This window comes from Benincasa hispida, chromosome 2 (genome assembly GCF_027475165.1).
Source record: "Benincasa hispida cultivar pf3 chromosome 2, pf3_genome.v1.1, whole genome shotgun sequence".
NCBI classification, from domain to species: domain Eukaryota; kingdom Viridiplantae; phylum Streptophyta; class Magnoliopsida; order Cucurbitales; family Cucurbitaceae; genus Benincasa; species Benincasa hispida.
In genome coordinates this window covers 68,981,082-69,053,170 of record NC_143479.1, presented here as the reverse complement: position 1 = coordinate 69,053,170, position 72,089 = coordinate 68,981,082, and the positions used below count along the sequence as shown (strand labels likewise).

Here is a 72,089-nt window from a genome sequence, read left to right as displayed (position 1 = left end):
GGACTCCCATACATACTGCTCATCATCATTGTGTTTAGTTGTAACAATAACCTTCTCAGCCACAAGGTAGGCAGAGTAGAAACCGACTCCAAACTGTCCAATCATGCTCACATCAGCGCCAGCTGCAAGAGCTTCCATGAACTCCTTGGTCCCAGATCTTGCAATGGTACCAAGATTGTTCACCAAATCTGATAACATAGATATATTCACCAAATGAGTTATACCATAAGAAACAGATTAAAAAGACAGCCATACACACAAGTTAATGCATAGCAATCACTCACCGGCCTTGGTCATTCCAATACCACTGTCAATAATCGACAACGTATTGTTTGCCTTATCAGGAATGATGTGAATAAAGAGCTCAGGCTGAGCATCTAGCTTGCTCTTGTCAGTCAAGCTCTCAAAACGGATCTTATCTAAAGCCTGAAATAAAATGCCACATCGTAAATTACAAGAATCCCATTCAGAAAATTCTGTCTACATAATAATACGTACACAATTCTTGAGAACTCTACAATCATCCAACAACCCAACAAGACTTCAAATAACCATTCAGTAGATAGTAATGAAGATTCTAGAAATGATAAAATATCTTGATGCAATCTAAAGCAAGTCTTCCTAAAAATTTGTTGAGCGTGTGTATAAGTAAAATCGAAATGAAACCAGGGAAATCCAGAATAACAATCAAAGATCACACTAATACAAAAAGATCTCCTAAGAAGAGTAAATAGAACGAAGATCAAAGACGGAATTAAAGAAAAGGAAAGGATAGTTACGTCAGAGGAATTGCTGATAAGTTCTCGGAGAAAGATCTCCTTGTTGCTGTAAAAAGTGTTGATGATGAGACTGAGAAGCTGATTAATCTCGGCCTGGAAGGCAAAGGTTTCAGTATCCGCCATTGCCGAAGACGTGAAGATAGAGACGATCAAGGAACAGAGAAATGGAGGAAATGTAAACGGGCGCTTGAAAGAAGAAATCAAGATCTAATGGTGGAACCGAAGGCTTATAAAGAAGGGATTTTACTAGGGTTTCTGGAACCTTCTATTTATTTGAAGTCTAAGTCCTTTTCTTTTTTTCTATTTCTTTGTTTTTTCTCTTTTGCTTTTTCCTTTTTTTTTTTTTTTTTTTTTTCCCGGAGATTGGAGAATTCCAGAAAATGGGGATAGGAAAATCTTAATCCAGGATTGGAACAAGATAATCTGAAGCGCTAATGTTGAAAACGCGCAGCCAAACAAGGCACCATAAATTTTTATTTTTTTTCTTTTTTTAGGAGAACAGGGGTTTTGTGGGAGAATAGGGGTTTGAGACTTTCTTCTTCTTTTTTGATGGAAGGATTTTAAAATTGAAGTTTAGAAGTTTTTGAACGGATAATAATATTGAAAAATTTTATGTCTCGTTTGGTAATAATTTGATTTAATTTTTAATTTTTGTACTTGAAGATTAAGTTTATAAACACTATTTCCATTTTTAAATTTATTCTGGTTATATTTTCTAAGTATAAAGTTTACTTCAAATAATCTAAAATTATTACATTTATAACAAATTTTGGGTAATTAAATTGCTTTGTATAGCACTTTTAGGAATAATAATTTTAATATATATATATATATATATATATATATATTAACACATAAACAAAGGGGCAGGGATTGTGGTCGGGGACGGGGCGAGGATCCCCTCCCCGTTCCAACTTAAATCCCTAGTTTGACTCCCGTACCTGGTCAAACATGAGATTTCTCGTCCTGATCGAGTCAAGGATCCGTGGGGCCCGACCTTGCAGAGAATTTTGTCAACCCTAATCTGAAGCCCTATTTTTTGTTTTTTTTTTTGTTTTTTTGTTTTTTTGTTTTTTTGTTTTTTTTGCAATTTTACATTTTTTCTATTTTATTTGTTTTTTTTTTATGATTTTATTTATCTTTTGTTTTTCTTTCCATTTTTTATTTGTTTTTTACGTTTTCAAGTTTAACAGTATAATATTTCAGTTCATTAATAAAAGAAATATTATATCACAATTTATTTCATTTGTAAAGAAACTTGAATTAAATTAAGCATTAATTCTAGTTAAATTACAGATTTAGTATTTGAATGTTCAGACTTCTTTTTACCTGTTTTTCTACTATTTTTTCTCTCTGGTCTTTTATTTGTTGCTTTCTGCCAATCTTATTTATTTATTTATTTTACTTTTTCCATGTATTTTGGTTTTTTATTTCTTAAACGTTTAGGTTTGTCTCTGTTTGAGACCAAAAATACATAAACGTAAGGTTATTTAACTAAATAAGTAATCTAAACATTCCATTAATTATTTAAACATAAAACTAGAAAATTGGTAAAATAGCTCAAAATTGAAAGTTGGGAGACACAAATACAGACAAGCCTTGACGTTCAGGAACTAATTTTATAATTTAGCCATAGCTAATACTTATTTAAAATTTAAATTTATTTGAAAGTGAATTGTAATATGATATTTTTTAAAAGAATTAAAGTATTATATTATTCAATTAGCTTTAAAAGATAATAAAAAAATAAAACAAAAACAACAAATAGAAAAAATGGAAAATGGAAAATAAAATAAGAGAGCTCAAACTCACACCCCTTCTATTTTTAGGACATTATCTCCACCATTATATCGATTACCATTTTTAAGTCATTCTCTCCACCACTATATCAATTCCCTCGATTTCTTTAAAATGTTCCCTCCACTACTATATTTGTGAGAAAAGTTTTCAAGAGTTAAAAGAATGACGGACATCAACTATAATATTTATTGTCTCTGATAATAATTAAGGGTTAGTGGACTACAATGATGCTTCAAGGAAAGGGCTAGCTTGTGTGCTTATGCAACAGAGAAAAGTTGTTGCTTATGCCATGCCAACTAAAAAACCGCGCAATTACTTCACTCATGATTTGGAGATTGCAAAGTAGTTTATGCTATAAAAATCTAAAGGTACTACTCCTATAAAGAGAATATCCAAATTTTCGCTGACCATTAAAGCCTGAAGTACCTATTTACTTAAAAGAGCTAACATAAGACAGAGAATATGGTTAGAACTTGTGAAAGACTATAACTGTAAGATTAACTACCATCAAGGTAAGGATAATGTGGTTGTAGATGCGCTCAGTAGAAGGATAGCAAGTGTGGCATCCTTGGTGACTTCCCATAATGAATTGTTGACAAGTTGGATCATTCTAGATTATGTTAGTTGTGAAAGATGTGCTACTCCAACTTTCCGTTGTGTCAAGTTTGAGGCAAAAGGATAGTTGATGCCAAAAAGATGATCCTGAGTTGGTGATGTGCTTGGGTAAGGTAAGGTCGGGGTGATTTTCACCCTAGCCAATTATTCAACTTTGTTATATAGGGGGAGAGTGTTTGTCGAAGAATTCCCCCTTGAAGCAAAAGTTGTTGGGAGAGGCTCATAACACCCATTTTTCAGTGCAACCTAGTGGTACCAAGATGTTTGATGACCTCAAGAAGCATTACTAGTGGCACACCATGAAAAGAGATGTTGCTTAATTTGTTAGTAAATGCTTGACATGCAAATAGGTTAAAGTTAAAAGGCAAAGACCTAGTGGGTTATTATAACCCTTAAGTATTTTCTATTTGGAAGTGGTAAAATATTGTTATAAACTTTATTACCAACAATTAAAGGGTATATGATGGTTTGGGTGGTAGTGGATCATTTAAAGAAGTTTGCACACTTTATTCCAAGTAAGGCAACCTATTCAGTGGGGAAGTGGGTAGAGTTGTACTTAAAAGAAATAGTGAGACTTCACGGTATGCCTGTGTCTATAATATTAGATAGAGACTCTCGATTTATGTCAAACTTTTGCAAAGTATACAAAAGGCCCTTAAAACTCAATTGATTTTTAGTGTCACGTTTCACACTCTAAGATAGATGACCAGATCAAGCGCCCAAACCAAGTTTTGGAGGACGTGCTCATGTATTGGATTTTTTAGGTAGTTAGGATAATTATCTGTATCTTAGAAAGTTCACATATCTATTAGGTGTTTTGAAATTTGTAGTGTAGTTTATGTCGTTATGTTGTTCTAAAGCATCATAGTTAGTAGAGATAGTTAAAGGGTAATTTTGGTAATGTTCCCTCGTTTAGGTTGAAATTTGGGGGCATCACTATAGTTGATAAATTCAAACATAACAATTCATCAAATGGAAGAAACTACAAATTTAGCATAAGAAAATTAAATTTGTAAATGAAACATCATCCAATTTGATGTTTCAATCCAATTTGAATGTTTTAACAATGAATTTAATCTACGTATATTAAATTCATTTTTAAAAGTTGCTCTAGGCACAACCCAAAGCACATGAGCGAGCCCAAGCCCAAGGGAACTATGAGGCAACATGGGAAAACACACATCTCAGAAGGAAAAAGTCAAGATCTTAGGTTTCAAGGTAACTGGTTGAAAGAAATGTCCTGATAGGAAAATAATCGACCTAACCTCAGTCTAGAGCTATACAACCTCAAGGGTTGTAGTCTCCCTGGCATTGTCAATGTTACATGTTGTTGACATGTTGTTGGATAGATATGGTGAAAGAAAGTGAAAGTTTTGTGAAGATTTGAAACATAAAATGAATTTAATCGTGTAGATTAAATTCATTGTTTAGAAACTTTCAAATTGAATTGAAACTTCAAATCAGAATGATGTTTCATGTACAAATTTAATATGTATGAAAGTTAAAATTTGTAGTTTTTTCAGTTTGAATGAGTTATGTTTATTTTTTGTCAAGTAACAACTCAATTGAGTTAAATTTGACAAATGTTTCAATTTGTTTATTTATTTGATTTTATTTTGTAATTTGGAGAGTTACCTAGTTGCTAGCCTATAAATAGCAACTTGGTTCTTCATTTGCAGCATCCTATTCCAAATTGAAGAGTTTTCTCCTTTCTTTTTTTCTTTCTTTTGTTCTTGAGTTGAGTTGAGAGCAAGTGATAACTTGTAGCAATACAAGTTATTGTCTCTCAAAAGTTGGAACAATCAGGATTCTTAATAATAAAATCTCATCTTTCTTAAAGGAAAACACATGAAATCCTTCAAACATTACTAACTTTTACAAAAATATTCTTTTTGATAAAACTGCATCACTAATGCATTTCATCGCAGAATTTCAATAAATTTCACTAAGTGTCGCAGGCGCAATTAACACAAAGGCATGTGTCTGAAGAATTGCAACGCATAGCAAATACATTGGTTCGAGTTGTTCCTATTAAATCACCACTTGCAAGTATGGATATCTGAATGTCGACGTCTGAAAAACAACTGAAATGGCAGGCGGCTAACCGGGGTATGGAAATTAATGTTGTCATATCACAAGTTGCTGAAGGAAAACGCCTATAAATAGAAGACTTGTGATGATATGTAGAAATGAACATCATCTTAGGCCTTTTATTTAGAATTATGAGGGCTGCTAAGCATAATATGCGGCAGTTATATTAGGAATTCATGAGAATTGTTTGTGTTGTTCAGCATTAAGAATCTCAGCTAACCCACTATTATGCATTATTATGCGTTCAATTGTCTATTTTTGTAGCTAACGCAGGAATCAGACGCAGACGCGGAAGCTGGGCTATCGCATAGACGATCGCATACACGATTGCATACGCTCAACGCATGAATATTGTGTCCATTAATCGCATGTGGTGATCGCATACAATAGTCGTATGGGTGTTGCGGCTGTTGAGCGAATGCGTCCATCGAATGGGAATTGCGGTCGTCGAGCAAATGCGATCATCACATAGAAGATGTGGTCATCTTGTAGAAGTTGCAGTAATCAAGCAAATGCGGTCATTTTAAGATTGCAGCTACACGATGATAACCATAATAGCAGGATCACCGGAAGGTTGGTGGAATGGAAGCATCAAAGCATATCTCGGGAAAATCAAAAGATGATATTGACATTTCACCTACCATGCCATTAGCAGCCGAGATTCAGAAAAGGATCAACGCACCGCTAATGTCAAAATCAGAGCAGGTCCATTAATGCTGTCGGCGATCAAGCTCTATAAATAGAAGCCGCTGAGCAGAATTTCAATTCATCCAAGGTTTTCATCTAAGGTTCCCAACCTTCGGGTGGATCCTTGTGATCCAGACGAACGTGTTAGAAGAAAGCTTGAGAGTTCTTCATCTCCTTCATCCATTCCGAGTGACGACCGAAGCCTTCGCCGGAGTTAGATCTTGAGAGAGTCAGCTCCACCGTTCTTTTATGGCACCACTGGCAGCCTTGACACACATCTGCTGGAAGCAAGACATTGCTTCCAGCTGGTCCTTTCATTTTCTCTTCTTTTCTTATATTGTATTGTATTACATTTTGGATTAAGAAATTAATACATTGTGTGTTCAATGCATTTCTATGTTTCCTTCGATTACATCTCCATCTTTCTTTGCTTAGCACCTTTAACATTCATTGCATCACTTAGTGAGACTGTTAGAGTATCACATACTTAATCATGCGGATTAGAGATATGAAGCATGTAGCAAACCACTGGAAGGTGTGCGTTGTGCGAGTGTGTGAGAAAACCTTATTTGCTTAGCAATGCCTATCTATAGGTGGACGCAACGCTTGTCTATGAGTAAAGTCAGCAACAGCTAACTGCCCAAGAGGGTAAGTGGTTGGTCACATTAAGCAATGTAAACCAGTGTTCACTAGAGATTGCGTCAGCCAGGTTTATGCGATTACCTTGTCTTATGAGCGCATCATTCATCATTTAGGCATACTTGGAAGAGTAGTCTAAAAACCAAATCTAAATCTCGGGAGAGTGGATTGGATTGCATAAGCAAGAATGGGGAACTTAGGAATAAGCTCCATTTGCTATTACACAACGTATGCACCCTACGGAGAGGATATTGCATGCGTCCAAGAAGTAGGATACGGTGGCGGTATGTGGTCATCTTGTTTATATGTGGGAGCACATGAGCAGGAATAGAGACTTAGGAATAAGGCCTCTTGACACTTCGCATACACATCGCATAAATCCTAGAAATAGGCTCAAGTGTGTGTAGCATGATTGCATAACTTGCACTGGCTGAGGTTGCCCTTGTGGTCACTCTTAAGGGTTGCGATGAAGACATCCCCACATTTTATCTATTTTCCATCCATTTACTACGCGTCAACAATTGTAGTGTCTCTACCTCTCATTCATACTTCCAATGCTTTGTCTATTAGTTAGGAGTAGGAGTAGTTGTAGCTTAAAACCCCCCATCATTCTTTTATTCATCTGCCGCATACACATTACCGCATACGTCTAGCTACAAGTCCCTGAGTTCGACCTTGGATCACCCGAGAAACTTGCGTTCGCATTATACTTGGCGTGAGCGCAAGAAAACTTGTGACGGGAACGCATGGTCATCGCATACATTCGTTAACACATAGTTTCATTCCAACGCAAGACCACCGATGCATGCGAATCAACGCATACCTTAAGACATGCATCGCATAAATACGTTCACTAATTTTCGTCACCAACTTGCAACCGGAAAATACAGCATAATGTAGAGAGAGCATCTTAGAGTAATAGAGTAGTCTTGCTGCTACAAGAAGATCACAGGAGGAAAAGAACCATCACCATTGTTGATCAAGGAGAATTGAAGAGAACCAAGCTCGAGAGAGAACTTTTCTTCATTTCCTTAACAAATTGGTTGTACACACATTAAGATCAAGTCAAAAAAGACAAGAAATTGAACTCTGCAGCTTGACTCTTTTCTTCTTACTTTATTTTCATTCATCATCATGTGATTAAGTGTGCTATTCTAAAGACAATTTCAATCTTTATAAAATCGTGCATTTAATCCATTCATATTTGCCTCTACTTAGCATCTACCGTGTTAAATGCGTTTCTGACTTTGTGCATGCTAAAATTCTAAAAGCTTTAATCATTTAGATCATTTGTTTGAAATTATCTCAGCTAAACCATTCGAGAGAATAGAATAGCTAGAAACACATCAAGTCATAACGCTCAGTAGCTTTAAAGATCAAGATACTTGTGTTTCACTGTTTTCTGTATTTAACGCATGCACCCTAGAGATAGGAACATATGGCATTTGCATTGAGAAATGTTAAATGATTAGATAGACAGAAACCCAATGTATTGACATACATTTGATTGTAAACACGCATATTTCATCTTCATTCTTACCCACTTTTTCGTGTCCATCTCGCTTAGATCAACGCATCTATCTATCACTTAGCACCATTCCTTCATTGAATCCTATATTTCACTTGAGCTCCTATTTCTTCTTGTATGAATGCAGTGTCAGCCTCAATATTGATCCAAGCTCGAGTGTAGATAACTTTTCCAGCATTTATTTAGAACCCTTTTACATCAGTGTAATGCAAAGCTTGCGTTAGTCTAACGTAGATCCATGTGTTCAACCCTGGACTTACCAGGATCCTGAATTAGATTTATACTTGGATCTAGCTCAGGTAAAGCTTGTACGCATCATCGAGAGAGTGTAACGCATCACCCATTCTTCTCACCTAGAGAAGTCATTCACCATTCATCTCCATTTACATCAATCTTATATTCCATCTCCACTCACAATACACTCCTAGCACACATCACGAAAACACGAATGCAAGTATCCAAGAGTTCTGCTAGACTCGAGTAATTCAAGGTTGCAGTTCTACCAGAGTTAGTCATTGTATCTTGCTGAGACGATCATTATAGTCTACTTGTAGCCCGTGCAGAGTGAATAATTGTCTTCAGGACAACGCTTACCAGAAGCATACCTCGACTACGTTTTGAGTCTCCAAATGTTTTGAAGTTCTTTAAAGTCTTTGGTTATTTTCATATCTAATCCTTGTTACACCATCTGACTTTCATTTGAGTTCGAATATTATACATTCCTGTATTGTTTCTAGAAATTGAGTGTAATCAGTTTGCTAGTGTATTCAGTTATGTATATATCATTTTCTCCTAACAATCTGAAGACAATTACTATATTTGAACTGATGGCTGCAAACTCTTCCACCAATACCACTACTTCTACCATCATTAGATCGCCCATTGTCAAACCTCATGCTGAAAAATCAGAGAAGTTCAAGAGAGACAATTTCAAGAGATAGCAACAGAAGATGATCTTTTATCTTACCACATTGAATATTGCTCATATTTTGAAGGAATATTGCTCAATTACTCCACCAGAAGCTGTAACTCCTAAAACAGAAGCTTCAAAGCAAGCATGGATGCATTTGGACTTCCTGTGTCGTAACTTATATTTTTAGTGGTCTTCAGGACACTTTTTATAATGTCAATTGCAATTCCTACAATACATCAAAACTATTGTGAGAGACATTAGACGAGAAGTACAAGCTATAAGAAGTAGGTACTAAAAACTCCTTGTGGGAAAATTCTTAGATTATAAGATTATCGATATCAAGGTTGTAGTCAATTAAATGGAAGAATACAAATTATCATTGTATCTTGCGTTGATCGCTAGAGCTCTTGATCGATTTTCGCATGCATGGTCATTGCGTTGATCATCTCTTCGTTCTTGATTGATGGGCGCAATGCGATGTAGATGCATTATTTATCTTATCTTCGAGCCATGAACGCATACGGTGACTTATTTCCTGCAAAACAGAAACTAAAACCTTCTATCTCGCCATCGCAATGGTGTTAGTGGGTGTATTTACGACATTTCATAATTTTCATATTTCTTAGCTAATTTGTATACTATCGACGCAACTTTTCTTTCTCTTTGTCGTAATATCTAAATAAAACAGTATAAATAACTTGTATTTCTACAATTTATCACACCCCCAAATTTAGATATATGCTTGTCCTCAAGCATATCTTCAACTAAGGCAATTTTCGCTCAATTCCTATCCTAACTTTGTGTCGATTGGTTGCTCCGAATGCTCCACCTATACAACATTACTTAACAAAACAATTTCCTTCTATCCTTTAATAATTCATTGACATGCTCTACTTTATTCTTTTATACAACAAATCTCTACTAAAAAATTCCCTTCTTGTTTTGAAAAGAGTGTTTACCTCTTCTTGCAAAAATAACTTGGTGCGTCTGTATGCGGTGGTCTAGTTTGAGCCGTTTTATTAGAGACCGTTGATCATGGTTACACTCTTCGTTTTGGCTTGCTCCCACAGGTGTCATGCGAGCATCCAACTACGGTTGTGTGCCAATCTCAACTTCAACTCTTGATTTTCAGCAAAGGTTTACTTTTGCTGGTCAGAGGAGTTGTCTCTTATATTCTTATTTTTTTTCTTTTCATATTGCGTCGTTCTTGGAAACCCACCTTCGTTTTGGCTTGCTCCCACGGGTGTTAAGCAAACATCCAACTACGAGCAGGTTCCTTTCACGACTTAACTCTTATTAGGTTGAGATTTTTTCTTGCACTAACATTGGAGTTTATATGAGAAATTATTTTTTTTTTATAATGAACGCATTTTTCTAAGGATAACCACATCCGCTTGATCGCATCTGCTCAGACCTTCCCTACCCTAAAATTTAGAGATGCGCAAGGTTCTCATTGTGTTGTTTTGGACAGAATAGACAAAACACTTGGTCAAAATTTTGAAAAGAAGGTTTGAGCAGAGTTTTGAAGTATAAAAGGTAAAGCAACGTTGTTGCTATGAATTATCTAAGTGTTAGTCAGAAAATGCAAAGTATAAGAAATGTTGCTAAGGGTATTCATATTACTCATCATGGCAGCGCAATGAATAACGCAAAATATAAGATAAAGAACATCACAATAATTGACAAAGGATGATAAGTATTGAGGCAAACACATATGGAAAGAATAGTTACTTAGTTGTATTAAAATTAACTAAGTATACAAAGAATTATAATTATCGCAATACAAAATTGGAGCATGTACAAAGAATCAAGGAATAGCTTCTATACATAAAAATAATGAATGAATTTATCCTTTGCATTTTACTCGAACAGGTGCAAGGTTAAAGATTAACACAGCGCATCTGTTAATGCAAATGCATATTTGCAGAGGACGGGCAACGACGCATATATCAGCGCAACACACCCCTCAACTCAACGCATTTCTGGAGGACGGGCGAATGGTATTTCTACTGGTGCAACACTACCTCAACATAGTTCGTTTTCGCTAAGGACGGGCGCAAAATACATACGCGCGCAACACACCCCTCAACGCAGTGCATTTGTGAAAGATGAACGCAAAGTGTATCTTGTTAGCACAAGATGCACCCATCATCGCAATGCATACTGGATGTTGATTGTTATTTTTATTATTATTATTATTATTATTAATTTTTTTTCATCAACAACGCAAGTCGTTAGGACTTTGCGGTATTCATTTTCTTTTTAAGTCAGTCATTCAAAGGAATTTTAAGAACAACGCAACTAATGAAGGAAAGTAAAGAAATTGGACATGACATGGAATTAACGCAATTGAATTAATTGAAAGTAAATTCAAAAAGCAATAAAGACTAATTCTGAGAAAACAATAAATAACGCAATGCATAGAGCAATAAAGACAGAATTAAACATAGATTTTAGAAATGCAGATTGAAAGACAATTTTCTCATGATTACCGCAATCCACTCCTCTGCAGGCGGTCAAACTTGCTTGCACAATCCCATCAAGGGTATTGTTCACCTCCTTTCCTCACCCCGCAGTGTGTACGGGAAGAGATACAATTTAATTCCTTCGGGAGTCACACCAGGTATAGAAAATGCGTTGCATATTTCTACGAAGCTGGTCAAATGAGCATGCAGGTCTTCTCCTTGTAGACCTCCGAATTGTCCCGCATTTTGGATCATTTAAAGCATAACCGGCCTTATCTCAAACCTTGCATTCTCCACAACCGTAGGTCTTGAAATTCCAACGCTTAATTTGGTTCTGATGTGTTCTTGCACGAATGATCCGAGGTCGAACACGGGGATTGTTTTCGTTAATGCGATACTAATATGATACATGCAACCGGTTTTTTAATAATGAATAAAGAATGTTGGGTTTGTACATAAACATAAATTGCGATGAAATAAAAATGCGATGATAAAGTAAAGTAAAAATGCGTTGATAAAAGAAATTCCTAAACTCTTTTGATATATGATACAAGATACATGATACATGATACTGAGGTCGAGAACATACTGTGAAGTTGTACAAAGAATCGATGTATGCGATGGCAAGTCTTATGCATGAAGTAGAAAGAGAAAGAGTAAAGAGTAAAAACATCGCAAGTTTGTCAATCATGTTAAGGACGTAACTAAGGTTCTGCTTTCCCTTGGCGTACACCTCTCGATGATCGGTCGCGTTCCCATATCTCTATGGCGAAACAGAGATGAATGTGATGAACGCAAGGTTGTTCCCATCTCTGGAAATACTTTTCGCTTTAGTTAACGCATTCTTCCAACCTTCTCTCGATAGGCAGAATAACATTTTCACTTCTGCTCTCACAGGTGAAGATACCATCGAGCATGATTTAGCTAAACTTAATTATTTCCTTAACTCAATCGCTTAATTCTCGCTATTTACCCGAGGATTAAGAACACATCATGGAGAAAATGAATTATGAATGTATGAAAGAGACAGAGAGATGATAATGGTGACTGAGATAACATTTAATTCTAAAATTAAGCGTTTGATACATGATGTGTATGAGAGATTACAGAAGATGAATATAAAGATGAAATAGAGGATAGAAACAAATACTGAAAAAGTGTCAACGTCTTGACACAGATCCCGATCGGAGATTATGCTTGCCGGCGTGTGGAAGTGGTGGAGAAGAAAGCTTCCCTCTCAAGCTTGCTTTTCCGGTAGAATTGACCTTCACACAGAGCTTCAACTACGGGAATTGGAAGAATTCTCTGCTCAGAGACTCACTTCTCGGCCTTGTCTCGTAGTTCTCCCAGGTTTACTCTAGACAGTCGCTTCAGACTAGCCTTTCTCTCAGAATCAATATATGCACATCTCTATGTATACATGTATGTATTTCAGTTAATTTGAAGAAGCTATTTATAGGCAAGACCTTGGCTCTTTGAATTTGTGGACCCCACTATATAGTTATGGTAGTTCCTGAAATGGCAGAATGAAAAATTCCTTCTGTTACGCAATCAACTTGTCAGAAATGTACAACTGAACGTTGTACACTCTTCAGAATCTTCCGCAAATGTGTTGCTCTTCAAATCTTCGAATTATCGCCGCATGCGGTGTTTTTTTTTATTACCGCATACGGTTAAAATTGCGTTGATCGCTAAAACTCTTGATCGATTTTTGCATGCGCCGTCATTGCGTTGATCATATCTTCATTCTTGATTGATGGGTACAATGCGACGTAGATGCGTTGTTTATCTTGTCTTCGAGCCATGAATGCATGCGGTGACTTATTTCATGCAAAACAGAAACTAAAACCTTCTATCTCGCCATCGCAATGGTGTTAGTGGGTGTATTTACGACATTTCATAATTTTCGTATTTCTTAGCGAATTTGTATACAATCGACGCAACTTTTCTTTCTCTTTGCCGCAATATCTAAATAAAACAGTATAAATAACTTGTATTTCTACAAGTTATCACACCCCCAAATTTAGATATATGCTTGTCCTCAAGCATATCTTCAACTAAGGAAATTTTCGCTCAATTCCTATCCTAACTTTGCGTCGATTGGTTGCTCCGAATGCTCTACCTATACAACATTACTTAACAATGCAATTTCCTTCTATCCTTTAATAATTCATTAACATGCTCTACTTTATTCTTTTATACAACAAATCTCTACTAAAAAATTTCCTTCTTGTTTTGAAAAGAATGTTTACCTCTTCTTGCAAAAACAACTTGGTGCGTCTGTATGCGGTGGTCTAGTTTGCATCATTTTATTAGAGACTGTTGATAATGGTTACACTCTTCATTTTGGATTGCTCCCACGGGTGTCATGCGAGCATCCAACTACGGTTGTGTGTCAATCTCAACTTCAACTCTTGATTTTCAGTTAAGTTTTACTTTTGCTGGTCAGAGGAGTTGTCTCTTATATTCTTATTTTTTTTTCTTTTCATATTGCGTCGTCCTTGGAAACCTACCTTCGTTTTGGGTTGCTCCCACGGGTATCATGCGAACATCCAACTACAAGCAACTTCTATACGATGACTGTAATCGCTTGATGATGCATGGAAATTTGAAGTCAATTTCTACTCGACAACCAAATCTCGTGGATGCATTACGCAATGCATGTTCCTAAAATATGCGTTGATAGCCATGCGTTGATGATCATGCGTTGGAATGAAAATGCGCCAACAATGTATGCGATGACCATGTGTTCTGCCACAAGATTTCTTACGTTCATGCCAAGTATAACATGAATGCAAGTTTCTCGGGTAATCCGAGGTCGAACACAGGGATTTGTAACTATATGTTTGCGGTGATTGTGCTTGCGGCGGTATAAATAAAAGAATGAAGGGGTTGCTGCTATGTTAATCCTACTCCTACTCCTATCTATTAGACAACACAATGAGAATATGCATGAAAGGTAGAAATGCCACAAACCTTGACACGAAATAAATGAATGGGAAATAGATAAAATGTGGAGATTTTTCATTGCAACCCTTAAGAGTGACCGCAGGGGAACCTTAGTCAGCGTCAGACTATGTGATCATGTTACAACGATACACGGCAAGTCATTTTCCAATGGAAATGCGGTGCTTCCAATTCTAGGACGCATGTGTTGAACGTAAAGTGTCCATAGAGCTTATTCCTAAGTCTCTACTCTTGTCCTATGCGATGATGCAGAATGCATGAAAGCAAGGTGACTGCATTCAATTGTATCCTATCTCTAAGATGCATGTGATGTGTTAATAACAAACAGTGCTTATTCCTAGGCGCCTATCTCTTGTTTTATGTGTTCTAATCTGGCTCTCTCAAGCCTAGATTCTGACCTGACCTTCGCAAGCCTAGATCCTGTCCTTAGACTACCCTCCCGAGTATCCCTAATGGACGAATGAAGCATACATAACACAAGACAATCGAATAAACTTCGCTGACCTACGGTTGTTACTATCCCTAGTGAATAACGCATACCTTCCTTAATGCGTCCAACCACTTACCCTCTCGGGCAGTTGATTGTTGTTGACTTCACTTATAGACAAGCAATGCATTAGCCTATAGACAGGCGTTGTAGCAACTTCACACTAAGAAAATAAGATTATTCACATACTCGAACAACGCACACCTCTCGGTGGGTTGCTACATGCTTCATATCCCTAATCCACATGACTAAGTATGCAATACCCAAGCAATCTTAGTAAGTGTTACAATGAAAGTAAAGATGCTAAGCAAGAAGATGGAGATGGAGTTGAAGGAATAAAGAAATGCATTGAAAAACACATTGTATTAATTCAAAATGTCATACAATACAATATAGAAAAAGAAAGGAAAAAGAAATGACCGGCTGAAAGCAAAACTTTGCTTCCAGCGGATATGCGTCAAGGCTACCGGTGGTGCCATGGATGGGTGGAGGAGCTGACTCTTTCGAGATCTAACTCCGGTCGTCACTCGGAATGGATGAAGGAGGTGAAGAACTCTCAGGCATCTTCTCACGTATTTTGTCTGGATCGCAGGAAAAATCCCCGATTGAGGGACAATCTCCGGATCCAAGGATCCTCAACGAATGATCTGAATTTCTGCTCATCGGCTTCTATTTATAGAGTTTGGATCGCCGACAGCATTAATTGGACTGTTCTGAGTCTGACGTTCGGCGCGTTAGTCCTTTCTGAACCTCTGCCACCAATGGCGCGGTAGGTGAAATGTCAGCATCAGCTTTGGATTTTCTCGAGGTAGGTGCGTTGATGCGTTCATTTCGCCTACCTTGCGTTAATCCCATTAGTTGCGTTGTCGCGCAGCTGCAATCATTTAATGACCACATTCGCTTAATATCGCAACTCTACACGATGACCGCAATCACTTGACGAGTGTAACTCCCATGTGATGAACGCATACGACTGATTACCACAACATCCATGCATTGATCGATGCGTTTGCCTTGCGGTGGAGTGTTCCTCCACATGCAGTCGTCTATGTGATGGTCTGATTTTTGCATTTGCATTCATTTCCTACATGGGCTACAAAAATAAACATTGAACGTATAATTAACACAAAGTAATGGGTTAGCTGAGATTCGACATGTTGATCGACACAAACTCTTTTTCTCATGAATTCCTAGCATGATCGACGCAATTTCTGCCAAACAACCTTCATAATTCTAAGTAAAAGGACTAAGATGACATGCATATTTGCATGTCATCACTTGACGATCGCAACTCTTATATGATGGACGCATGTAGTTGATTACCGCAACACCCATGCGTTGAACGTATGCATTCACATTTGCGATGGAGAATTTCTTCGCATACGGTCGTCTATGCGATAGCCCAGCTTTCGCCTCTGCGTCCGATTCTTGCGTTAGCTACAAAGATAGACAATTCAACGCATAATAGTGGGTAAGCTGAGATTTTTAATGCTGAACGACGCAAACTCATTTTCTCATGAATTCCCAACATAATTGTCGCATATTCTGCTTAACAGCCCTCATAATTCTAAATAAAAGGCATAAGATGACATGCATTTCTACATTTCATCACACCCCCAAACTTAGAATCATGCTTGTCCTTAAGCATGCGTTATACTCAATAAATTATAACTCACCATCAGGCTTTCTTTTGCGATGACTAGCCTCTCAGAGTATAATTTACTCATACCTCAAACCATCGTCGCAACACTCTCCTCCACTTTTGCTACTTCTTCAAAAATATCTTTTCTAAGTTTAGATCCGGCAAGCCTTTGTGTTTAGCTTTTGAGAATGCGTTCGTTCAAAACATTTCAAAAATTTGCGATGACTTATTTGAATGCGGCGTTGAACCTGGTTACGCTCTTCGTTTTGGCTTACCCCCACGTATGTCGTGTGGGCATCCAACTTCGGTTGCGTTCCATATTCAACTCAACTCTTGTCTTGCTTAATTAGGCTTGCGCCCGACAGAGGAGTTGCACTTATGTGTTGATCTTAGCGACTTACTTTCGTTTTGGCTTGCCCCCACGTATGTCATGCGGACATCCAACTACGGGTAAGTGCCTTTCACAACTTTACTCTTATCAACATGGGTTTCCCCATTACGTTAATAGTGGAGTTGTTATTCTAAAAAATATATATATATTTAAAAAAAAAAATAATCGCAATGTAATGAACGCAATTCTCCGAGACCGCTGCCACCCCCAAACTTAGGGGTTGGTAGCGTTCTCACTGTAAAGCTAAACAAAATCAATAGGAATGCGGTAACAAATGTTTGAGCAAAAGTTTGTGCAAAATAAAACTTAAAGACTTTCAAAATTTGAAGAAGCTATTAAAAGTAAGGTGAGCCTTGCGATGCTTAGTTAGCGGATGCGGTAAATTATACGTACCATCATAGATGCATCGCAAAGGAACGCTATAAGACAAGGAGAATTTCAAAAGGATAATGCATAAAGAATAACAAGAAAGGACCTTAGGCGGAATAACACATGCGATTATGCGTTGGAATCCACGCGATTAAAGCCATGCATTGAAGGATGAAGGGAATGCTTCCATTGTACTGCGCACCGAAGAGAATTATTTTTTGCACCTACAAGGAGCAAACGCACCACAACCAAGGAAGCAGCCGCATATCCATAAAAACAAGAAAATTAAACTAACTAAAAAAGCAAGGTAAAGATAGAGTAAAAGACGTCTCTGGAGAAATTGGAGTTTTGTCATCACAAGGAGTCTTCCATGCAAGAGATTTCTTTCAATTGCTTAGGTCAAGAAGCTCGTCCTGACCATTGGAATATATCGTTCTTCTGCTGCTCATTTATGATTGTGATTTGGAATTATCGTTTTCTGCTGCTCATGGAAATCACGAATCCGATTTCCTTCAATTGGTTCAGAGCCAGGTTCTTTGATATTCCAAATTACAGATATGAATTGAACAAATTTTTGAGTCACAGTGGTTTTCTGCATTTGTGGTTAACCGTTTTCTACATTTGTGGATGAATTGATGAATGTTTCGGGTTCAAATTGCCTTTTTGTTAAAGCTTTAGTTATTACAAAGTGTTAATTGTAAAGGCTCCTATGTTTTTGGACGAAATTAACATCGCAATCGAGTCTTTAATTCAAAAGTTTTGAGTTCGTTGAGTGATTCGTGATGAAGCTTCGACACATGGCAATGCGGTTCTCAACGAAGAAGAAGACTAAGCGTTGATCGGATCGTGTAGCCTCAGGTAAACAATCATTGGGATTTAACTATGCGATCATTTAGTAGTTTTTTCTAGACGATCATGTAGTATCTTCTAAATGATCGTTTAGCTAATGTTAAGAGATGGGGTAAATCGTTTACCATATCGCGTAGCGTTAGTTTCCTGATCGCGTAGACGCTGGAGGTAGATGATCATAGTGGGAACATGCGATGCTCGTCGTTTAGTAGAAGGCACGCACTAGATGATCGTGTAGTTAGGAAGCTTCATCGCTTAATTACTACCTATGCGATCGCGTGTTGCAATACGGAGGCACTAGCTAAGCGATTGCTTAGGTGATGGTGCTTTGCGGCATCATAGTCGCTTAGACGATCGCAGCAGCGGGCGTTTTGTGGAGCGCGCTAAGTGATCGTGTACTTCAGTGTAGTAATAACTAAACGATCGTTTGGATTTTTCTAGACGATCATATAGTAAATGTTAAACGATCGTTTAGCTGTGGGAGCGCTAGTAAGCGATAGAACGAAGAGTTTGTTTTATCGTATAGACAATCGCGGGGTGCTTAGTACACGATGGTTGGAGAAGCGATGCTTTGCTCGAGCGGTTCAAGACCCGTTTCGCCTGTTTGAACCGGAGACTCCTTGTCTTTGTAATAGTTAGCTTTCCTTTTGTGTTTTTAAGGCAATTTCACCCGGTTCATCAACTTTTAGTGCTTATACATGTGATGTATGGTACTTATATGCCAAATTGTTTGTCATAGAGTTAAAAACCCACCTTAAGTTGTGCAATTATTCAGGCATCATGTATTATAAATGTTATAATATTGCATGAAGAAATTACTTGAAAACATGAGCATGCATCATGAAATATAAGAGCTATATTTTGCATGTAGTGAGCATTATCATGCATCATCCTTTTATTATAAGTGTTATAGTCTAAGGGTGAATGGAAGCATGTTTTGTTTGTTTAGTTGCGGTTATGTATAAGCGCTATATAAAAGAAGTAGCAATGAATGGACAATGCATTGAGCATGACACTTAGGCTGTTTATAAGCGTTATGAATGCCTTGCATGTGTTAGCTTCATGTTGTAGTGGTTGTTTCCGTTTACAATTGTTATAAAGGAAATTAGACCTAAAATCAATAACTCAGAGTTGCATGTGGACTTAGGGTGAACTCAAGTTTTTAAAGGGGTTTTAAAATTAGATTGAAATAGACCTAAGTTCATGTGGTTCTAAAGAGTTTAATAACCTAGATTCATCTTTTAAAATCGGTTTAATAGGATTAAATTGGTTGGAATAAAAGATTAAATTTGTTGTAAACCTATCTATAAGGGACCTTTTGTCTAAGGCGGGTTCTAGCTAGTCTGGGGTTCTTAAGTTAACGGAAACGTAACACCCCTACCTGGGAACCTACTTGGAAAGGTGAATTAGATAGATTTTTAACAAACATGCGACGATTTGGTCAAACACTCCGTTAAAGAGTTTAATGGATGATGATCAAAAGTTGTTTAACTATCCAAGGTAAATGTTACTCTTGGGAAAATCTAAAAGTCATTTGGTTAAAATCCTTAGTCGTGTTTTTTCTAAGTAAGCTAAACCCTAGGTTATAAAATACTCAGGGGGAGGAAGAGGCGCATCAGATATGTCTATGATTCCACTCATGTTTCTCCCTGTATGTTCACGCCGTGAGATTCATGCTTGGCTTCGTGGTGTCCAGGATGCATCCCCCTTCGGATGGTGTTTGCATAAGTCAATATCAAGGTGAACGAAGAGAGTATTTATAGTAAGTAGGTGAAAGGTGTGTGTCAACACATCCTATGGTCTCTGTCATTGGTTCACACCATGAGATCATTCTGTACTCCCTCGTGTCGCCTTCGGAGCATCCCCCTTCGGATGGGTTTTTTGCAGTTGGTCAATATCAAGGTGAACTCCAGAAATGGATAGGGTCGCTTTAGGTTTTGCCCCAATCGGATTTTTTCCCTTCAGATTGGCCTTTTGGGACGGACCTCTAGGGCTTAAAATGGTGGGTCATAGTTACGGGAGATTGTTAAGTAAGTTAATGATCTCTTGGCCAAATCAATGATGGCTAGTCGTTATAGGAACAAGAGTTGTTCTGGTATTAATGACTGTTTAAGAACTTCTCAATTTAGAGGAAGGATGACTGACCTCCCTTCAACGACTTTTGTCCTAAACCTTTGAAGCGTCATTGTGAAACTAGATGTCACACGGGGTTCATGTTAGTTTTGCTAAAACCTTATTGGATGTTGTTTTATTTTACAACGGGTATTTGCTTAAAACCTAACGTAGGTCAATGTGTTTTTCTTTTTCAGCAACTCATTAGTATTTCCATTTAAAGCTTTTAAAAATGACCGAGTATTTACAGTGGAAAGAATCGTGTGAAAAAAAATTAGTGGCAAACGACTTTCATCCCACTACTCTCCAAAAAAGGAGACAAGACAGTAAATATGATTTTGCCTGGATCCTAGATCCAGGTGCTACCAATCATGTTAGTTCCTCTTACCAAGGATTCAGTTCCTAGTATACGTTGCCACAGGGAGAGATGACTCTTCGAGTCGAAACTGGTGAGGGTTTTTCAGCTGTTGCTGTAGGCAGCTGAAGTTATTTGTTGATAAGAAACGTTATCTGTTACTGGATAATGTTTTTGTAGTTCCTCATATTAAGAGGAACTTGATCTCGATTTCTTGTCTCATTGAACAAGGCTATACCGTCTCCTTTTCTGAGAATAAAGTGTTTATTTCAAGAATGGAATGGAGATTGGTGATGGTTCAATGGAAAATAACTTATATGTACTAAGGTCATTAGTGATAAAAACCTTGTTTAACACTGAAATGTTCAGTACGGCAACAACAGCTAAAAGACCAAAGGTTTCTCCAAAGGAAAACTGCAAAGTGCACTTCTAAAGAGTTTAGAAGAAAACTCCTTTCTGGTATGTGAATCATGCCTCGAAGGCAAGATGATCAAACGACCTTTTATTGGAAAAGGTTACAGAGCCAAGGAGGTCTTGGAGCTTGTACATTCAGACCTCTGTGGTCCGATGAATGTTAGAGCTTGAGGTGGGTATGAATATTTCATCTATTTCATAGATGATTATTCAAGGTTTGGGAATCTCTTCCTAATGCAACGTAAGTCTGAAGCCCTTGACAAGTTTAAGGAGTATAAGGCTGAAGTTGAAAACTTGTTAGGTAAGAAATAAAAACACTACGATCTGATCGTGGTGGAGAATATTGATAACGGGCAGAAATGCAAGTTATTACAACACAAAGTTGTAAAACAATGCAGGATTGCGATGATAAAAATATATAATATTGCGTCCAAAAGCATTAAGTTCACAACATTGCGATCGCATGCGTCCATCGCATTAAAAATGCTAACTTATGTATTTTATGCAGGAAAATGCGTTGACGCAAGGTGAAAATGTGATCTGAAGAAATTAACGTTCGAGCGTGTTAAGAGATTGCGACCGAAAGGCTATGCGATCATTTGCACTCGCGAAAATCTACTCAAGAAGGTGGCCACATAGAGCCGGCGCATCAAGGTGGGCGCATCTAGGTGAAAGCTTAATAAATCATGATGGGACAGAAAGCTGATGACGGTAGATTCCGAATTAAGTTGACAAGCCGTTAATGACATACTGTAGCAAGAACACTCAACTTTTCGGTGACAATTATTCAGCACATCAGACAGAGAATTAATGTCATCCCATCAGTGCAATCATAAGAGAGAAGAAGCTTTTCACCCTGAAGCTCTTTAAATATCGAAGGCCACCTTCATTGAAGGAGTTCGCCCAATTTACAGAGTTTACCATATATATAGAAATTAACCTTCTTCTTAGTTTTCTTATACTTAGAAGGTGGAAGTGAGAGAAAGGAAAAGACACCGGAAGATCGTCCTGGTCAGCTCGAGAGAGTGCCAAAGAACGTGGAAAAATAGAGAGAGGGTCGACTCTTGCGAGAGCAAGAATATCTTTTGAGCAGAGTAGAGAAGAACAGTGTAAAAGCCTTGGGAAGGAAGAGATTGCTACCAGGTTCTTTATTCTTATTCCGTATTGTCATTTTGTACTTCGATTATATATATATAGAATGGAACTTGCTTTTCTACATCTGTTCACTCTCTTTAAAATACGCATAAGTAGCTAAAACTATCGAATGGGTTAAGAAGTACTTAGCTAACATGAGCTAGGATCTTCATTGCATGCAGTCACCTTCTCTTATATTACGCCCATCACCCTTTAGAGCTACTCGAGAGAGAGTCTAAAGAAAGAACCTAAGACTTGAGAGAGCTAGGTTAAAATCTAGACTTGAGAGAGCAAGATTAGATCTGCATAAGCAAGAGATAGAGGCTTAGAAATAAGCTCTGTTTATCAACATGCATTGCATGCACCCTAGAGATAGGTTATGGTAGTATGCGGTCGCCTTGTATATGTGTATGACATTCGTCATCGCATAGACAAGAGTAAAGGCTTAGATGTAAGTCCTAAAGATATCATCGCATACATCACATGCGTTCTAAAATTAGAAGCCGTAGTATTTGCATTGAGAGATGATTTGTTGTTGTATGTATGTAACATGATCCCATAACATGAACGCAATCCTAGGAAGTGTTAGCTAAACCCCTTCTCAACCCGTTCCCCCGCATACTATCGCATCTTTCGTATTATTAACTCTTTTCTCAACTCCGCCGCATACACTTTATACTGTAAACAACAAACTAACCAATCCCTTGATTTATTTGTTTTGCAAAGTGATCTAAAAATTACCATCACATACTGTTTTCCTTAGTCCCTGAGTTCGACCCTAGGCTTACTAGGCAACTCAGTAGGATTAATACTTGGATCTTATTGAGGAAACTTGCATGCACAATGCAATTTCCACTATCGCATTTTTTACCATTATTTCATCGCATAACAACACATATCAAGTATATGGATCTCCAATTCCAGAACTATATAATAGAACATGGGATTGCATCCCAACTCTCGGCCCTTGGTACACCTCAGCAGAATGGTGTATCAGAAAGGAGAAATAGGACCTTGTTGGACATGGTTCAGACTATGATGAGTTATGCTCATCTTCCAAACTCGTTTTGGGGTTATGCAATGCAGACTACATGTTGTATCCTGAACAACGTTCCCTCAAAAAGTGTTTCTGAAACACCTTTTGAGTTATGGAGAGGCCGTAAAGGTAGTTTACACCACTTGAAAATTTGGGGCTGTTCGGCACATGTGCTAGCGACTAACCCAAAAAAGTTGGAACCGTGTTCGAACGTTTGCCTCTTTGTAGGCTACCCCAAGGAAACGAGAGGAGGATACTTCTATGATTCGAGTGAAAAGTAAGCTCGTTTTACGTGAGATCTCTAGTGAGACTGAGACTGCTGAGGGTTCAACAAGAGTTGTTGAACAGGCCGACAGATCAACAAGAGTTGTTGAGGTCGGAACGTCTAGTCAACTAGCTTAAGAGTTGAGTCTGCCTCGATGTAGTGGGAGGGTTATGAACCCATCGGATTGCTACATGGGTTTGACTGAAGCCCAAAATGTCATTACGAATGATGGGGTCGAGGATCCGTTGTCTTTTAAGAAAGCAATGGAAGATGTTGACAAAGATGAATGGGTTAAGGCCATGAACCAAGAAATGGAGTCTATGTACTTCAATAACATCTGGAAGCTTGTTTATCCACCTGATGGGGTAAGACCTATTGGGTATAAGTGGATCTATAAGCGAAAGAGAGGTGTAGAGGGAAAGGTGCAAACCTTTAAGGCTAGACTCATGGCAAAGGTTTATACCCAGTTTGAGGGAGTTGACTATGAGGAAACTTTCTCACCTATTATCATGTTGAAGTCTATCTGGATTCTCCTGTTTATAGCTACATTTTATGATTATGAAATATGGAAAATGGACGTCAAGACTGCCTTTCTTAATGGTAATCTTGAGAAGACCATCTATATGTCTCAACCCGAAGGGTTCGTAGTTTTAGATCAAGAGCAAAGAGTTTGCAAGCTTAATTGGTCCATTTATGGGCTGAAACAAGCATCTCGATCTTGGAACATCAGACTTGACATTGTTGTCAAGTCGTTTGGCTTTGACCAGAACATTGATGAGCCTTGTGTTTACAAGAAGATCATCAACAACTCAGTAGCTTTCCTATTACTGTATGTGGATGATATTCTACTCATTGGGAATGATGTAGGGTATCTGACTGACATTAAGAGTTGGCTAGCTGCCCAGTTTCAAATGAAATATTTGGGTGAGGCAAAGTATGTTCTTGGGATTCAGATTATTCGGGATCGCAAGAATAAACGGTTAGCCCTGTCTCAGGCATCGTATATTGATCAAATGTTGATCAGGTACAGGATGCAAGATTCCAAGAGGGGTTTGTTACCCTTCAGGCATGAAATCGTTCTGTCTAAGGATCAATGTACTAAGACACCTCATGAGGTTGAGGAGATGAGACGGATTTCCTATGCTTCTGTTGTAGGAAGCTTGATGTATGCCATGTTGTGTACCAGACCCACATTTGTTATACAGTAGGGATTGTCAGTCGTATCAGTCTAGTCCAGGATTTGATCACTGGACGGCGGTCAAGACGATCCTCAAGTATCTTCGGAGAACGAGGGATTGCATACGTGTATAAGGAGATAAGGATCTGATCCTTATAGGATACACGGACTCTGACTTTCAGACCGATAGAGATTCTCGCAAATCGACATCAGGGTCAATGTTTACTCTGAATGGATGGGCTGTAGTCTGGCGAAGCATCAAGCAAGGATGCATCACGGACTCCACTATGGAAGTCGAATACGTAGTGGCTTATGAAGCAGCTAAGAAGGTTGTTTGGCTGAGGAAGTTCCTTTCAGATTTGGAAGTTGTTCCAAATATGGATTTGTCGATCACACTGTATTATGATAACAATGAGATTGTGGCAAATTCGAAGGAGACTCAGAGTCATCGTCAGGGTGAGCACAAAGAACTAAAATATCACCTTATCAGGGAGATTGTGCATCGCGGTGATTTGATAGTCACGAAGATCTCATCGGAGCACAACGTTGTTGATCCCTTTACAAAGGCCCTCACGGCTAAAGTGTTCGTGGGTCACCTTGAGAGTCTGGGTCTGCGGGACATGCGGCATCTTGTCTAGGGAAAGTGGGAGATGATACTGGGGTATGCTCAAGTTTATTGTATATTGTACATTTTATATTGTATTGTACATTAGTCTCCTGAGTCATTAGGACAAGTGGGAGATTGTTGGGATTGGTGTCCTAATTCTCCCGAATTCTCGTTGTTTTTTAAAGATAGAAATTGTTTAATGAATAAAATAAGTGTTATTTAATTCTGGCATTTACTCATATCCAATAAACAAATGTGGGATACTTGATAACTTATAGAAATACAAGTTATTTATGTTGCATTATTCAGATATTGCGGACAAAAGAGAGAAAATATGCGTCGATTATATGAAAATTAGCTAAGAAATACAACAATTCTAAATTGTCGTCAATACACCCACTAACACCATCAAGATGGTACAAAAGAATACTTTAAGTCTATTTTGCAGGAAATCCAGTCACCGTATACGTTCATGGCTCAAGAGAAAAAGATTAACGCATCTACGTCGCATTGTGCCCAACATTCAGGAATGAATAGACTATCAACGCAATGACAGTGCATACGACAATCGATCCAGAGCTGAACTTCAGCCGCATATGGTAATAAAAAAAATACCGCATGCAAGCACACGATCGAAAGATGCAAATGAGCAATGCAAATGCGGAGGATTGTGACACGTGTACAACTAACCGTTGTGCATATTCGACGGACTGATTGCATAACAGAAGGAAAAAAAATATACTTGATACACGGTATAATTGATACGAGGCTATAGAGAGAGAGCTGATCTGAGTGCTGATCGGAGGAAATTCGGGAAGAGAGAGACAAGGCCGGGAGGTGAGTCTCAGTGCAATTCTGCCAAATCCCCGCCAAAAGCTCTATATTAGATCCCTTCTACCGATTGAGCAAGTATGAGAGGGAAGCTCATCCTTCTATTCACTCCATCTACGCCGGTAAGCAATCTCTCCATCCATATCGGTGTCAAGACGTTGGCACTCTTCTGTATCTGTTTCTAACTCTCATTCATCCATTGTATTTCATCTTCTTAGTCTAAATCATTCACAACCATGTATCAGACGCTTGATTATATAATTAATTGTCATGATCACTTTCATTTCCATATTTCTGTCTATTTTCGTTCCTCCATTAATCGCTTTCTCCATGATGTTTTCTTAATCCCTTGGTGATTAATATGAATTAAACAAGTAAATTAATCTATGCTAAAGAAATAAAGATGTTTAGCTAAAGCATGCTAGACGACATCTTCATCTGTGGGAGAAGAAGTGAAGATGCCATTCTGATCTGTCGAGAGAAGGTTAGAAGAATGTGTTAACTGAAGCAAGAAGTACTTCCAGAGATGGAAGCAACCTTGCATTCATGACGTTCATCCCTATTTCGCTACAGAGATGTGAAAATGTGGCCAATCACCGAGAGGTATACGCCAAAGGAAAGCAGAACCGTACTTATATCTTTAACGCAATTAAGAAACTTGCGCTGTTTATATTAATTATCCTTCTCTTTTTGTTTCACACATAAGCCTTGCCACCGCATAACACGATCTTTGTATATCCTTCACAGTCAGTCTCAACCTCGGTATCTTGTATCATGAAACCTATATCTTGTATCATCATAGCTTAGGTTTATTTTATCACACTTTACTTTTACCGCAATTTACTTTATTACCGCATTTCTATCGCTTTTTACTTTATTGCACAATATATTTTATCGCACGTTATATTTTATCGCACGTACAAACAACACCTTTTTATAAATTGAAAAAACCCCCGGTCGCATATATCACAAATATAACGCAATTAACCTAAAAAAATCCCTGAGTTCGACCTCGGATCACACCGAGAAACTTGTAGTGAAATTATACTTGGTTTCAACGCAAGGAAACTTGTGACAACGCATAGTATACTACAAGATTCTCACGAATAACGCATATCTAGAAGTAGTATCGCATAAATTAAGTGTGTCTGAATAAGCATAACACAACATCCACATTCCATTCCCATTCCAAGTCATTGAGTTTATAGTAACATGAGCTCGTATGATCCATCATTCATCACAATCCATATGCCTATTTAGAATCACCGCATCTTAAGCGTTGTATGGCATCATCGCATTTTTATGCCTCATCAATACCTGATCCTGGTGACACTACGGATACGGCCTGCTTTGTAGAGGTTTGCAAGTGTTGTAAACTACTACAGATGGTAGATCCTGACCATTCATGTGGAAAGGTGTGAGCGGGGGTGTCCTATACAAAGAGTTTGTAGAAGACTTGGACCACGAGATGATTAGACTCTGTATATAACGTCGTTGATACTAGAGACTTGTATCTCACCTAAACGACCATAGGTGACATGACCTCAATCCTGAGTGTTTTGGGAACTCCTGCCTTTAAGGGCGGTCCTTTGATTAGTATGGGTAAGAGTGGCCAGATTGCCAACTCAACATGCCTACCTTTTTGGGGACTTGTCTGATCTGGGAGCTGGGAACTCAATCCACAAAATGGAATTCACTCCTTTCCCGAAGTAGGGATAAGTAAAGAGATTACTCCCTTAAGGGCTGATTCCTAGGCTTGAACATAGTGGCCACAGCTTCTCTTTGGAAGAGAAGACTCAGTCATAGTAGGACTATGAATTATGTTCATTAGATGGATCGGTGATACTTAAGAAGACAGATGTAATTACAGGGGCATAACAGTTATTGGCCCAGCTGTACTTACGAGCGATCTGTGAAGGGTTGTTGCAGTGCTGATTGGTTAAGATGGACATATAATATATTTGTGGTAAGAGTTCAGCTGTCAGTTTTTAGTGGAGTGCCTGGAAGTTAACGGATGGTGGATTCCATGACTAAAGACTTTAATCAGCAGTTATTCACGCACCGTTGGAGCTTCGAGCTACAGGTCCATAAGATCCCCTTAGTAGCTCAATGGATTCAGTTGAGGATTAGTTATTGGTGTTAATTTGAAATGTTCAAATTGACAAGAGGTATTTTGATTATATATGATATAATCGGTATGATGTATGAGATACATATAGTGGAGGATTGATGTAAATGGGATTTACATTAAGTACCATGGAATAGAAAAAGAACTATGGTTTATATATTTCATGAGATGAAATATTAAAACTATAGGTTATAAATATAGTATGATAAGTTGGTTATCAATTATATTTATAATAATATTAATTATTGGATAATTAATTATTTTTCTTTAATAACCAAGTCAGTGGGTGGTTATTGGATTCATGGTAACCGTGAGTTTAAAAGAAAAATGGTTTTCCTAATTTGAAAAGAAGTTTTACAAACTGTTTAAAAGGTTTTTGAGTTTTTTTCTCTCTCGCGCAAAACAAACTCACAGGGTCGTCAAGTAAATACGGATTTACTAAATGACGTTGGGCGAGTAAACAATCGTGCAGTATTTACTAAACGATCGCATAGTTTTGGTAGACGATTGCTTGCCCTAAGTAAACGATCGTGTAAGTCTGTAAGCGACAGACCGAGCTAAGCGATGCGCTAAACAATCGCATAGTTTTGGTAGACGATCGCTTGCCCTAAGTAAACGATCGTGTAGAGTCTGTAGGCGACAGACCGATCTAAGCGATGATCTAAACGATCGCATAGCTTTTGCTAAACGATTGCTTAGCTTTATCTAAACAATTGGGCATCGACCTATACGATAGGTCTCCGCCATCTCCCACTTGCCCAGTCGTGTATACGATCAGTGTTTCCTCCTTCTTCTACCTCATTCCAAGTTCGAACAAAGCCTACCCTCTGGATTCTCACACCGAGAATACCAAGGTAGCCTTGTTGGTGGTGTCAAACTCAACTCGACACCGCCAAGGTTTTCTGTGGAGGTCGTGCTGTTGTTGAGAAGTTCGTGACTGAGGCGATCGTTGAGGATGAGCATGAAGTGTTCGTGCTATGTTGCGGTCGTGTAAATCGAGCGTTCGAGGTTGCTGTTGTTCAAGTGGTCGTGCGCAACGGAGCGTTGAGACGCATCTTCAAATGTGCGTAGAGTTTGCTCTCTGTTCATTTGAGTTTTTCATGCTATAATTTCTGTATAAATTGTATAACCGCTTGTTTGAATTCGACTGTAAATGTATTGTTCATTTATGATTGTGATTTGGAATTATAATTCTTTCGTTACTCGTGGAAATCGCGAATCTGATTTCCTTCAATCATTAGTTAAACGATCGTTTAGAGTCTGTAGGCGACAAACCAAGCTAAGTGATGAGCTAAATGATCACATGAGCTATTTGCATACGAGCCCTAATCTTTTGTATTGCCTCATTCGTGGTCTGCACCAATTCAGGTCCTAAATATTTCCTCTCACCTACCTCATCCCAACACATAGGGGACCTGCAATTCTTCCCATATAGGGCCTCAAATGTCAAAGTACCAGTGGCAGTCTGATAACTATTATTATATGCGAATTCCATTAAATGTAATTGAGAGTCCCAACTCCCTGAAAACTCTAGTGCACAAGCGTACAACATATCTTCCAATATCTGGTTCAGACGTTCTATTTGACCATCAGTCTATGGGTGAAAATTGTACCAAAATCCAATCGAGTACCCAATGCTAACTGGAGACTCTTAAAAAAAAACTAGATGCAAAACGAGGGTCATCGTTTGACATAGCTAAAACTAGTACCAAAAGAGGTGTAACAACCTCTTCCATAAATAACTATGAAACTTAAGATGTTGATAATCAGCAACACTTCTATATGTCCGAGCTGAGAACTGTGAAAACGGTCATGAAGTTAATAAAGTCTTATATACTAAAAACATATATCTGAGCCTACCATGTCACAGGAAAAACTTCATATGTGCAGTGAAGAAACTGGTCATACTATATAATGCGTTATCTGAAGATATGTACCAGAAAAAATCTAGTCAACTGAAAACTGCTTCTACTCTAGAAGAACCAACTGTGATGTCTTTCCTAGGGTCTACATGTCTGAGAATAACTTTGTCTAATTAAGTCTCACATTCATGAGAAACTCATCATGAGGCTCTATGCTATCATGAGCTATAAAACTTGCTTGAGCCATCCTCATATTATTCTTTAGGCTTGAAACAATCACATATTATTACTTGGACCCCGCTACGAACGAGTCCAGAATTCCCCCAGAAAATGAGGTTTTGAAGTCCCTGGATGCTATAGCATAAGTCAATTGATAACACATTTTCATAACCTTGTAATAACCGTAATTGATCCTTGATGTCATTTTTTTTAAACGATAAAACTTTCTTGATTCATCAATCCTAGCTTGGATTACTCGTACTCCCTAAAGCTAGTTAACTCATTGCCCTTGCAAGAGAATACATACTATCTTGTAATGCTCCAAACCCACTTTTAGTAATTTCTTACTATCAACTCAACTTTATTGCCAAGTCTATCCCTTATACCAATGGTTATATTGGAAGATCCAACTTACTTACTTTTGTGCATATATCATTATTGTCTACCTCGAGTTGGATTATTTTCTTTTCTCAATAAACTTGATGGTCTTTCTAGTTCATGTTTCCAACTAGCACATAAACTCAAATCCCTTAAATCTTACTAATGCCCTCAATGATTTACCTCTTAACTAATGAAGCCTCAACATACCATGTCAATAGTTCTCGATCATCTACTGCTACTAGTAACTCTATTTTAGCTTATCCCTTCTCGACCTTCTATTTCGGCAACAGATTTTTGTGTTAAAACAAAGTTTCATACCAAATCATCCATGTAAGATATCGTTCCATCTAATACATATTGTCCCAAAGTCCCACATGATCATTAGATATTTTTCTTTTACACCAAAACAAATACTTTGTAACTCCTCTTATCAAGCCTTCAAACCATACTTAACTAGGGGTTTCGAATACATTAAATTCCTTTCTCTTTCCAAAAAGTAAACTTCCTTGGATACTTCTCTCTCCTTTACACTTATCTTTGATAAAACTACTAAATTCAAGACACCTCTTTTTTTTTTTTTTTTTTTCACTGTCCAATTGGAACATAATCTCTTTACTAAGTTATATTTTACTTAACTCCTCTATAAGTCTTATCTTTCTCACTAAGAATTTCCACCTCGTAGAATTCTCCTTTGCCAATTTGCATACTTTTAAACTAAAAAAGACTTTTGTTTCTTCAAATCTGTCTAACTTGGATCTCCTTAACACAATAAGGCTCTGTGTTTAGTCTAAGTATACTAAAATAATCCTTCAACCTAAATAAATAACACCTTGCTTTAACCCCTTTAAGTCCAAGGTCATGTCCAACTATTTTAGCTTTCTTTAATGACATCTACCTAGCTAGATATTCCAAAAGAATTCTTTATATCATTACACATACTTTACCTAGTTCATCAAGTTGTAGTATTACCCAAATGATTATGACTTCTTAATCCTTTCCAAAATTCCTCTCAAAATATTTGGTTTTAATATCTCATAACCTTTAATAAATCCATAGTCTCTTCTTTTTCTCCTTCTTCTCCATAAAACAACTTTTAACCTTATATTTGAGTATTGGCCTGTGTATTTATACTACCACCGATTGCACTATCCAAAAAAAAACATAACACTAGTCCTTGATCAATTCTCGTCTCGACAATTTTATTCTTTGGCTTAAACATTTAAATACCTTCATTCCCAAATTGTCATAACTCTACATAGTTTCATCAACCTTTAACATTGCTAAATTGAGGTATATATTTGTTCGTTTCTAACATAATTTCCATGAGATTAACTAGTGCCAAGTGATCTCATAATTTACTCTATTTTATTTTTCTCCTTTTGTAGTGTCGTACCTGATAATCCTCTTATAATAACTTCTAACGAGTCGCTGACCTAGCATTAGAACATAACTAGTGCATTTAAGCTAAACAAATATTTTAATGCACAACTATCATATAACTTGTAACTGATAAGACGTACCTGGCGATAACGAGGAATCCGTTCATGGGCCACAGGGACAATCTAGACTTACATAGTAAGTCAGTCTACAGAACCCAAAACATGGGCTCTGATACCAACTGTAACGACACAACCCCCTAAGACTTAAGTTAGGCCGTTACTAAATACATGCATGCATAGAACTCAAAACAATATGTTATGGCAAAATAAATGCTAATTAAATAAGGTAAGTTCAAAAGACTTTCATTAAATTCAAATACTAAAATAATAGTAGGGTACCCATAAATCATAAAGGATAGTAAATGAGTATGAAAAACGATTCTTAAATACATGCTAATCACATGCATGCATAGAACTCAAAACAATACGTTATGGCAAAATAAGTTTTAAACATCAAAACTAAAAGTTAATAGAAACATGAAAATAACTCTAAATTTCATGATGCGAAAGCGTAAAAACTAGTCCCAGTGGCTTGATCACGAATTCCGCTTGTTCATCGCCAGTGCATCTCTACCCTTACCTGAAACAACAACATGAGAAAGAATGAGTATAAAATACTCAGTAAGTAACCCCACTACTGGGTTCAGGTTGGGCATCTATGTCCTCTAGATACCCACCTCTGGTGAAATATATAAACTGCTCTAGTTCTCATGGGACACATATGCACATGAAACAAGAAGGAGACTGAGTCCTATTTTACTGAAGTTAAGTATGCCCACTACCTCTGGTGAATCCCGAAGGAGACACAAACTGGTGAATCCCGAAGGAAACACAAACTGGTGAATCCCGAAGGAAACACAAACTGGTGAATCCCGAAGGAAACACAAACTGGTGAATCCCGAAGGAAACACAAACTGGTGAATCTCGAAGGAAACACAAAATCTAATGGGCATCTAACTAATCAGTAAGGACATTTGTACAGTCTCAACATTATAATCATCACTGTACGAATTTATGACATACATATAAACTTCAACATCATGGCTCTGCACATACACATATACCTCAACATCATGATTCTACAACATACATGTATACCTCAACATCATCAGATCAAACACAACCATGGAAGCATATACCATCTCATACTAGCATTCAAGTGTCTATGTGCATAAATAAATAATTCGGATCTCGTAATAGAATATACTTTAATCATGTTATACTATCAATCTTTCAAGCTGTCATTCTGCCATAACCTTCATTTAACATGCTAGCATACATCTAATGCCTGGCCCGTGGGCAGTTCCAGTAGTAAGATTACTTACCTTGATATTAGGTCGAATTAAAAAGCAATTGAATCTTTGTGAAATTCTTGAATCCTTAATCAAGCCTAAACATAAACCAAGCTTTAAAATTAATAGTTAAGGCCAAAATCCAAACACCTAAATATTACAAAATATTTCCAGATAACCTTACCTAAGGTGTGGTCCCATTCGATTTCACCTTCCAAACCTCCAATTTTAAACCCAAATAATTAGCAAACCAAACTCTTCTTCATCTTGAATGAAATTCTTGAATCAATCCCCTAATCATAATTTGAAATTAGGCTTATATGATTAAAGCTTGAATCAAATACAGACTTCACTACCAATGTCTCAAATAAATTATCCATATGAAGCTTCGTAAAAAAAATCACTACCAAATGACTTTACCAAAATTTCTCAACAACCAAAATTGATGCCAAAAGTAAATCTTACCAAAACTCGCTAAAAAAAACTTCAACTTCACTAAACAACACCTCAATACTTTCACAAACTTGAATTAAAAGTTGAAACACAATGGGTATCAACTAATTGATGCCAAAAGTAAATGAGTATTCAAGAATCAACCGAAAACAACCCAAATGTCAGAAATCTTATCCAAATCGATAGATCCAGTGACGGCAAAAGAGAACGACGCTTGAGCAGTAGTGGATGGAGGTCATGAAGAAGAAACTGACGTGGCGGCTTTGGGCAACGGCTAGGGTCTCGGCTGGTGGAAGAAAAATTTGGGGGGGGGGGGGGGGGGGGGAGGGTGGGTGCGGCAGATGCGTGAGGAAGAAAGGGAAATGTGGGTTTGACTTTTTATTAAAAAAAACAATAATAATAATAATAAAACAAAAAAGGAAGTAAATATAATTACATTTAATTCCTTTCTGTTTTATACTATTAAATTCCTTTCCGTTTCAAAAGGAAATTAATTCCTGCCATTAATTTCCAATTTGAATAATTTCACGCCAACAATTATATTCCCGCACTTACACTTGAAGTCAAAAATCCAAAAATGTCCTCCAACTAATAACAATTACTGAAAATCCAAATAATAAAGTTACTGAAATTACATTATTACTAAAAAATGTGCGGGGTGTTACAAATAATCCAAGGTTATCTTGTAGCTTAAACATGTATGTAGAGACGTACGGGTGGATCATGTTTAAGTGATAACCTACATGGTTTGTAGTAGATGGAGAAGGGTGGATGCCTTATCCTAGTGACACTACGAGTATGGCCCGCTTTGTAGATGTTCCAATTGTTGTAAAGTGATATAAATGATCTGATTCTGATCATTCATGTAGAGACATGTGAACGGAGATATTCTATACAAAGGAGTTTGTATAAGATCATACCACGAAATGTATAGTCTCATTATATAACGTCGTTCATAATAAAGACTTACATTTTACCAGGATGACCATAGATAACATGACCTGAATCCTGAGTAAGTCGTGAATTCCTGCCTATGAAGGTGGTCCTTTGATTTGTATGGGTGAGAGTGGTCAGATCGCCGACTCAACAAGTCTACCATTTTATGGATTCATCTGATTGAGGAGATGGAAACACAACTACACAAGAAGAAATTTATCTACTTACCCTCTTCTTCCCCGAGGTTAGGATAAGTAGATAAATTACTCTCTTAAGGGTTGATTCCAAGGTTTGAACAATGTGGCGCCACACCCTCCCTGGCCCGAAAGGGGTTTAGTCATAGTTGGACTATGATTTATTGTTCATTAGAGGGATCAGTGGTACTTAAAGAGTTAGATGTAACTACATGCGTAAAACAGTAATTTTGGCCTACCTATACTTACGAGCAATTTGTGAAGGATCATTGTACTGTTGATTAGTTATATCCAATGGACACAGAAATATATCTGTAGTACAAATAGTGCAACTAACAGTCTTTAGTGGAGTGCCTGTCAGTTAACAAATGGTGAATATTTTAACTAAAAGAGTTTAATTAATTATTCACATACCATTGGAGCTTCAAGTAACAAGTCCATGGGATCTCCTCAGTAGCTCAACAGGAATTAATGAGAATCAGTTTTTGAATTAATTTGAATTGTTCAAATTAATTGAGAGAATTAATTGTATGTGATATAATTATGTCAATATAATTATATGTGATATAATTACTATAATGTATTTGATACATTATAATATTAAGTATTTACGAGAGGAAATAAATATCTGAATATGATTCAAATATTAATTATATGAATTGAATTCATATAGTTATGTTTAATATAAATGTGATTTATATTAGAAGTCATTAGAGAGAGAAAGAATACTATAGGTTATTTTGTATATGATACAATATTAAAAATATAGGTTATATGTTATATTTGATATAACTTATAGTTTAATATATATATATTGTATGATAGGAAAAGCAAGGCGATCATTTATACAATCGTTTAGTTAAGCTCAGGCACTAAGCGATCATTTAGTAAACGGTAAGCAGTCATTTAGGAAATGGTAAGCGATCGTTTAGAGAACGCGCACGCGGGTGTGCGATCGTTTAGTAATTTAATGCTATCGTATAGGCTCTGAAAATACTAAACGATGGAATGCAAATCACACCGAGAGAAATTATAAGTATCTTTTAAAAAATGAAAACCATTTTCATTTTATTCTCCAGTTACGAATACCGAATTGAACTTCCCACTAACGCATGATTTCGGAGACAACGGTGGGGAATTATCTCATAACTATCCAATTAGTAAAATAATAAATATGATCATATTATATTCATAACCTATAGTTTGATATCATATATCAACCATAGTGTTTTCTCCACTACTTGATATAAAACATATTTATATCTAATTTCCTCCAAATTAATGTATCTCATACATTTAGTCAATCATATCATATATAATTAACCAGTTCAATTATATCATATATAATCGAACTTTCTCTTGTCAATTTGAACATTTCAAACTGACCCAAAAACTGATTCTCAACTTGTATCCAAGTTACCAAGGGGACCTTATGGACCTATGACTCGAAGCTTCAACGGTACGTGAATAGCTGACTAAACTTTTTAGCCACGAGATCCACCATCCATTAACTATCAGGCAGTTCACTAAAGACTGACAGCTGACTTTTCTTACCACATATATATTTCTGTGTCCATCAGATATAACAAATCATGGGTACGATAACCCTTCACAAATGCTCGTAAGTACAGTTGGGTCAATTTACTGTTTTGCTCTGGTAGTTACATCTCACTGCTTAAGTACCACTGATCCCTCTAATGAACAACACAACATAGTCTTACTATGTGTGAACATGCCATGAGAAGGTGTGTGGCGCCCAATCGTTCAAGCCTTGAGATCAGCCCTTAAAGGAGCAATCTATCTACTTACCCCTACTTTGGGAATGAGTGAATTCCATCTTGTGTAGCTGAGTTCCCAGCTCCTAAATCAGACGAATCCCTAAAGTGGTAGGTTTGAGTCGATGGCCTAGCCACTTGCACCCGTGCAAATCAAAGGACCCCCCTCAATGGCAGGAGTTTCGAACTCACTCAGGATTGAGGTCATGTTACATATGGTCATCCTTGTGAAGTGAGCTCTCTATCATGAACGACGTTATATTAACGAGACATTAGCACTTCGTGGTCAGGTCTTATACAAACTCTTTGTATAGGACGACCCCGTTCGCATGTCCCCTACACGAATAATCAGGATCAGACCATATATGGCAAGTCACAACACTTGTAACTAATCCACAAAGCGGCCCGCATATGTAGCATTACCAGGATAAGATTTCCCTACTATATCCATATACTACATACCATTTTGGTTATCACTTAAGACATGATCCACTTGTATGTCACCACGTACATGCTTAAGTTACATAAAGACAACCAGAGAGTTTAGTTTATTGGTTTGTGGTAAAGAAAATAAAACATTCAATGAACAAAGTATCAAACATTCAATGAGCAAAGTACCATATCTGGAACAACTTCCAGTTCTGTCAAGAACTTCCTGAGCCAGATGGCTTCCTTAGCAGCTTCGCAAGCCGCTACGTACTCTGCCTCCATAGTGGAATCAGCATGCACCCTGCTTAGTCCTTCGCCATACTACAACTCCTCCATTAAGAGTAAAAACTGACCCTAAAGTGGACTTGTGAGAGTCCTTATCAGTCTGAAAGTCAGAATCCATGTATCCAGTAAGGATCAAATCCCCAGATCCATACACGAGCATGTAGTCCCTCATTTTCTAAAGATACCTGAGGATGTTCTTTACTGTGGTCCAATGACTCTAGCCTGAGTTAGACTGATACCTACTGACTATTCCCACAGCATAGCAGATGTCTGGCCTAGTACAGAGTATCGCATACATCAAACTGCCAACGGCAGATGCATATGGGACCCGTCTCATTTCCTCAACCTCTTAAGGCGTCTTAGGATACATGTCCTTAGACAAAGTGACTCCATGTCTAAACGGTAGTAGGCCTCTTTTGGAGTCCTGGATCGAGTACTTGAGCAACATCTTATCAATGTATGATGCCTGAGACAGCACTAGCACTTTGTTCTTACGATCCCGAAAGATCTGTATACCCAGAACAAATTGAGCCTCTCCTAAATCTTTCATTTGGAATTGGATCGCTAGCCAGTTCTTAACTGCAGTCAGTATACCTACATCATTCCCAATGAGTAGTATATCATCTATATACAACATTAAGAAAACTACTGAAGCGTTGACGATCTTCTTGTAGACACAAGGTTCATCAACGTTTTGGTCAAAACTATACGATTTGATCACAGTATCAAACCGAATGTTCTAAGATCGAGACGCCTGTTTCAACCCATAAATGGACCGATTCAGTTTGCAAACTTTTTGTTCTTAACCTTGGCAATGAATCCCTCGAGCTGCACCATGTAAATGGTCTCCTCAAGATTGCCATTCAAAAAGGTTGTCTTGACGTCCATCTACTAGATCTCATAATTATAATATGCTGAATGGACAGGAGGATGTGGATCGACTTTAACATGGCAACAGGCGAGAAAGTCTTCTCATAATCGACTCCCTTTACTTGGGTATAACCCTTTGCCAGTAGTCGAGCCTTGAAGGTTTGCACCTTTCCATCAACACCCCGTTTGCACTTGTAGATCCATTTACAACCTATAAGTCTTACCCCATCAGGCTGATCAATAAGATCCCATATTGAGTTAAAGTACATCGACTCCATCTCGAGATCCATGGCTTTGACCCATACATCTCGGTCTATATCCTCCATTGCCTTCTAATAAAACAAGGATTCTCAACGTCGCCATATGCTACCATAGCAAGGATTTCCGTGACACCCAGGTAACGAACAAGTGGATTCGCAACCCTCTCACTGTGTCGAGGTTCCCTTAACTCTTGAGGTGGAACTATCCTACTAGATGAACTATCATCAACAACTCTTACTGATGAAGTAGACCCTTCAAAAACTCTTGTTGAAGTTTCAGTAGTTTCGTTGGAAAGCTCACATAACACGACTTTACTACGTGAACTGAGCTCTCAAATATGATCCTCCTCCAAGAAAATAGCGTTCGTGGAAACAAACACTCTATTTTCTGACGGATCATAAAAATAACCCCCTCGTGTAACTTTGGGGTAGCCTACAAAGAGCCATAACCTTAACCGTGGTTCCAACTTTTTGGGATTTGCCTCAAGCACATGTGCTGGGCAACCCCAAATGCGAAAGTGACGTAAACTAGCTTTACATCCATTCCACAACTCTAGAGGTGTTCTCACAACACTCTAGAAAGGAACACAGTTAAGTATGTATACTGTAGTCTCCACTGTGAAACCCCAAAACGAGTCCGGTAAGGAGCGTAACTCATCATCGAACGAACCTTGTCCAACAAGGTTCTATTTCTCCTCTCCGCTACACCATTCTACTGAGGTGTACCTGACGTTGAGAGTTGAGAAACGATTCCATGTTCTATCAAATAGTTCTAGAATGTCGAAGCCAGAAACTCTCCACCTCGATCTGATCGAAGTGTTTTAATCTGTCTATCCAATGTATTTTCAACTTCAACCTTGAACTCTTTGAACTTTTCAAAGGATTCAAACTTTCGTTGCATCAGATAAACATACTCATGCCTAGAGTAATCATCATAAAACTGATAAAATACTCATAGCCACCTCGGGCTTGCACATTCATAGGACCACAGAGGTCAGAATATACTAACTCAAGAGGCTCTTTGGCTCGATAACCTTTTCCAGTAAAAGGCCTTTTAGTCATCTTACCCTCAAAGCAAGATTCGCACACCAGTAAAGAATTTTCTTCTAATTCACTTAGAAGGTCATTCCTCACTAATCTCTCAATCCTATTGAGATTGATATGACCTAATCGAAGATGTCAAAGTTGGGCATTTTCTTTCAGAAAAATTCGTTGACGTTTGGATTGAGTTACGGCATATTTAAACAACTTTGTGTAATGGAGGGAACTTAAGGCTAACAGTCTTAGCACATAGAAGTTACTTTCCAGATTAGTTGTACAAATTTCAACACCATCTTTATGAATAAAGACTTTATCCACATTAAAAGAAAGCATATATTTACATTGTAATAAACACTTTATAGAAATAAGGTTCCTCTTTAATTCAGGAACAATATAAACATCTTTTAAAACTAGAAACCTATTCTGTAAAGATAACTGGATGCCTCCTACTGACACAGCTGAGATGACGTGCCCGGTGCCTACTCGCATCGTCATCTCACCAGCCTCCAGTTATTGCCAGGATCTAATCCCCTGAAAAGAAAGACAAACGTGATTAGTGGCGCCCGAATCAATAATCCAGGCCGAATCATCATTCTAAACTAAACATGTTTCTAGCACAAGTAAATCATATTTAACTTTGTTTGCCTTGGCCTTAGCCTTGGCGGCCTTCCTTTCCTTCAGCCAGCGAGGACAATTCCTCTTCCAATGTCCGTCCTGATTGCAGTGGAAACATTTTCCTTTTTCAACCAGTGGCACACGCCTCATTGGGGCGACAGGTAGCGTGTTAGCAGGCGCTTTCCCTTTCCCTTTAACACCCCTCTTCTTCTTCCCCTTTGCAGAGTTAGAAGTAGAAGGTGCAGACTTCATAGTTGAAGATGTGTTTCAGAGCCTCGTGCTTGAGCTATCCAGACGGTTGTCCAAACATCCCCTGCAGGGACTCCATGATCTCACGGGCTGAGACCATAGGCTCATGCTTCTTGGCCAACACGTCACTAAGACTAGCCAAGATATAGACTTGAGGCTTCTAGTTTTCCCGTGTCCATCGCTTGTACGCCTCCCAAATATTTCGAGCGGCGTTTTGGAGTGGAATAGAAGAATAAACCTCCGTAAGGGAAAACATTAGATCCTCGATGATGAGTATCGTCATGGTCATATGTTTCCAACTTGAATAGTTGTCGGCACTAAACAAAGCGATTGTGGCTGTAGCAATTTTTAAAATCATTGCTGAAAAATGAACAAACTTTTATAAGACTTTGCTAAACCACATTTTAACCAATTAGTTTTAGCAAAACAGTTTCTAAGTACCCTAAGTGTTAAGACTTCTATTTTGCAAAAATGCCCCAACGAGGCAGGACAAACGTCACCGATGGGGTGATCAGATGCCCCTTCACTGGGATGAGACATTCTCAACCATCAGGCAGAACCAACTCTTGGAACTGAACCTAACAGCCATCATTTCTTTGGTCCAGAATTGTTAACCCTTAACAATTTCGCGTAAGTGTGACCCCTCGTTTTCGGCGCTAGAGTCCCGCCCTAATGAGCCCGCCGTAGGGAAGAAGCAGATTAGTACAAGAGACTAAGTAATCTTATCCTCTCACAGGAGATCAAATAAAAAAACGCATAAAATTTCAATCCTATAGGGGGACACTCCCAAGGTGCCACGAGGTGATGCGCATAAACTTTATTCAATCTAGCGAGGGAGACCATAGGATATGTTGTCGCACTTCCCGCTCCTACTTGCCATGAACATTCTCTCCATCCACCTTGATATTGACCTACCCAAACACCATCCTTTAAGGGGACACTCCCAGGGTGCCACAAGGCGAAGGGTAGATCTCACAGTGTGGACTATAAGGGAGAAACGTGAAAGGTCTAAATGAAGCATCATATGCCCCATGTACCTCCTACTGAATGTTCTACCTAGGACTTTATCAACCTAGACAATCCGGCTACTGATTTTTGTCTAAGTCATCTTTTAATTCTGCTCATAAACAACTTTTGTCGATGAAATAAAACAAGTTCAAGTAGTCACATTTAAACTCTTTAATGGATTGTCCTTAACTTGTATACATGCATCAAATCTATCTAATTCACTTTCCAAGTAGGTTCCCAGGTAGGGGTGTCACATTTCCATCAAGTTAAATACCCCAGCCTAGACAAAACCTGCCTTAGATAAAAGGTCCCTTATAGATAGATTTGCTACACTTTAACCTTTTATTAGTCGATTTAATCCTATTAAACTGATGAAAAGATTAAAGCCTAAGGGTTGCTAATCATATTGGAACCGTGATCTTAGGTCTATGTCATCCAAGTTTTAAACATTTTAAAACCATGAATTAAACCTAAGTTAGCATGCATGTCTTTCTTATTGCTTTTAGTTCTAATTTCTCTTTAACCTTTAAAAAGAAACAATTAAAACACATTGTCACACAACAAGGTATTTATAACGCTTATAAAATAACCTACGTGTCATGCTCCATGCAATGTCCGGTCATTACTATACATAACTTTTATATAATGTAATAACCAAGCATAAATGCTTTCCACACACCCTTATCCTATAACAATTATAATATAAAGATGATGCATGTTAATGCCTTTATGCATGCATAAATATAACTCTTATATTATATGATGCATGAGCATGCTCTTACGTAATTTAAATCATGCTTCTCTAAATCATAACATTTATAATAAAGAGATAATGTCCGGGATTTTCTATATGTGCATACCATATGACATATAATATAAACCATACATCTCATGTATAAAACCACATATTAATGGACTGAGATGAACCAACTCAAAATCGGAATGAAAAATTCTATCTATTACATTTTTCCACCGAGCAAACCGGTTCACAGGCAAATCGGGTCTTGAACTGTCGGGCGAAGCTCCCATCATTTAGTAAATGCCTCCAAGTAAACAATTGTGTAGCGCACAGTAGATCATAGTGCGAAAGTTAAATGATTGCTTAGACGACAACGAGGTTGCGAAGCCTAATCGTCTAGACGATTGCTTAACACGCGAAAGGTAAACGATTTACCACGCAATTTACTTTGCGATTGTATAGTCAGTAACTAAGCGATGAGGCTTGTTGATCTATACGATCGTCTAGTGCGCGCACGTTAAACGACACCCGAGCATCCATACTCAGCAATCGTCTACCCTATCGTCTACACGACCCGACCAATGCTTGATCGTCTTCTACCTCGAAGAACAGCAACCCTTGCTACGAAGCTTCTTCACGAACAACTCAAAACTCAAACTAACTTTGAAATTACAGACTCGATAGCAATTAATTATTCCCAAAAATGTAGGGGCCTTTACAATGAACTGGAAAGTAAAAGAATTTAACAAACCGAGGTTTCATCCCAGAAAACTTCATTAATCAACACATCCATAAACGATTTAACAATTAAACAGAGAGTAGTAGACATGCTTTTTACCCACTGAGAATTTAAATGCAATTCTTTGCAGCAATGAATTTGGAATATCAAAAACCTAGCTCTGATACGAATTGAAGGAACTCTTATACAAGAGTACCTATGAGCGGAAGCAGATCTTTATTGTGACAAAATTTCCACATATACATTCACACATACAAATATGCATTAACAACTAAATTACTGGCATGCTTAGAGGAGAAAAACATAAGAGAACAAGGAACTTACCAGTTGAAGACTTTCTTCTCAGCAAATCTAGCTCTCTCTGCGAACGACCTCTCGCTCTTGCTGGAAGAGCAAGCTATCGTTCAGCACCTCCAGTCGTCTACCATGAACGGCTTCGCACGAACACCAAGAAACAGGGACAACACCAGGAAACAGGGACAACACCACCACTCGAAGCCCTCAGTATTCTCGAAGTGAGAATCCAAAGGGTGGGCTTTGTTCGGATTTGGTAGAGGTGAGGAGGAAAGGCTATTGTGTACAAAAGATCAAGGAAGTGGGAGAAGTGAAAGACTATGTATAGCCGGGTGCTTGATCGTTTAGTCGAGGTACATGATCGTGTAAGAAAAGCTAGGCGATTGTCTATATGATCGTTTAGTTAAGCTCAGGCGCTAAACGATCGTTTAGTAAATGGTAAGCGATCGTTTAGAGAAAGCACGCGTGGGTGTTCGATCGTTTATAATTTAACACTATCATATAGGCTCTAAAAATACTAAAGGATGGAATGCAAATCACACCGAGAGCAATTATGCGTATCTTTTGCAAAATGAAATCCATTTTCATTTTATTCTTCAGTTACGAAAGCCGAATTGAACTTTCCACTAACGCATGATTTCGGAGACAACGGTGGGCAATTATCTCATAGCTGTCCAATTAATAAAACAATAAATATAATTATATTATATTCATAATTTATAATTTGATATCATATATCAACCATAGTGTTTTCTTCACTGCTTGATATAAATCATATTTATATCCAATTTCCTCCAAATTAATATATCTCATACATTTAGTCAATCATATCATATATAATTAACCAGTTCAATTATATCATATATAATCAAACTTTCTCTTGTCAATTTGAACATTCAAATTGACCCAAAAATTGATTCTCAACTTGTATCCAACGGTACAAAGCTCCAACGATACGTGAATAGCTGACTAAACTCTTTAGCCACGAGATCCACCATCCGTTAACTGCCAGGCATTCCACTAAAGATCGATAACTGTACTCTTATTATCACAGATATATTTCTGTGTCCATCAGATATAACCAATCATGAGTGTGATAACCCTTCACAGATGCTTATAAGTACAGCTGGGCCAATTTACTGTTTTGCCCCTGTAGTTACATCTCACTTCTTAAGTACCACTAATCCCTCTAATGAATAATAGAACATAGTCCTACTATGTGTGAACACCTCTCCGGCCATGAGAATGTGTATGGTGCCACATCATTCAAGCCCTGAGATTAGCCCTTAAGGGAATAATCTATCTACTTACCCCTACTTCGGGGAAAGAGTAAATTCCATCTTGTGTAGCTGAATTCCCAGCTCCCAAATCAGACAAATCCCTACAGTGGTAGGTTTGAATCGGTGGCCTGGCTGCTCACACCCATGCAAATCAAAGGACTACCCTCAATGGCAGGAGTTCCCAACTCACTCAGGATTGAGGTCATGTTACATATGGTCATTATAGTGAAATGAAGTCTCTTTCATGAATGACGTTATATAACGAGACGTTAACACTTCGTGGTCAGGTCTTATACAAACTATTTGTATAGGACACCCCCACTCACATGTCCCCTACACGAATGATCAGGATCAGATCATCTGTGACAAGTCACAACACTTGTAACTATTCCACAAAGCGGGCCGCATCCGTAGCATTACCAGGATAAAGTTTCCCTCCTATATCCATATACTACAGACCATTTTGGTTATCACTTAAGACATGATCCACTTGTATATCACTACATACATACTTAAGTTACATAAAGACAACCAGGGATTTTAGTTTATTGGTTTGTGGTTAAACAAATAAAACATTCAATGAGTAAAGTCAAGAAGTGAAGTAAATATCATATATTATACATCACAAGCGTTCGTACAAACTGTTTACAAATTATAGGATACGAGATTTTAGGGCATCATCTCCAACAATTAGGCACCTAAACAATGACATGAAAAGTTTGATCACACTATGTTATCAAATAGATTTAAGATAAATAAGTGTGATAAATTTGTCTATGTTAAAATCATAGATCAAGAGTATGTTATTGTTTGCTTGTATATGGTTGATAGGTTAATAATGGGCACAAATAGAAATGTTATTGATTCCACTAAAAGGATGTTGAAATCAAACTTTGATATGAAAGACCTTGGTCTTGCTGATGCTATCCTTGAAATTCAAATAACAAGAAATTAAAGTGGATACATACTTTCTCAATCTCATTATATATAGAAAGTGATGAGAAAAATTGATCATTTTGAGAGTAAGTCGACTGTTACTCTATTTGATCTAAATTATAATTTGAAGAAAAACAATTATGAAAGTGTGTCTTCTCTAGAATATTCTAGAGTTATTGGTAGCTTAATGTACAACAATTGTACAAGATTTGATATTGCCTATTTAGTAGGAAAGCTAGCAAGATACTCCAACAATCCTTGGCATGATCATTAGAATGTGTTAGTTGGAGTTCTAAGGTACTTGAAGTATACTCTAGACTATAGATTATATTATATGAGATATCCATATGTACTAAAAGGATTTAATGATGCTAATTGGATGTCTGATAACATGGAGACTAAGTCAACCATTGGGTATATTTTTATCTTAGGTGGAGCAGCTGATAACGGGCAGAAATGCACGTTATCATAGTGCTAAGTTCTTAAACAATGTTGGATTGCGTTAATGAAATATGTTAAATTGCATCCATTAAACATAAATTCTATAATATTGCGGTCGCATGCGTTCAGCGCATTAGAACTATTGATTTTTTATTTTTGTGCAGAATATGCGTTAACGCAATGCAAAGATTGTGATCATAGGAATTCATTGGTCGAGCGCAACTTCACCGCAAGACTTTGCGTTGATCGTGCTCGCAAACATTCGCCCGAGAAGAATCGTCGCAACTTGGTCAGCACAACATGATGGGCGTATCTGGGTGAAAGGTCAATTAAGAGTGATGGGACAGAAAGCTGATGACAATCGAACCCAAATTAAGATGACAACCGATAACGGTCACGAAGTACATTCAGCTTTATCGGCGATAATTATTCGGCGTGTCAATCAGGAATTAAAATTGTCCCATCTGTACAACTGGGAGAGAGAAGTCGCCTTTCACCATTGATGCTTTATAAATACCAAATGCATTCTTCAGAAAAGGGATTCACGATATATATAACTGGTTCACCGTTTTTACAACCAGTTGCTTCTGTTCATAGTTTTCTTCCATTTTAAGGCGGAGCAAGAGAAGAGTGGTGGCGCCGGAGATCGCCCAGGGCAACTCAAGAGAGAACCTTGAGGTGTAAGAGCAGAGAGCGGGCCGACTCTCGCGAGAGTGAGAATATCTTTAAAGCACAAGTAGAAATAGTGTAAACGCCTGGCAACAAGAAATTGCTACCATGCTCTTTACTATACTTGCATTGTTATTTTGTACTTCATCTTCATATCTATTCAATGGAAGTTCTATTTCTATATCTGTTCACTCTCTTAATACGCATAAGTAGCTAAACTAGTTGAATAAATTAAGAAGAACTAAGCTAACATGACCTAGGAAGTTCATTGCTTGTGATTATCTTGTTTTATGCTGTGCAAAATACCCTTTAGAGTTTCTCGAGAGAGAGTCTAAAGAAAGAACCTAATGTCTCGAGAGAGCTAAATTAGAATCTGGACTCGAAAGAGTAAGATTAGGCTTGCATAAACAAGAGATAGGGACTTAGAGATAAGCTTTGTTTGTCAACTTGCATCGCATGCATCCTAGAAATGGGAATGATATTATGTGGTCGCATATTTATGTGAATGTCATGTTGTCATTGCATAAATAGAGATAGAGGTTTATGTGTAAACCCTGTAGACTTATCGCATATTTATCGCATGTGTTCTAGCCTTAGAAGCCGTGGTATTTGCATCGAGAGGTGGTTTACTATTGTATGCATGTTGCATGATCGCAAGCATGAACGCATTCTAGGGAGTGTTAGCCGAAATCAACCCGTTCACCATATATTCATCGCATTTCTCGTTTACCAACTCTTTTCAAATTCTATCGCATTTGTTATTTATTTTTAATCAACGCAATCGACAAACCAAACACTTTCTTTATTTTTCCGGTTACCGCAAAGTTTTCATCAAAATGACCAATGCAATCTATTTTTACAAGTCCCTGTGTTCGACCCTGGACTCACCAAGAAACTCAGAGGAATTTACACTTGAATTCCGCTGGGGAAACTTGAGTGCACAACGCAATTCCATCGATGTATATCATCCATATTTCCACTTCATAAAATAACGCATCAGCAGCTGTATCATGGAAATCTTTAAAACAGACGTTTATAGCATGTTATACTATGGAATCAGAGTTTATAGCTCTTGATAAATCATGAGAAGAAGATGAATGGCTCAAAACTTTTTTTTTTTTTAAGATATTCCATTGTGGCCAAAGTATTTATTGTGACATTTAGCGATTTCTATAAGATCCAAGAATAATGTCTATAATGGCAAGTCACGACATATTAGATACATGCATAATTTGATAAGGCAATTGCTCTCTAGTGGAATAATTTTCATTGATTATGTGAAGTCGAAAGAGAATATTGTAGATCCTTTGACAAAAGGATTGTCAAGAGAGCAAATCATATATACATCGAAGGAAATGGGGCTAAAGCCTATGAAATGAGTTATCTGATGGAAACCTAACCTAGTTGACTGGAGATCCTAAGATCTAGATTCAATAGACAAACTAGTCGGATAATTCATAGTTAACACACTAAGAAACTTATCATTTCTTCCAATTTCAATGATGTTCTAGAGCATGTGATCTATTGATGTTAAGGTTATATTGATATTTTGTTTTATGAGAGGAGTAGTGACATGATGCTCTTAATAAATATTACCTATATGAGAGTATAAGTGAGGTCGCTTCTATGAGAGCTTTTCAAATGACTTATGCTCTCTAAAACTCTCATGAATTCAGGATTTTGCCCAGGACCAAAATGGACACAAATGTATAGAATTCAAAGATACAAGACAAGTTGTGTGTGATATCTATTGTCTAAATCCACCACTGAGAAGGATAATTCTAGAGCTTAGTCTCACTATTTCTTTGGTAAATTCGATGGACATTCACTAAGTAAGGTTCAAGTTCAGAAGACACCTCTCCTGATGCATTGCTTGTCTGTTTGCTCTCGATGCTTTTGTTTTATTTTTCTCAATTTCTTTCATATGGGGAATTGTTGGATATATATAGTGAAAGAAAGTGAAAGTTTGGTGAAGATTTGAAACATAAAATAAATTTAATTGTGTAGATTAAATTCATTGTTTAAAAACTTTCAAATTGAATTGAAACTTCAAATTAAAATGATGTTTCATATACAAATTTAATATTTATGAAAGTTAAATTTGTAGTTTTTTCAGTTTGAATGAGTTACGTTTAATTTTTGTCAAGTAACAACTCAGTGAGTTAAATTTGGCAAATGTTTCAATTTGTGTATTTATTTGATTTTATTTTGTAATTTGGAGAGTTACCAAGTTGCTAGCCTATAAATAACAATTTGGTTCTTCATTTGTAGCATCCAATTCAAAATCGAAGAGTTCTCTTCTTTCTTTCTTTCTTTCTTTCTTTCTTTTGTTATTGAGTTGAGTTGAGAGAAAGTATCCAAGAATTCTACTAGATCCGAGTAATTTGAGGTTGCAGTTCTACCAAAGTTAGTTGTTTATCATGCTGAGGTGATCGTTGTAGTCTGCTTGCAGCTCGTATAGAACGAATAATTGTCTTCAAGACAACACTTACCAAAAGCATACCTTGACTACGTTTTGAGTCTCCAAAGGTTTTAAAGTTTTTCAAGTCTTTGGTTATTTTCTTATCTAAGCCTTGTTACACCACTAAGTTTCGTTTGAGTTTGAATATTATATATTGAGTGTATTGTTTCTAGTAACTGGAGTGTAATTAGTTTGTTAGTGTATTTAGTTCTATATATACCATTTTCCCCCAACACATATAACTGGTGTAGGTGAGTGTGAGAAGAAGGAAATTATAAATAAACCCATTTGACAATCTCCAAGGAGAGAAAGTTAGTCAAAGTAAAGAAGAATCCTAACCTTACTTTTTGTGTTTAGCTGAACTTTACAATCATTATACTAACTTAAGCATCAGAGCGTGGTTAGCTCAACATCACACCAGTGCGAATAACTCTCACGTAACTTAGCTCGGAGACCAAGACTAGATTAAAGAAGTGGGTAGGCTAACAAGCCCACAAAGAGCCCATGGCAATGATAGAAAGCGTGCGAGTTTCCCATGTCAACATCCATGTTTATATTTTCAATATTCAATTCACTTTCTTTCCCAACCATTTTATAAAATCCAACATATAGGATAATGTGTATTCTATTTGTAATTAGGAACAAACCCAACTCGTAAACAGAACATTTGTTTGATCATAAGTTTGCACATCTCATTTTCAAACACAAACATGGGAAGTAATGGTAAAACATTCTTATCATAAAGGGACCAGAAAATAATATAGGGATTGGGTGGGACCTTTAATATTAATATTGTTGTTTTCAAAACTTATTAGAGAAATATTGTTGTTTTGAAACTTATTAGAGAAATATTGTTGTTTTGGGAATTCGAGGCTAGAGGTCGAACGTTGAGAACTCGACTAATGTGGAGGTCGAACGTTGAGAACTCGACGAACAAAGAAAAACTTGGAAACAATACATAGGCCGAAACTTCAACCCTCGACAAGGAAAATCTCGCGAATCTCGCTTAGGTTGTCGAAGGTTGAAGTTTCGACACACATCCACCCTCGAGATTGCAGGTTTATTACTTTTCTTTTTCCCTCATAGAGGAAATAAAGTAATGAGATGGTATACTATATGTATCTGTGTACTCGAGCTGCTTCTAACAACTTATGTATTTTTTATCATTTCGAATTAGACAGAGGCTTGTGGGATTGACGTGAGGGGGTGGGGATGGCTATATTTTCAGGAGCGAACTTCAGGCGAATATGAAGCACATGGATACAAGTTATGCCTTGGAATGAAAGACAATTCCGAATTAGCTTTGTCTACGAACAAAATTTTGTATATTAGGTTGTCGAAGGTTACACGCATGTCGAAACTTCAAAGCGATTAAGAAGATAAGTGGGTTGAAGTAGATTAAGGAGAGAGCGAGATTCAAAGCAAGAATGTTGAAGAGAGCGAGATTTAGTTTATATTGACTAATTTGACTAACATTGAACTTGGTAAAATGAAATGGTTGAATAATTGAAAAATGAGATTATTCAGGAATACACATTGAATGCTAAGATTACGCATTGAGTTTCTGGTAGTAGATCCATAATCAAAAAAGTGTTTGTGCTTGTTCCATAAGAAATGAAAGCTAGTAATCATTAATGGAAAAATAACAACAATAACAGAGAGAGCGAGATATTGAGAGAGAGCGAGAGTGAAAGAGCGAGATCTTAGGAGAGAGCGAGAGCGAGATCTTAGGAGAGATCGAGAGCGAGAGTCTTCACTTTATTTGAACTTTTCATAGAAATATATATAAAAAAAGAAAAAGAAAAAAGAGCTAATAATCATACTATAATTGAATATATTATATTATTATACTATAATTGAATAATCATTAGACAATAAATTGAATGTATTAGATTATTATACTATAATTGAATAATCATTAGACAACAAATTGAATATATTAGATTATTATACTATAATTGAATAATCATTAGACAACAAATTAAATATATTAGATTATTATACTATAATTGAATAATTATTAGACAATAAATTGAATATATTAGATTATTATAATGTAAAACTTTATTGATTACAAAAAAAAAATGAATATACAGTAGATTATTATAAAAAAAATTGAATATACAATAAATTATAATTAAAAAATTGAATATACAATAAAATGAATAAATAATAATAATAAAATTATTTATTATTCAATCCCTAACTATCTGGAGCCCGTCTTAGTAACGAAGGACACTTCTTTCGATTATGTCCTAACTGGTTAAATAATCCACATCGTTGTCGAGTGGTTGATTCTATCCAATCCATCTCGTTGTGATAACGTGAACTTTTCGGTCTACCAAGATTAAAGGATCGAGGTTAAGTTTAATATGGTTAGGAACACAATTTTGTGAGCTCACAGATGATGCAGACGAGGAAACCGTCATAAGATATGCGCGAGCATATATACTACAAATGATGGGTGGAAGTCTGTTTTTAGATAAATCAAGTCAATTTGTTCACTTGATGTTCCTGCCACTGTTAGCTAACCTCCATGATGTTGGGCGATATTCGTGGGGTGGAGCATGCTTGGCATGGTTATATAGACAACTATGCAAAGCAACAAGACCTGAGGTTCGAGAGATAGCTGGGCCTCTCATACTTTTGCAACTATGGGCTTGGGACCGATTTTCAATAATGGCTCCACAGCTACATCATGTTAATGATGCTCGGTTAGTTTGACGAGCCTATGGTTCTCGGTATGTTTTTTTAATTCAATTTAATTTTTATATCACTGATCTAGTTAATTTAAATTCTAAATTATCAATTTAAAAATTTAGGTGGAGAGACAAATTTTGTGTGACTAGGACAGCCACACATGTAGTCAACCAGTATAGATACATGTTTGATCTGCTTCAACCTGAACAGGTACATTACACTAAACCTAATTGATTATTTTATTCACATTTTTATTGTATTTGTCTTTAATATTCTCTAATATAATATTTTGTGTTTCAGGTTATTTGGGAGCCGTACAAAATTATTGTGCATACTTTGCCTAATTTTTGTACGAATGGTCAAAACATATGGCGGACGATGAGTCCTCTCATATGTTTTCACATTGGTGAGTGGCATCTTCCTGACAGGGTGATGAGACAATTCGGTTTTCAGCAGGATATCCCATCGCCTTGTAATACTGAACCCGTACTGCATGATATTGACCTAAGGACTGGAGATTGGTCCGAAAAAGTTGCACATTTGGTAGTGCGATGGCACTATCGTGCAAGGTTTATTGCAGTGGGGGTTTCTCTTGAACAGTTTGACACAGATGTCACTCCAGAATATATTCATTGGTATAATAATATCACAAGGCGCTACGTCACTCGTCCGGGAGCAGCTGTGGGTCATCTGGTAAATGAATGAATATTATCTAATTTTTTTAATTTAAATTTATTTTAAATATTGTCTAATTGTTTTATAATTCACAGAGATCGAACAACAGTAGACTCCGTGAGGTTGCGAATGATCCGAACCAGGTTCTTGCTATATGTAGTGACAACCAAAGCTATATGGAGGAAATTCATTATATGTACGATATACCTATTGTTCCTCCACCAGCTCCTAGACGTAGAGGACCTGTTCGGGAAGAGGATGAGTTTGATGAGGTTGCACATAATGTGGAAGAGTTGCCCCCTATGACGCAGACGTAGAGTCAAACTGATTATGTTAGTCCGATGATGATGATGCCAGCATTTGGTTCAGGACATTATGACTCAGAGGCTGGTCCTTCGTCTTCATACGTGCATGGACATGGTCGGGGTCGTGGAGAGCATAATGAATATTTATATTATGAAGCGCCTGCAGAGGTACCAGAGCAACATCAAGAAGAACCCGAGCAACCTCAAGTTCGAAGTCGACGACGACAACGACAACTAGCTCGAAATCGACGACGTCCGCCTTGTGGGACACATTGATTTTTGTAATTATTTTTATATAAATGAGATATTTAATTTACATTTTTTTTTTATGAGTTATTTTTTTTTTTAATTTATTCTTTTTAGAGTTTAAATAAAATAATAAAATATTTTTAGAATTTTTTTTTATAAAATGGAAAATTAAAAAAAAAAAAGAAAGAATTAGAAAGAAGAAGGTAGAATATGTAATAATTAAAAAGGAAAAAAAAAAAAGAAATTTGTATGGTATTCTCGCTCTCGAATTTGATAGGGAAGTTCAATGACAAAAAGAAAGAGATTCATTAACTAGTTATTTAGTCAGATTTGCTGAGATGACAGAATCCGTAAAAATTATTCAAAAAATTTTGGAAGGAATTCCAGGGGGACCTTATGAAAATTTAGAAATACGATATTTTGATAGAGGAAGGTCTCTGGAATGATAATTAAACAGACTCAATAATAATGTTAGGAAGGACAAGGTCGAGGGTTCAAAGTTCTACAAATGAAAGGAAGGTCGAAGGTTCAAAATTCGACCTATCTAGGTTGAATTTTCAACCATCGACTGATTTAAAAAAAAAACAACAACAATATTTTTACAAATAGTTTAAAAACAACAATATTTTCCTAAATAGTTTATAAAAGGACAATATCCTTTTAATTGGCTCCAATAACACAAAATTGTAAATTGAAAAAAGAAATTAAAACAAACACGTGCCTCCATTGTAGTGGAGGTCCCTGTTTTCGAGAATCTATAAAAACCAAAATTCAATTTCCATTTTCTTTTCAATTTTCGTACCCTTTTCAACACTCAGCCACAAAAATAAACCTCACACACACACTTTCTCTCTCCCTCCTCCTCCTCTATCCTCCTCCCTTCTCTCTTCAATAATTTAATTCCTCCGCCTGCCGCCACCGTCGCCGCTTCAATCCCGGCAAAAGTCATGGCTGCTAGTCTGAGCTTTGTTATGGGTATCATTGGTCAGTTTCCTTTTCTCTTTCTCGCTCCTTTTTTAGTACTTTTTCCCTTTCTTTTTGGGATCTTGATGGGGGGTTTGGTGTGTTTGGACGCAGGGAATGTGATTTCAATTCTGGTTTTTGCATCTCCCATGTGAGTTTCAATGTTTTTTTTTAATTCCAAAAGTTTTCATTTTCAGTAAATTTGCTTGTTCCACATAGTTGAATGAACTCTACCATATCTTTTTGACCTAAAGTTGGTTTAGTTCATATGACATAATATCTATTAGGTTTTAATACTACTTTAGTCTTTATACTTTTGATTTTTTTTTGTTTATGTTGGTATTTTTCTTTTAAAATGTTCATTTTGGTCTCTATACTTTCGATTTTAGTCTATTTTGGTTCCTATACTTTAACAATATTTCACTTTGATTCTTGTACTTTCATTTTGGTCCTTAAACTTTAAAAAAAGTGACTGTTTTTATCCTTTAAAAGAGAAAATAAAGGGATCAAAATGACAATTTTTTTAAAGTGTAAGAACCAAAATAAACCAAAGTTAATAGTACCAGGACTAAAATGAATATTCTTAAAGTATAGAGACCAAATTAACCAAAGTTGAAAGTATAGAAACTAAAATGAACAATTCAAAAGTATAAGAACCAAAATAAACTAAGATTAAAATTATAGGGGCTAAGGTAGTATTTAAACATATCTATTATTAAACTAAAAATATATGGTTCAAATCCTCTCACTTCTATTATATTTAAAAGTATATATATTCTTGACTAAAATATTAAAAATTTGAATCATATCGAAAATGTTATTGTACTAAAAGAAAAATTAATTTTAAATTTCTAGAGTCATGTGTGGTCTTTGAAGTGAAAAAGAGGTTGTATAAAATTCCGAGCTTGTTGATTTCATATATTTTAAAGAGCAATACTTACATACATCTCTCCCTCATCATTCACATAAAAAAATCATACAAATTATGATTTGACAATTTGATAGGATGTACTAAGTTTTTTTTTTTAGTATAATAAGTTAGAGGGAGGGATTCGAATCTCTAAATTCTTTCTTTTTCTTTTTCTTTTTTCTTTTTTTTTAGAATTTTGACCTTTTAATTAGAGATGTATGTTTTATAGCGGTTGAGTTATATGTTTTTTAAAGTTTGTATTGTGGTTTTAGTATAATTTAACTTTTCTTCCTCGTTTTTTTGGTGCTTTTAATGACAATTTTCAAAAGTTTGTTAGGCTATAAAGTAAAATTACGTTACGGTACAGATAAATGTGAGGTTGTTCATAAATGGGCATTAATTACTATTTTATTTTTATTTTTATTTTGTTTTATTCATTTACTTTATTTTATTTGAAAGAGGCTATTTTTATTTTGGAAGACTTTCCCACTTTCTAATGTTTGGCTGAAAAAAATAAAACCCCTTTTTTTCTCCACAAAAAATAAAACTCTTTATAATAACCTTTTCATTCGATTTGTTTTAGGGGACCGTTTGGTGGTGATGTTTGAAAATGATTTTTGTTTCCATGTATAGATTTCATCTTTTTTTTAAAAAAAAATTATTTAATTTTTATATTAAATATAAATCATATATCCTATTAAGTTTGATGGGGATTTAAATCTTTGACATATTGATTCATAATATAATCTCTTAATCAATTAAATTATGTTAAGATTGATATATTTATTTTTGTTAAAATAAAAATAAGGACAAAATACATTCTTCGTCCTGAGATTTGGAGTTAGTGTCTATTTGATCTCTAAAGTTTTAAAATAAACTTTTAGTTCCTGAAATTTGAAGAAAGATTCTAAATGGTCCTTGAATTGATTATAAACCGTTAGTTGACTAATGAAGACATTATGTGGCTGTTATCAATTTGCTAACTTGGCATATTATATTGGTTTTATATTAGTTATTGATGATTGGGCATGTGACGGATAATTTTTTTCTCTCTTATTCTCTCCCTCCCGATCTTTTCCTACCTTCCTCCGGGAAACTTTGCCGACAATGACATATGCATTCACGATCACTAATAACTAATATAAAATCAATAAAATATGCCAAATCAGCAAATTAGTAGCTGCCACCTAATATTTTTGTTAGTCAACTAACAGTCTAATAAATTCAAGGATCATTTAACACCTTTCTTTAAATTTTTGGGACTGAAAGTTCCTATTTTAAAATTTCAGTGACCAAATAGACATCAGATCCAAATCTCAAGGACCAAAAATTTATTTTGCCTTAAAAACAATATCTACTTCAAGGTAAATAAAGAAAATTTTCCTTTTTAAAAAATCTATCATTTGAAATCTAAATTTCCTCTACAAATAATCGTGTTATACATTTGGTTTCCATCAAGTATCTCCTCTTCATTTTCTTCTTAGTTTTTATGGAAGTTTTGTGTAACATATTATTTAGAATTAGGTTTTTATTTCTAATAAAAGTGATTAGCTTTTATTTTAAAGTTTTCTGATGGTAAATATAAATATTATGAGTTTATATGTTCTCTTACTATAAAAATTTAAACTAACCTATCAAAAACTCAATTTTAAAAGTAAAAAAAAAAAAAAAAAGAAGAAGAATTAAACTAAGAGATAAAAAAATTCATCACACTGGTTTCAACTAGTTTTGAATAAAAGTGTTATTACAAAAGCTAAAATAGAATATGTAGTCTTGGACAAAAATATTGAAATAAAAATAATGTTAAAAAAACTATTTTAATTTTTTTTTAAGAAAAAAATAATTTTAGTTCTTAAACTTTCATGAAAGTAATAATTCAGTCCTTAAACTTTGGTTTATAATGATTATTCCATATATTTAACAATTTAGTCTTTGAACTTTAGTATGTAACAATCTAATTCCAACATAAAAATGTTATCAAGATTAGATGCAATATAGACTTTGCATTTTATGAAAACATTAAGTTTCTAATTAATTTATCGATTTATTTAGGAAAGAAATCTCATGAAATATTAATATTAATTTTTACTAAAAGAATTAAATGGTTAGAAATTAAAAAAAAAAAAAATTGTGAAAGGGAAGTAAGGGAGATACTAATTTAGTGTGTTTGGGATATGAAAAGAAAAACATTTATAGGAATAGTGAAGAAGAAATCAACAGAGAATTACAAAGGGATACCATATGTGACAACATTATTGAGCACAAGCTTGTGGACATTTTATGGGATTTTGAAACCTGATGGGCTACTTGTTACCACTGTTAATGGTGCTGGTGTTGTCTTTCAACTCTCTTATGTCACTCTCTTTATCATCTTTGCTCCCAAACACAATAAGGTATTTCCTTTCTCTCTCATTATAATCTTCTTTTCATGCTTTTTAAACCTTATTATACTCACTTTCATCCTCAATCTTTAACACCTTTTTTTTTAATATAATCATAGCTATGTTTCGTAATCATTTTATTTTTAAAAATTAAGTATACGGACACTACCTACACCTCCAAAGTTGTTTTTATTTTTGGAATTTGACTATGAATTCAACAATTGTACTAGATGAAATAGACTTAATTTTCAAACAAAAAAAAAAGAAAACAAAAAACTAAACGGTTACCAAGCGGGGCCTTAGTTTTTGTTTTTGTCTTTGAAAATTAAGTTTATAAATAGTACTTTTATCCTCCAAATTTCTTTCTTTGTTATCTAATTTTTACCAATGGTTTAAAAAACCAAGCCAAGCTAAAAAAATAGGTTTTAAAAACTTGTTTTTGTTTTCTTTTTTTTTTTTTTTTTGTAAGAAATGGAGAGGAAATTGGTTTAATTTTCAAAAACAAAAAATAAAAACGAAATAATTACCAAACGTGGTCTAAACAATTAGTTTTCTCGACTAATTATAGTCCAGAGTCTAGTCTTTAGAGAGTGTTTGAGGGAGTAGAGTTATTAATAAATTCACTCTTCTTTGACCGAAAGAGTTGTTAAACCCACTATGAGCTAACTCACGACTTATTAACATCATTTTCATGATTTATTAACTTTTAATATAGTGAATTCTACACTTAAACAAATAGCCCCAACTACTCCCAAATATTTGTGTTGTTTTTTTTTTTTTTTTTTTCAATACCTTTCAATTTATCTCTGAGTGATGCAATAAATTTACATGTACTATGTCAAAAAAATATATAGTTAAAGAGAAGAAAACTCAAAACTTCTAACATTTCTTAGAAGGTTAGCGAATGATTCATAGATTGTTATGTAAAATTATCATTAGGCGAACTTGACCATTACTAGGTAAGAAACTAAACTGAAACATTTTATAAATTATTGAGACAAAATTCAAACTAAATGAAATTAAAAATTTTCATTCTAAAATTCATAAATTGTATCATTTTATTAATATTGAAGTTTATTTTTTTTTTTTTGGGTGATGCAAGGGCTTAACTGAAAAAACATTAATGCATAGAACTTTTTTCAAAAAAGGAAATACATTGAAAAAAAAGATTAGGGGACCACATGGAAAAACTAAATAAATAAAAAAATAAATATTATGGATTAAAATTAATTTTCAAAAAAAGGAAAAAAAACATTAATATTCGAAGATTCCATTTCTCATCCAATCAAATTATTTAATGTATTGATCAACAATTTTCATGTAATGTAAACTAAAATTTTCATAAGTATTTTTTTTCCTATTTTATTGAGTACAATTTGTCGACATTTTTATGTTTGAAGGAAAAAAAAATGCTTAATTTTACAATATGATGGCTCTCTTATAATTTTTTTTTATGGAATAAATAGAAAATAGACTATGAATTGTATGATATAGTTTTTTTTTTTTTTTGTTAGTTCAAATATAAAATAGTATTTCTATTATTATAATTTTGTAATTCTCTTCATAAAATCCTAAAGTGAATCTAGCTTAAAATATGTACCTTATGAGGTTCAAATTCTCACGAACTAAAAAAATTCCTTTATAAATAAACAATATGAATAAAGTTAAATTGTTAATTAGGAAAGTCATTCACTGCCAAACACTTTTTTTCTTTTTCTTTTTTTCTAGAATAACCACACACTTGTCGTGATTATATTTCATAATACTTTAACTAACGTATTAAATAGTAATAAATGCGAATTGGTTATCGTGTGAGATTATCCATGTTTAATCTAAATGTGAAATTAGTTCTAAAATTCAATGATTTCTAATATTTTTCTGAACTAGTAATTGATGTGATCTTCTTCGTTAAACATCAACGATTCAATTTCTATCTTTATAATTATGGTACTAAAAAGAATTTTTTTCGTTTATCTTACCTTATCGTAAATATATTTGATGACATCTTTTTAAACCTTAATTTTTTAAGTTCATCAATTTTGACTTTAAACAAACATAAATATTATAATTTTAACTATCGATTTAATTTTTTGTTAATTTACCTTCTAATATTAACAAAAAAAATGTAATAATCTTCGTAAACTCGTTAATTTCAATAAAATAAAGTCTTAACCAAAATAAGTTTGATCGATGCAAAAATTAACCATTAAAAACATACCTCTAATGTTGTTTTTCTTTCTCTCTCTTTTTTAATTAATTTCATATGTTTTAAATTTATTAAACGCATATATACAAACAATTTTTAACGATACTTGGAGCAAAAACTTATTAAGGATTAAAAGTTGCAACACTTTTATAAGTTTAGGGTCAAAATCGATGCAATTGAAAGTTTGGAAATTGATACATTCGTACATATTTTAAGTAAAAAATGATCTTTTTCTTATTTTCTTTTGATTAAATTACAAATTTAGTCTTTAAATTTTAAGTATTTGTCTATTTACTATGAAAAATTGGAAATATTTAATACATCTCTAAACTTTTAATTTAATACTTATTAAACCCTTGAACTGCATTTAATTATGACTGATCTTATAGATCTACTGATCCACACCTCGTATCTTTCTCCAAAAGAAATGTCTCTTATAGAACTTTTATAAGTTTTTTTTTTTTACATAAAATTTTAAATTTTAAATTTTGTATTTAATAGATTTATAAATTCTATGAAATTTAATAATAAAAATATTTGCCGATCCAAATTGACACAAATCTCAACATTAGGTACTAGATTCGTAAGTATGAAAAAAGAGAACCTCCATATCATTATCTTGTTTATTCCAATTGAATTTTCAATTTTGTAAGTAGTAGATCTGTTTGATTACCTATCTGATTTTTAATTTTTTTAAAAAAATTAAATTTATAAATATTATTTTCACTTATTTTTAAAAAAAGATATTTCAAAATTCAAACTAAAAATTTAAAACTAAAAAAATAGTTTTAAAAACGTATTTTTTTTTGGAAATATTTCTTTTGGAGACGTGAAAACTAAAACATTTGTTCAAAAAGAAAAAAAGAAAAAGAAAAAGAAAACAAGCCTACTCTTAAAAATAAAAGACCAAAATAAATTGTTATCAAATGTAGCTTTAAATATTTTAGTTAGTGCCAATATATATAAAGTTTTAAGACTAAAATTAACATTTTGAAGGTTTAAGAATTAAAATGAATAGACTAAAAAATACTAGATACAAGTTGTCAAAGAGAATTTAACTCAAAACGGTAATATGTAAAGTTCAAAGACCAATTATCGATATGTGAAAGTAAAAGAATACAAAAAATTAAATAAAGAAAAATAGTTTGGTGCATTTTAGATTGTATCAATCTTTTGTAAAACATATCCAATTGTCCAATCACAATTCGATGCATAATAACAGATGTAGCTTTGCACTCAAATATTACTCCAAATTAAATAATTTCTTGAGGACTTAAGCCTATAATTTAATTACCATATTCATATAGGCTAGTTGAAGCTGAATTTTGGGAATTATTTCAGGTGTCAACAATGAAACTGGTTGGTTTATTCAATATTGTGTTCTATGGAAGTGTAATTGGTGCAACTCTTTTGGCCATGCATGGAAGTTTGAGGCTCACCTTTGTTGGAATTATTTGTGCTGCTATAACCATTGGCATGTATGCTTCCCCTCTAGCTGTCATGGTAACTATCCTCAACCTTTAGTTTATTCCAATTACTTTTCGATGTCGGTACAAATATCGAATAGAAAATAAAATTTGTCATAAGCCTTTTTTTTAATACTTATGAATAGAGTTAAATATAGTTTTGATCACTTTATTCATATTGCTCATTTAATCTTTACAGTTCTAAATTTTTCAGTTTAGCAATCATTTGATTTTAAGAAATTTAGATTTAGACGTTAATGGTTAATTATAAGTTAGAAATTAATGAAAAAACGATATGGTGTTCTATTATCTATTAATTAACATCCAAATATAATTAATAGTTCACGAAATAGAGATTACAAAATGAATATAGTACATGCCCATTTTCAGTACCAAGGATATGAATCTAAATTGACCCAAACTCAAGAGAGATTCCAAGGAATTAAATCTACTAAACTTTAGACATCGGAATATTACAATTGAAATACTTTCGTTTTCATAATTAATGGTTGAAGATGTGTATATATGTTTATTCAAATATATATTCTTAATTATTATTTTGTTATGGTTGAAACAGGAAAATGTGATAAGGACTAAGAGCGTGGAGTATATGCCATTTTTTCTCTCGTTCTTCCTTTTCCTAAATGCCGGTATTTGGTCTGTCTATGCTATTCTCGTCAAGGACATCTACATTGCGGTAATGTCATACTTTCACCCATTCTTTTTTTAATTTTTAAAAAAATATATGTTTAAATTTCTTTTGATATTTGAATTCTCTGATTTGATTTCTATTTTGGTTCGTACAATTTTTAAAATATTCATTTTACTACTTGAATTTTTAAAGTATCTATTTTTTAAGAAAAAAGAAAATATATATTGCAATTTAGAACTTTAAATGATTATTTTGATTCTTGTCTTGTTTTGAGCAAATGAATAAGATACCTTTTGGAACTTTAAACAACTACTTTGATTCTTATCTTGTTTTGAACAAATGTAAGATACCTTTCTTAGTACTTAATAATTTGTTACTATGACATGTGTTAGAGAGCTCCATAGGTTAGCCAAGAAAATTATTGGGTGGGTGAACAATAAGAAGAAAATAGTAGAAAGAATCAAAATCATCTACCTAAGGCTAAATAAAATAAAGACACTACCACAGAGAACAAAAAAGCCTTGTAAATTAATAAGTGGATAATTGGTATGAAAATAGTGAAGATTTCTTTTTTATTTTTTTTAAATAGAAAATAGTGAAGTAGAAAAAACACTTGTACAGTTATAATTTAGATTAGGTTAAGTCGTAAATTTTGTTCTTATACTTTGAAAAAGATTACAATATATAGGATAAGCTTCATAAATCATAGGAACCAAATTTATAATTTAATTATTAGATTTCTTTTTGAATCTCCAACCTCTATATTTTATTAATATTTAATTTAAAAGAACAAATATGAAAATATTTACTTAGAAAGAGCGGTTTTAAATAAAGTTTCTAAGTTCCATCTATGAAAAGTTTTAGAGTTGAACAACCAAAGTTAGAAGTAAAATGGTTATCGTTTTAAGTTTAAGGGTTAAAATAAAGGGAGAGTTGCAATGATAACAATCAAGTAAAAAAATATTTGTGGATATAGCACAATGCAAAAGAAATTCTAAATATAGCAAAATTTATTTTTGGCTCTCAAGTCTATCAACGATAGACCATATTATTAATAACAGTCAATCAACGATAGAATCTATCACTGATAAGTTTGCTATATTTATAATTCTTTTAAAATGTTGCTATGCACTTAGGCCTTGTTTATTATCCTATTTAAGATTTAGGTGCAATCGTAATTGGACTGTATTATAAAGTAATTGAAATGTAATAGTAAATGAATTAACTTTGGTTGTATTACCACTTTTGATTGTATTTACCAACTTGTGTCATCGTTAATATAAAAGTATATGTTTTACCATAATACCCTTAAAATTTTTAAAAATTTAATACCCAAACCAAGGATTTAAAAAAAAGAAATAGTAATTATTTTAAATTTCATTAATCTAATTCACATTTTAATTTAATTGTAGATTTATTTTTTTAAAAAAATGATATATATATATATATACTATTTTAAAAAAATAATAATTATCTCGATGTGCAATCTTAAACCACAACTAGAAATACCTGGCGTGTTTGGTTTTCACAAAGTGAGATCAAGTTTGAGAGAGAGTAAGAGCGACATGGACAACAAGAGAGGAATTTATTGATGAGATCACATATCTGGAACTCAAATTCGAGTTTGGAAGCCCAAAAAATAACAATAATATCGCTTTGCAATCTTAAACCAAAGTGAGAAGTACCTAGCATGTGTGGTTTTGGTCACATGACAAGAGTTGGAGAAAGAGCAAGAGCGAGATTGAGATTAAGCATGAGAGAAAGCAAAAAATTGTAGAAAAAAAATGAGGGATTCATGAAAAGGGAGAGAAAAATGTGCATCTAAGTTTGATATTTCTGAAAGTTTTTGGTCTTCAAAAGAAAGAGTGGTGTGTTTCTACTCAAATCGAAGTGTACATATTGAGGGAAGGCAAGAGCAAAGTACGTCAAAATCCAAGTGGGTCTCATGTAGTTCGTCCATTGTAACAGATTGACACCTCATGTGGGAGCAATCGAATTGCGAATTGCAAGAATAGGGGTAATGTTAAAACGTAGGTCCCACCAATGCTTAACATTTACATGATTGGGTAAACTGCCACAAAAGTAATCAAGTGGGTTTCACTTCCATGATTTAGATTGCAAGAATAGAAAACACAACTTCAATTATTAGCCTTAAAAGCACTATGCAATTACCCTAAAACAAATACTTCAAAAGTCTAAAGAACAAAGTGAAATAAATAAACAAAATTTAAAGGTTGGAAATTTAATTAGATAAAAGTAAGGTACTAAGATGAAAATTTTTTATTTTGTTTAGGTGCCAAATGGAATAGGGTTTGTATTGGGGTCGGCCCAACTGATTATATACGGAATATACAAGAAGAAGTCAAAGTCAACAAAATCAACGGAGATGATGGAGGAAGAGGGATCAGCTCATCTGGTAGAGATGGGAATGAACGATGGTGATGATCATCAGAAAAACAGAGGCATAATCAAAGGGCTGAGCCTCCCAAAGCCAACCTTAGATAGGCAATACAGTGTCCAAAATATTTTGAGGTCACTTTCTTATGGTCCATATGACTTCCATTCTACTGGACCCCTAGATGAAGATGATGAAGTGGAAAGTGAGAAATTTTGATTTTTTTTTTTAAGGGAAGAAGTCAAGATATAACTTTTGTTTTTTTGGGTATATGTAATGAGTATAATTACCAAACTTATATGTACCTACTACTTGTATTAACAGCTTATTTGGTAATCTATGTTAGTGTAAGGTTTTTTTGTCTTGAAAATTTTACTTAGATTAACGTGATGAATACTCGTTCGTCTCTTGATCACGGATTAAATGCCTTTATTGGTAAGATTTATCCTTAAAAGAGATGGTTTAGAATATGGCTTAAATGCATGATTGAGGTAGTTTTTCAGATTGATTTAAAAGCCGTTAGGTTTAAGGTCTTGTGTGTTAAATGAGATTCGATCGAGGTATTGGTTTCTTAATTTGAAAAAGATTTAATTGTGTTTGGGAGAGACAATAAAAGATTGGAATTTCTTAACTTGGAATAATTGCATGTTTGTTTTTGACATTCAAGTTAATTGATTTATAAATCTAAGGAGGATATCAACTTCTCATGACACTTTTCTCATTTATATTCTTGTTTGCATTAATTTATTGTTAATTTTAGTTAAATCTCTCAATCTATGTTCATGACTAAAATTTATGTTAGTTTTAGGGCTTCAATCAAATCAAGTATTTTGATGATAACAAACTCGGATTTTTTGTACTAACATTTTCAATATTTTAGAATCACTATCTTGTAGAGCTCGGAAAGACGATTTCAACGCAATTTGAATCGCTTAAATTGGAGTTCAAACGAGAAAGTTATAAGCAAAAGAAGATTGGAGAGGAAATCCAACGTGACAGTGACATGTGGCATCTTGCTGACGTGGCATACAAACGGTCAATATTGCTGGCGTGACGGATGACATGGCACTCCAATCGGTCACTTTTTGCTGACGTGGTACATGATGTGGCAGTGACATGGCGACCATGGACGAATGAAATAATGACAAGTGGCGGTCACCCAGCTTCACGCGCGGACGCACTCGTGCACTGCATGTGCCTACAGTTTCTTCACAGAATATAGCACGTGACACTCAATCCTCTCCCTCGTGTGCGTGGTACTCATTTCATCCGGCTATTTTTTATTTTCATTCTTATTTTCCTTTAATTTTCTGATCTAATTTTCTCAAAATTCTCACCAAATTTCAGCCTTTTCAAATTTGATTTCCTTCCTAAATTGTCATCTTTCAAATCCTTTTTATTCTCCAAATCTCAATAATTCCAATCTTTCAAAATTCATCTCTTAATTACAAATCCTTTCCTTTTCTATTTTTATTCAATCTCCACCCTTCATTTGCAATCATATCCAATGACCAAAATTTATCCCCCTCGCCTATAAATTCGACTTGATTTTACTCTTCATTCACACACCAAAAGCTATCGAGGCTTAAGCTCTCAATTCTCTCTAATCTCAAATTCTTGTCCTCCTTGCTCCTAAATTGGCCTAGAGTTATTTTTGTGAGTTTTTTTTGAGTGCTCAACTTATATATTTAGCCTTCGAGAGGTAATATTGTGAGGGTTTCTTTTAATTTTTGGGAATTGTATTAAGGTGTGGGTACACCTTGGGTTGTGAGAAAAAAAAATTGGTTCGGTTTGGTCCTCACCTGCAAAAGGATCACTTAGTGAAATAGGAGTCTTGGAGAGTGGAGTAGGCAATTTGCCAGACCACTATAATTCTCGGTGTTTTCTCTTCCTCTCTCTCTTTTATTTCTGGTTTTTAATTTTTTGCAGTTATTTTTTAACCTTTCCTAATTGCATGATTTAATTTTCAGTGTGTTATTTAAATTTATCCTTGATTAAATTGTCTTTAAATTTGAAGTTATCATAACGTGCATGATTTAAGTTTTGTCTTGCATAAATTTTCTTTAATCAAATTAGTGGGTTAACTTTATTGAGCTTTGTTTGAAGATAAAATTATTTTTTAAAAATTGGTAGTCAACCATATTCACCCTCTCTAGTGTTCCTTTAGATCCTACAATTGGTATCAGAGCGGGTAACGCGGTTTTCTTATTTCAAAAAGGTTTTATAATTTTTTTTCTTGATTTTACATCTGTTTTTATAATCTTATTAAATCTGAAAATTTTCTAATTTTTGCAAAAAGTTTGAAAAGTTGAGTTTTAAAAGCCGCTTTCATTATAATTTTTTTTTTGAAAATTAGTTATTAAAACCATTATTTTTTTTTCTACTTCTTAATCTTTGAAATCTTTTTTATTAAAATCTAAATTTTGGAAAAATATCTCTTTATAAAAATCTTTTTAAAAAAATTATTATATTCTCTTCATTTTTCGAAAAACTTAATTGTTCGAGCTTATGGCAACTATTGGAATAAATGGGTATGGTGAACGTCAATCTACCACTAAGCCACCTTTGTTTGACGGAAATAATTATGAATGGTGGAAAACTAGGATGAGAATTTATTTAATTTCTATTGGCTATAATCTATGGGAAATTGTTTCTAATGGTCCTTTAATTCCTACTAAGATAGTTGATAGTAAAGATATTCCTAAGGAAGAAAAAGAGTTTAATGATGAAGATAAAAAAGAAGTTTTCTATTAATGCTAAAGCCATGAACTGTTTTGTGCTTTATGTCCGGATGAGTTTAATCGAGTCTCTACATGTAATTCTGCTAAAGAAATTTGGGATACGCTTGAAGTAAGTCATGAAGGAACTAATCAAGTTAAAGAGTCAAAGATTAGCATGTTAGATCATAATTATGAATTGTTTAAAATGGATGTAAATGAAACTATATCTGAAATGTTTACTAGGTTCACTAATATTGTTAATGCTTTGAAGGGATTAGGAAAATCTTATACCACCTCTGAAAATGTGAGAAAAATTCTTAGATCATTGCCTAAGAGTTGGGAAGCTAAGATGACGGCGATCCAAGAAGCAAAAGACCTCTCAAAACTTTCACTGTTGGATCTCTCATGACACATGAGATAATCATGAAGGCCAATGTGGAAGAAGATGTCAAAAAGAACAAGAGCCTAGCATTAAAGTCCACTCAAGTTCAAGAGGACTCTGAAACTGAAGCTGAACTAAATGAACTGAAGCTGAACTAAATGATGAGGAGTTCGCTTACTTGATCAAGAAGTTCAAAAAGCATTTTAGGAAAAGGAACTTCTCAAAGAAAGTCAACAATCAAGAAGGCAAAGGAGAAAAGAGCAACAGAGATACAATCATCTGTTATGAATGCAAAAAGCCCGGACACGTGAAGTGGGACTGCCCTCAAAGAAAAGCCATTTCAAAGAAGAACAAGAAGGCCATGAAAGCTACTTGGGACGAAAGCGATGAAAGCGAATCTGAAAGCGAGGAAGAAATAGCAAATCTGTGCTTTATGGCTTTTGGAGACGACGACGACGACGACGATGAAGTAAGTCCTGAAAACCTTACTTTTGATGAGTTCATTGATGCATATAATAAAGTTAAAATTAAATTTAAAAAACCAAGTTGCAAATATATGTCTTTTAGGAAGAAAAATGCTAAATTAGCTCTTGAAAATAATGATTTATTAATTGAGCTAGATAATCTAAAAGAGAAAAATGAGACATTAGGAAAAGATCTAGATTTATCTAAATCAAATTTGCATGCTTTAAAAGAAGAGTATAAATTATTAGAAAATAAAAATGAAGATATTTTAACTACTCTTTTAAAGATATCATGATGAGTAAGCAACAATACATATTTGATAAAAGTGGCTTAGGTTATAAACCTCACAAAAAACAAAAGAAATTTACAAACTACTTTGTCAAAGAAGGTTTTATTATTTGTCATACATGTGGAAAATATGGTCATAAAGCTTGTGTATGCAATTTAAGAAAAATCAATATTATGAATGAAAAGAGATGAATTCCTAAATTTTGTTAGCTAACCCCCAAGGACCCAAACAAATTTGGGTACTTAAGGTTACATCTTGAGAATTAATTCTCTCAAGTATGTTTGAGATCCATAAAGAATAAGTGGTACTTGGACAGTGGATGCTCAAAACATATGACTGGAGACCACACAAAATTCACATACCTAGAAAAAAAAGATGGAGGATACGTTATCTTCGGTGACAATAAAAAGGGTAAGATTGTTGGCAAAGGTAATATTAGTAATGGTTCGAATTTTCTTATTGAAAATATTTTGTTGGTTGATGGTTTAAAATATGATTTATTAAGTATTAGTCAATTATGTGATAAAGGATATAGAGTAATTTTTAGTGATAAAAATTGTACTATAGAAAATGCATGTGTTGGAAAACTTCTGTTTGTAGAAAATAGAGATAAAAATATTTATACTATTAATCTATTAGATTGTCCTATAGTAGAAAATAAATGTTTATCTACATTGCATGATGATTCGTGGTTATGGCATAGAAGGTTAGGTCATGCTAGCATGCATTTAATTTCAAATATTTCTAAGAAATCCCTTGTTAGAGGTCTTCCAAAATTAAACTTTGAAAAAGATAGAGTTTGTTATGCTTGTCAAATGGGTAAAAAAACTAAGTCTTCTTTCAAACCAAAGAAAATGGTTTCTGCTTCTAGATCTTTGCAACTGTTACATATGGATCTTTTTGGACCTACTAGAGTTGCAAGTCTAAGTGGAAAACATTATGCTTTTGTTATAGTTGATATTTTTCGAGATTTACGTGGGTTTTATTTTTATCTCATAAGGATGAAGTTTTAAAATCTTTTATTAGCTTTTCAAAAAGAATTCAAAATGAAAAAGGTTTTATGATTTTGAAAATTAGAAGTGGTCATGGAGGAGAATTTGAAAAGATTTCTTTTGAAAATTTTTGTGAAGAAAATGGAATTTCTCATGATTTTTCCTCTCCAAAAACACCTCAACAAAATGGTGTTGTAGGAAGGAAAAATCGATCTTTACAAGAATTAGCTACCTCCATGCTTAATGAATATGATTTACCAAAATCTTTTTGGGCTGAAGCTGTTAATACTGCATCTTATGTAATGAATCGTGTTTTAATAAGACCTGTTTTAGATAAAACTCCTTGTGAGCTTTTTAATAATAAAACTCCAAATATTAGCTATTTCAAAGTCTTTGGTTGCAAATGTTTTACTTTGAAAGACAAATGAAACTTGGAAAGTTTGAGTAAAAAACGGACATTGGCATATCCTCAGGATATTCTACATGTAGTAAAGCATATAGAGTTTTTAATAAAAGAACTCATATACTTGAAGAGTCAATGAATGTTGTTTTTAATGAAATACGTGTTGCCACTAATAAAGTTTCTGCTGGTGATGAATTAGAAATACCTGTTGAAGATATTAGTATTAAAGATAGGGAAGCAATATCAAATGAATCTCAGAAAGAGCCAAAAAATCCCTCCCTCAGGATTGAAGATTCTCCACTCACCATCCTCGGGAGTTAATAATAGGTGATGTATCTCAAGGGGTAAGAACTTGCTCTTCTTTAAATGCTTTAAATAATGTTGCTTTCGTGTCTCAAATTGAACCAAAGTCTTTTAAAGATGCTGAATCTGATGAGTTCTGATTAATTGCTATACAAGAAGAATTAAATCAATTTAAAAGAACTAATGTGTGGAAACTAGTCCCACGTCCTAGTGATCATCTTGTTATAGGTACCAAATGGATATTTAGAAATAAAATAGATGAATCTGGTAATATTGTTAGAAATAAAGTTAGACTAGTTGCTCAAGGCTATAGTCAAGAAGAAGGAATAGATTATGAGGAAACATTTGCTCTTTTTGCTAGATTAGAATCTATTCGCATTTTGCTTGCATTTGCATCTCATAAGAATTTTACTTTATTTTAAATGGATGTAAAAAGTGCTTTCTTAAATGGTTTCATAATGAAGGAAGTGTATGTTGAACAACCTCCTGATTTTGAAAGCTTTGATAATCCAAATCATGTTTTTAAATTAAATAAAGCACTTTATGATCTTAAACAAGCTCCTAGAGCTTGGTATGACTGTTTGAGTTTGCTAGAAAATGGTTTTAAAATGGGACTCATTGATACTACTCTTTTTGTCAAAATTAAAGATAATGATATTTTATTAGTGCAAATCTATGTTGATGATATTATATTTGGTGCTACTAACTCTTCTCTTTGTGAAGAATTTTCTAAGTGTATGTATAGTGAGTTTGAAATGAGCATGATGGGAGAACTTAAATTCTTCCTTGGGCAACTTGAAGATGGAATCTTCATAAATCAAGAGAAGTACACAGGGGATCTACTCAAAAGGTTTAAGTTCGATAATGCAAAAGTAGCAAAGACCCCGATGAGTACCACTACAAAGCTTGATAAGGATGAAAAAGGTAAAAACGTAGATATTAAAACTTATAAAAGTATGATCGGATCCTTGCTTTACTTAACTGCGAGTAGGCTTGATATTATGTTTAGTGTATGCAGTGTGCTAGATTTCAATCATGTCCTAAAGAATCGCACTTGCATGCTGTAAAAAGAATTTTTAAATATTTGCTTGGTACCGTTGATTTAGGCTTATGGTATCCTAAAAATGCATCTTTAGATTTGATTGCATATTCTGATGCTGATTTTGCTGGTAGTCTAACTGATAGAAAAAGTACTAGTAGAACATGTCATTATCTAGGTAGTTCTTTAGTAGCTTGGTATAGTAAAAAGCAAAATTCTGTTGCATTATCTACCACTGAGGCTGAATATATTGCTATTGCTATTTGTTGTTCTCAAGTTTTATGGATGAAACAAATTTTGCGTGATTTTGATTTAAATTTTGAACAAGTACCAATCTTTTGTGATAGTACTAGTTCAATTAAGTTAACTAAAAACCTCATTCAATATTCTAGAACAAAGCATATAGATATTCGACATCAATTTCTTCGAGAGCATGTGCAAAATAAGAATATTGTCATTAATTATGTTAATACTGAGAATCAGGTAGCAGATATTCTTACAAAGGCATTAAATGAAGAAGCCTTTTGTAGAAAGAGGAGAAGTATTTTTGGTATTATGGTGGTTTGTCATCATAAAAAAGGGGAGATTGTTAGCTTTATGGTTTCAATCAAACCAAGTATTTTGATGATAACAAACTCAGATTTTTTGTACTAACATTTTTAGTGTTTCAGAGTCATATCTTGTAGAGCTCAGAAAGATGATTCCAACGCAATTTAAATCGCTCAAATCGGAGTTCAAACGAGAAAGTTATAAGCAAAAGAAGATTATAGAGGAGATCCAACGTGGCAGTGACACGTGGCATCTTGCTGACGTGGCACACAAACAGTCAATATTGCTGACGTGGTAGATGACGTGGCGCTCCAATCGATCACTTTTTACTGATGTGGCAGTGACGTGGCGACCGTGGATGAATGAGATAATGACAAGTGGCGGTCACCCAGCTTCACGCGCGAGTGCGCCGCACGTGCCTGCGGTTTCTTCACAGAATGCGGCGCGTGACGCTCAATCCTCTCCCTTGTGCGCGTGGTGCTCATTTTATCCGGCTATTTTTTATTTTCATTCTTATTTTTCTTTAATTTCCTGATCCAATTTTCTCCAAATTCTCACCAAATTTCAGCCTTTTCAAATTTGATTTCCTTCCTAAATTTTCATCCTTCAAATCCTTTTTATTCTCCAAATCTCAATAATTCCAATCTTTCAAAATTCCTCTCTTAATTACAAATCCTTTCCTTTTCTATTTTTATTCAATCTCCACCCTTCATTTGCAATCATATCCAATGACCAAAATTTATCCCCCTCGCCTATAAATTCGACTTGATTTTACTCTTCATTCACGCACCAAAAGCTATCAAGTCTTAAGCTCTCAATTCTCTCTACTCTCAAATTCTTGTCCTCCTTGCTCCTAAATTGGCCTAGAGTTATTTTTGTGAGTTTTTTTTTAGTGCT

General features: G+C 35.1%; 2 protein-coding genes across 2 annotated transcripts in view; one reads left to right on the top strand and one right to left on the bottom strand.

Annotated features, from left to right (window-relative positions):
* LOC120070987 (heat shock cognate protein 80) overlaps window positions 1-1,202 on the bottom strand; it is a 3,116-nt gene extending 1,914 nt beyond the window's left edge. The window contains exons 1-3 of the mRNA XM_039022958.2: window positions 780-1,202; window positions 285-426; window positions 1-188 (exon numbers count right to left, since the gene is read on the bottom strand). The exon at window positions 1-188 is cut by the window's left edge and continues 1,914 nt beyond it. Coding sequence (XP_038878886.2) covers window positions 1-188; window positions 285-426; window positions 780-902 — 453 coding nt within the window. The 5' untranslated portion in view covers window positions 903-1,202. The remainder of the gene's footprint in view (window positions 189-284; window positions 427-779) is intronic.
* A 52,666-nt stretch (window positions 1,203-53,868) lies between these two features.
* On the top strand, window positions 53,869-64,420 carry LOC120071817 (bidirectional sugar transporter SWEET17-like). Its single transcript, XM_039024204.2, has 6 exons — window positions 53,869-54,061; window positions 54,155-54,191; window positions 57,133-57,343; window positions 60,879-61,040; window positions 61,581-61,700; window positions 63,949-64,420. Exons 1-6 carry the CDS (start codon window positions 54,025-54,027, stop codon window positions 64,267-64,269), a joined length of 888 nt encoding a protein of 295 aa, XP_038880132.1. The 5' UTR covers window positions 53,869-54,024; the 3' UTR covers window positions 64,270-64,420.
* The last annotated feature ends 7,669 nt before the right edge of the window (window positions 64,421-72,089 follow it).

What these genes read in the sequence shown, in the direction of transcription:
- LOC120071817 (XM_039024204.2), top strand. Translation starts at nt 54,025, where the DNA reads ATGGCTGCTAGTCTGAGCTTTGTTATGGGTATCATTG. An exon ending in TTGCTCCCAAACACAATAAG is followed by an intron (nt 57,344 to 60,878) that starts GTATTTCCTTTC and finishes GAATTATTTCAG; the next exon opens with GTGTCAACAATGAAACTGGT. An exon ending in TCAAGGACATCTACATTGCG is followed by an intron (nt 61,701 to 63,948) that starts GTAATGTCATAC and finishes TATTTTGTTTAG; the next exon opens with GTGCCAAATGGAATAGGGTT.